Source organism: Heterocephalus glaber, unplaced genomic scaffold (genome assembly GCF_053883595.1).
Source record: "Heterocephalus glaber isolate CG9 unplaced genomic scaffold, H.glaber_assembly_v1.0 deba00001428, whole genome shotgun sequence".
In the NCBI taxonomy this organism is placed as follows: domain Eukaryota; kingdom Metazoa; phylum Chordata; class Mammalia; order Rodentia; family Bathyergidae; genus Heterocephalus; species Heterocephalus glaber.
Window position 1 is genome coordinate 36,582,887 of NW_028258293.1, and position 72,089 is coordinate 36,654,975.

Below are 72,089 nucleotides of genomic sequence, written 5' to 3' on the forward strand. Positions count from 1 at the left end.
TGCTGGAGGGCCTGTGGGGAAAGAGGAACTCTGCTTCACTGCTTGTGGGAGTGTAGGCTGGTGCAAGCACTGTGGAAATCAGTATGGAGATACCTCAAAGAACTAGGACTAGAGGTCCCATTTGACCCAGCTATTCCCCTGCTTGGTATCTTCCCCAAAGAATTAAAAGAATCATACCACAGTGATATATGTGTACCCATGTTCATAGCAGCACAATTTATAATAGCTAAAATTTGGAAACAGCCCAAATGCCCATCAACTGGAGACTGGATCAAGAAAATGTAGTTTTTTAATAAAATGGAGTACTACTCATCCATAAAAAATGAGAAAGTATAGACATTTATAGCTAAATGGATGCATATTGAGGCAATACTCTTAAGCGAAATAAACAGGACACACATGTGTAAATACTGAATAGCTCCTCTAGTGTGAGAAACTGAAAGTGCAAATAAGAACTAAAAGGTATAATAGATAATGTGAAATAGGAAGAAAAGGGGCAAAGGGGAAGTTGAAGTGGGAGGGGTTGGGGAAAGGAAAGAAAGGAATGGAATTAATATGAGAAAATGAAAAAAATCTAAACAAAATCTTTGTAATTAGGGAGGAATGGAGAAGTTGAAGGGAGGGCTGGCAAGGGTGACAAATAAGAATCAAGAGAGATTATGTAAAGGTGCAAATTTCCAATGATGAATGTCATTATATTATATACCTAAATTGTTCCAATAAAATAAAATTTTAAAAAAACATAAAATAAAAACTGAGAAAGCAAAAAATTATGTTACAAGATTTTAAAATATAAGACAACATTATTAGAGTAACTTTCTACTTAAACATTGCCATTTGCACTTTATAAAATGTAAGTTATGTTTCAATAAAAATAAAGAAAAAACAAAGTCACATATCTCTTTATGGAACAATCCAACATAATATTCTATACATGGATATAACAATAATTCAAAGCAAACATCTCAGCTCTAATCTTGTTTAATCTCTACAGCATTGACTGCTGTTCCTATCGCATTTTCTTTTGACTGCTTTTTGAACCCTCTCTTCCTGTTATTGTGGTTGTTATCTAAAATGTTCCCCAAAATACTTCATTGCATTGAAAGGTTGGAAACCATCTGATAGGCTTTCTGGGAGTGATTGGATCTTGAGGGCTTTAACTTCATCAGTGGATTAACCCCCTAAAGAATTAGTAATCTGATGTCACTGGGGAGATGAGTGAACCTTAGGTCCTTGCTGAAGGCAGTAGGACATGGGGGCCTGATCTTGGGCACCATATGGGTTTCCAGCTCCATCCTCCTGGGCTGTTCACCTTTATCTATGCTTCTTGGCTGTCATGAGGTGAGCAGCTTGCCTGGACCATGGCATCTGCCACCACAGGTCTAAGAATACCAGAATTGAGAGTAGTAAAGAGAAACTTCTGTGAACCACAGCACATTTCCTCCCCTTTAAGTTGCTTTCTCAGGTATTTTGTCACCATTAAATTCTGATGAAATCACATTCCTCATTCCCCTCCTATGTCATGAACCATTTTTTCCTAATATTTTCAATCATTTCTGCACTGCCTGAACCATAAGTGCAAATATTCTCCTAAATTATCTCTTGGATTGGTGCTGATTTAATTATATATGCTTTTATTAACTTCTAATGTCATAGTTGTAACTTAAAGTGACATGTTACTATAATTCAAATTTGTGCCTCCAACCCACAGCTACAATTCCAATTCCTCTCTAATTCACCAGTTTGTATATTTCCTAGGACATTATTCTGAGATAAAGTACAGCTAGGAATTCTAAGCAAGGTTCCCCAAAATGCATCGGACCTTGCTGTATGACTAGAACTCAATAAGCCAGACGAGACTGACATTAGTGCATGAGATGAATGTGTCCATCACAAATTCAGTGGGCCCAGACAGAGTTGGCAAGCATGGAACTGGTGTTTCCCTCAGCTCCCTCCTCCTCTTAGCTATCCACTCATTCTCAACTGTGATTTTTCTGCTTCAAAACCAGAGCTACATTTTCAATTCTAAATAATTTCCTATCTTGCCTTAGATCAGCAAAGACCAAAGGAAAATGCAGCCGTTAAACAAATTTCCCTTTGCTTAGCCTATGTCTCTAATACCCTGGTCTCATTTTTCACCAAACCAATTTTCTATTTTTCCCATCTGTTTCCTATAAATACATTTCTGGGTAGTTAAATTAGGCCCTGAAAATTAAAGCTCTGGTTTTTGTGGGGGGGTTACAATTACACTTACCTCTCAAAATTTTGTTCAGATTATTTGCCTTTGAATCAGCCCAATTTCTCCCATCACTAAAGAGCTGTGGTTATTTCTTAAGGCACCCTATTTTTTAAAGTTTCTTTGTGGGTAATGGCAGAGCAAAAATTGACTCTTTATTTTATCAGCAAACACTAATGTGTTTTTAACTAAAATTCATTAATGATTCACTTTAATGTAAATGTCTTTAAACTTATAATAATTAAAAACATATTCTGCTAATACCTATTTATGTATTTATTCATTCAAAAGCCATTTATTGAATTTATAATATATTGTAAACTATATAAGTTCTTAGAACTATTCAAATTAATTACATATGAAAAGTATCTGAATGGGTATAGGTTCTTAAGAGTTCAATGCATATAAAAAGGTACTTATGGTAATATATTTATCAGTAATAAGATTGTCTTGGTGATCAGATGAGAATACAAGTAAGAAAAGCAGGTAGACAGAGATGATGCCCTAAAAGAGAAATAATGTTTAAGTGAGTTTTTTAGGTAGAGCAAAAGCAAAGTCCATTTAAGGTGAGAAAGCAACATTCTTCGGCCACAGATACGTGCAGTGAACTCTTTAGGGGTATATGGCAAGGTCAAATCATTACCTCCCACTCAGGTAAATGTCTTCCTGATCCTTGATATTGACAAAGGTATGGACTCTGAAGCCAAATCTGTACTACTTAAACCACAACACGTCTTGGGATAGCTTCTAAGACCAGATGTGTGCTTTTCAATTAAGGTAGGAAAATACAATTTGTTTATGAAATAATTTTGACATAGGACATTAAGAAAGTCAAATCACTCCCTGTTATGATTCATATCTAAATGGCCCCTCAACGCCTTATGTGCACGTAGGTGGGGCTTTTGGAAGTTGATTGAATCATGGGTGTGTGATACACCTCAGTGGATTAGTCCACTGATGAGTTTATAGATAAATGTGATGTTGGGAGGGGAAGCCTTGTTGGAGGAGGTGGGTCACAGGGGGCATATACTGGAAGGATTTATTTCCCTTCCACTTCCTTTATTTTCTCTCTGGTTCCTGCTCACCCTGGGCTTTTTCTCATCTGTGAAGCCCCTCTGCCATGTCACCCTGCCTTGGAGCCAGCTGACTGTGGACTAGAAACTGTACAAATTGTGAGCCAAAATAAACCTTTCCTCCTTTAAATTGCATGTTGAGTTATTGTGTCTCAGTGATAACAAAGTAACTAAGATACTCTCCTTACATAGCTATAAAATTTAATATGAATTCAGCCACTCTGAGATAGAAGCTCTATCACACCAGGTGACCTGAGAGTTCACAGGGGGTAAAAAGGAGACATGCAAAGTAAAAGAGAAAAATGGGGACCAGACCACCAAATAAATGTTCCAGTCTTTCTGATACTCAGACATATTCTAGCTTCAAAGTTCTGGGAAATGTTCCTTTGACCTTAAAATAAATTTGTACTTTTTGGCTTAAGCAAGACTGAACTTGTTTCATCACTGGTATCTAATGAGTCCCTATTAATCTTGGTATCAAAAAGTTTGAGCCAAATATTTCAAGTTCTCTATGCCCAAAACTGGAACTAATTGATTACAAAAGTAAGTAAAGCAGAATCAGAATCATATGATAACCTAAAATATGAAATAAATATTTATTAAAACAGTGAGATATAAAGATGATAGATAGATAGATAGATAGATAGATAGATAGATAGATAGATAGATAAGTAGCTGGTAGATAGATGTGGAAAATGAGATAACCCATAAAGAAGAATGCCAAAGAATAAATATAGGTACTCCTTCACAGACATAGAGATTGATTCTTCCATCACCTTCAAGTGAGGGCTGACTTAGTAACTCAGTGCAGAGAATAAAATATGGAAAGGAAAAACCAGCAACATTAAAACAGAGAATCTGACAAACACGTCCTAAACTAACTGACCAATGTTAATGCCACTAGTGAAAAATCATGTTGATGAATTTTCCACTTGATATGATGTGACTACAGGTCATTAGACATTTATGATATTTCTCCTGAAACCCCAGGACCTCAGTCTAATCATGAGAAAAAGCACCAAACACACTCAACTTGAGGCAGACACTTCAAATGTCTTACCATTATTCCTCAACAAGGAAATATGAGACTCTGTTACACAAAGAGGACTAAGGATTCATGATGAATAAGTGCAATGGGATCTTAAAACAGAAAACTAACATTAGTGAAAAAACTGAGGAAATATGCACAAAGTATAACTACTAGTAAGGTATCAATATCTATTTCTTGCTTTTGATGTATATATCATGGTAATATAAGATGCTATGAATGGGGAGAAATGGATGGAGGACATGTATAAATGCTCTATTCAGTATTTGCAAATTATCTGAACTCTAATATTATTCCAAAATAGAAAAGGTAAGGGTAGAGTACAAGATTCACATAGAAGCAGCAAATATTGAGATCAAAGAAGTGAAGATCAAATTTTAGAAAACTTTCACATATAACATTGTGACAGCATATCAAAGAAGTGGAACTGCCAGACTTCTCTTTCAGAAGCATCACTGTGCTGGTTTTGCAGAAGACATATTGAAAAAGAGGTAACCTTCAGAGAGCATAGTTGTAGAGGCAGGTGAAATATTTCAAGGACTGAAATTAGAGTTCCTTTGTTTATCTGTCACTGCTCACTGAGATCAGCTCAAGAAACATTAACCCTCTAAACATATGTAACCAAGTCATAAGAACAAGTTTTCAGTAGCCAGAGAGACACCTGATATGTTGGGGCAGATCCTAGCTCTGAGACAGTATTGCTGACCTGAGGCCATTAAGACAGTTTAATTTTTTTTATTGATTTTGAAAAGCACTTCTATTCTCCTTTAAATATTCTTCTCCTTTTCCCCTTTACATTATAAAATTTCAAAGGTCCTTAGGGCTTTCCCCACATTCTTTTAAAATCAGCTTCCTTTAATGTTTCTTCCACTTAGCATTTAAAGTCTAGTAATATTTCAGGCACTGATGTTCCCCAAAGTCTGAGCCTTTATTATAGTTGGCTTTTTTCCTAGGATATGTTTAGAATAGCAACTGATCACAGTCTAAGAAGAGCAGTCAGGTCCCCCAGTGTGAAGCTAAGAAATTCAGCTCTGTTCCCAAACTCTTCTTTCTGTAGTTGGTTACTAGGTGTTCTGATCAATATCTGAGTAATTAAAATTTCTCGTGATCAAAGTTCTGACCTGTGAATTGCCCTCGCTTATCAGCAAAAATGGCTTGATCTCTTTGTCGCTGGCCACCTAAAGGTTTGTATAGAAATATCTCTAAGCCCTGCCTCCCTCCCCTGTCCTTCACTTTGGTTCATGAGTGTCTGCTGTGTCAGCAAAAACCACGTTATAAATGCCCTTGGTAAATCAACTAATCCCCTACCGACACTACTTCCTTTCCATCTTCTGTCTCGTTCCTCAAACACTTTTTCAACTACCATTTTAAGTCTTCTCATAATTTATTGATTCCAGTTGGTGTCTGACTGGTTTTTCTGATTTTGAATCTTTAAAAACTTGGAATTTAAATTCAATAACCTAACCTTGTGTGCTCTGTGTGTTTCAAAGGAAAATGTGTTCTTGGCTGTGTCCACTGAAATGGTGGCAGTCCTCTCTTCTTCAGCAGGAACTATCATCAGTCCGAACTTTCACCTTTTCATCTGTAAATAAGGGTGGCCTTCAGTGTCAAAACTTCCTTTGCTCTTGATCCAGTTTTTATTTTACATTTAACAAACAAAACCAACAGAGTGACTCCTACCACCACATACTGTAGAAAGTCTTAGGAAAAAGCAACAAATAGAAAGATGTCTTCTGTTATCATGGATCTCATATTTTCATGCTGGAAAATTTTTAGTTAAGAAAAGACTTGTACAGCTATGCTCTGACATGTAATAACTGCCTACCTAAGACAAAGTCTGGAAACAGTTACGAATTAATCCCAGTTCTCTTCTATGTTGAAGTTTAAGAAAACCACTGCCATCTTGGCATCAAACAAAAGTAAACAGTCACTCAAGAAGTGTCTGTGATTCCCTTGCCTCTATATCTCAGCCACTCTGAGATCATATATGCACTCCAATTCACTTTTTATATTGGGTTTTTGCACTTAAAATCCAAAAACATTTCTCTGATTATTTCTCAGTTCAAGAGAAAGAGAGAGAGAGACAGAGAGAGAGAGAGAGAGCATTGAGCTGAGCACAGTAGTGCATGCCTATAATCCCAGCTACTACTCAGAAGGCTGAGGCAAAAGGATTGTCATTACAAGGCCAGTCTGAGCAAGTTAGCATGATTGTGTCTCAAAATAAGAAATAAAAAGGGCTGAGGATAGTTCAGTAGAAGAGCACTTGCTTAGCATGCACTAGTCCCTGGGTTGAATCCCCAGTATTACAGAAAAATAAGTTGATTAATGTTGTTTTTAAATATACAAAAAAATATAATGAATGCTAGAGCAAAGGACAATTTTAAAAATTAGTGACTGTTTACTAGGTCCAAAATAATGTTTTAAGTGTGCTCTCCCTACCTCACTGCACTGTGTAGATATTACATGTGATAATAGATGTGAATAATAGTAAAACTGTTCGGCACTTAACAATGTAAGCACTAAAATGATAATTACAACATTTGAGTAATTGGCAATACTTTTAGTTCTATTGAGATGGCATAACAAAAGTTTGCCAAAGGTATTTTGAATGAACTACAGTAGTTAATCAACTTTTAAAAGCACAAAACTTCCCCATAGAAATTTTCTTAGATCTGATCTCCTCAGATCTTCTTGTTTTGCTTGCCCTTTTATTTCAGTGTAATTGAGCAGGCATCTCATTCACATCTACTTTTCACTCAGCATGAAGTTTCATACTGAAGCACAATAAATAATAAATACCAGTGTAATCATATCAAAGTAGAGTATGCATCAAAGACTAATGAAAGAGCTATTCAGAATTTTGCATAATCATATTAATCAAAGATAAAAGCTAAGGATAATATGTTTGGAAAGGAAAGCAGAAATATGCTCACATATACTATATTTTACCAATTATATGATTTTGTCATTGAACCCATAGGCTTTTATACATAGAATAAAATCATAGCATGTTACATTTAGAGAAAAAATACTTAGAAATTATATAAATCAATCTCCCACCAGATGAGTTTTGGAGAAGTCAAGCATATTTACCATCTCCAAACAAATATCAAATCAGTCATTCAAGAGTGAACACAAATCAGACTGGCTCTAGATAGGTTGTTCAAGGACACTGCCAGCAGGCAGTTGTGTTTGTATCTTCATCATTTTGCAAAAGTCAAGAGTATGCTTGCTATGACTTCAACACTCATGGAAGCTAGATTTTAAAACCCATCATAAAATGGCCAAAAGAAGTATGAACTTTGTTATAGGTTGTGTCTAGATGTTCCCCCAATGCCTCATGCAGTCATAGGTGGAGCTTTCTAGGGATGGCTGGATCTGGAGTGTGTTATGATGGGATTAAATATGTGTGTGATTTTTAAATTAGTCTACTAATTGGTTTGGCATAGTTCTGGGTGTAGAGAATGGGAAGGCCCACCTTGGGTGTGAGTGCTACCCACCCTAAGGGCATGAGGCCTGAATAGACTATAAAAGAAAGAAAGGGGGCTGTTGCCATTGCTTGGTGGTTACTGGTTTTACTCCCTGCTGCCTTCTGAATTTCATGCCAGGAACTGTTTTTTCTCCTCTTTGATGCCCCTCAGAGGGACTGGCCTTAACTGAGACCCCCTCAGTGTGAGAGTCTCATAAAGACAGCCTTAAACTGAAGCTTCTGTGGCTTTTTTGATAGAATCAGGAAGCAATGATAAAAGACAAAAGAAGTACATCTGTGCAGGAATTCACGTAGAGGAGAGGGGAAGAATAGGGGAAGGTCAGTGTGGTATGTTACCTGACTGACCTTAGGGCCAATCTAAGTGATAAATCTGAGTATGGTGAGGAGAGAGCTAGAGCTTTCATTCCTTAAGGCAAAATGTTTTGATCCTATTTGGACTTGTGGAGCTGTAGGCTATTTTTTAATCTCTTACCATGCATTCCAGGAGGTTTGGGATATGTGGCCCCAAAAGTCTCTTATAGCTGCATATCTATCTCATACATACCTCTGGCCAATGCCCCCTACTTTTCTTCTTTGTACCTCCTACAACTGCAAAGGCAAACCTCTTTATGAACAAGACTTGCACCTCTGTCTGTGCCCAATTCCAAACAATGCTTCCTCTCCAAGAATGTCATTCGTATTAAGTCATTTTCTTCTACTTTTGTCTCTTCCTCTCTCTTACACTATTCCATTAAACTAATTTTCAAACATATTCAGTATATTCCCCAACCCCTCCTTCAACCCACATCCATTCCAAAAGACCTCCATGTCTCTCCTGACCTTCACAGCCAATTACCAATTCAGTCTTTCTCCCTTTATCAATTATACATTAATGCCAAACCATTGAAATCCATTTTATTTTAGTTACACATGGGTCAGACCCTAAACTATAGCTATATCTATAAATTTTTCCCAAAGCTCTAAATCTATAGACTTAGGGTCATTCCACTAGGATGACCTCAGTTACTTCAAACTCAGCATATGTAAAGTCCAACTTCTCTTCTCCTCCTTGTGTGGCCAACCACAGGGAATGAACTACCAAGGCAATCTAGGCCTTTTTCTAACATGCCCATCAAACTCTTCCTGCCTCTCCCTATTACCTAGTTACAAAGCCGCTTCCATATTTTTAGAGATTTGTAATGGCAGCACTTCACTTCTCTGCACTAAAATGCTATTCAAGTCCAAAAGAAATACTTGAAACCTCCCACTCCTTATCATTCTCCCCACTTCTCCCATAATTTTCATATATCACTAAATCTCATTAAATCGACTTCTTAAATATCTTTCAGTCAGTCCACTTTTCCCTCTTGTAGTTCTAGTGTTCATGTTTAGATCACCATCTATTATATCTGCTTGTTAGTTTCCTACTGCTTCCGTAACAAATTGCCTCAAACTTAATGGCTGAAAAGAACATAATTTATTTTCAGTGGGTCACACTGAGCTAAAATCAAGGGATCAGTAGGGCTGCACTCTGTCCGTTAGTTTCTGCACCTTTGCCTTCTCCACCTTCCACAGCCCACCCACATTCCTTAGCTGTGATCCCACAGTGAAAATGCCCACAAAAGCAGGTAAATAATTATAGCATGAAATTAACTGGGTAGATTTTCTGCTTTAAAAATTTAACATTTTCTGTAGGATGCAGAACAGATTCACACACTCACAACATATTTTAAATGTCCAAGACTCAACTAAAAATTACTCCGCATTTAAAGAACCTAGAAAGGATGAACTCTCATTCAAAAAGACAATCAATAGATCTGAAGGTCAAGATGACATAGATATTTGCAGGTGTCATCAAAAGAATTTAAATAGGCTATCATAAAAACACTCAAATGAGTAACTGCAAACATTCTTGAAATAAACATTGAAATAGAATAGTTCAGCAAATAAAAATATATAAAGAATATTAAAATGAAAATTGGATACCTGAAAACCACATTTACTTAAATTAAGAGGAAAAACAAAAACTTTACTGTATGAACTCAATAGACAAATAGAAATGACAGTAAAATGTCAGTATATTTAATATAAATCAATAGAAATTATGTAATGTAATAAACATTAAAGTGTGAACTAACCTCTGGAATTTCAGAGATATTAACAAAAGAGCTAATATTTCTATTACTAGAGATCAAGAAGAAGAAAAGAAAGAAGATAATACTGAGAAAGTATTTGAAGAAATAATGGCTGAACACTTCTAAAGAAGCTGAATAAGTATCACTTGAAGGAGAAAGGGAGGGAAGGAGGGGAAAAATCAGTAAGAAGCTCTTTATTATGGAAGCCAAAATACCACATTCAGAAAGAATAATTGTTTTCAAATATCAATGAGCAATAAAAGTAGAGAAGAAAATTTAGAATGGTCATTTACATAGTATCTAAATGTCTTAATATTTATAATTTTTTAATTACAAAGAAAATAATGCAAACTTTATAGTTGAGAATTCTGATGTGTCACTTTAATCAATGAATTAGTACTAACATCACCATAATTTGGATGAGCTGACATTCTCTGCCTTCTGATAGGCTATACAAGAATGACCCAGTGTCATACCATTAACATTGCTATTAAGAATATACAACCTGGGCCAGGGATTTAGCTCAGTGGTTCCGCTGCCTGCCTCACAAGTGCAAAGTCCTGAGTTCGATCCCCAGTACCAAAAAAACAAAAGGAGAAGAATATATAACCTGAATCAAAACATGACAAAATTTACATGCATACAGATTGAGAACATCTTTTAAAAAATAACTGGCTGGTGTTCTTCATAAATATCAAGACAAAGACAAAATTTGTGGAACTCTTTCAGATTAAAGGAGAAAAAGGAGATAGGGTAACTTAGTGGAATGTACAAAAGATTGTATCTTGCACTGGGAAAAAAATAAAACCATGAAGAATGTTAATGAGACAATTGATGGCACTTGGATTTATACTAGTGATTACATAATAGTGTTGTATTATTTTTTACATTTTCTAAATTCAACAAATATAACTTCTACTTATACACAGGTAATGTATGCTAAAATATTTAGAGATAATGGGGCATGATAACTTTCCAACTTACTATGAAATCATTCAGAAAACAAAATGTGTGTGCACATGTGTGAGTGATAGAAAGTGCATTCCTTTTAGTAACAGCAGAAATATCTATCATGTCCAATTAGCTCTTGAATAACAAAGAAAAATTAAGAAAAGAAACTTAGTGGAACAAACTGAAATCCAGGAGACCAGATTGCATTTAGACAGCTACTTATTAGCTTTATAGAAAAGTAACAACCTCTCATAAACTCGCTGTTTTCATTATAAAATGACATGCAAGGTTATTTATGAGAAATAAATGAAGTAACAACTGTAGAATTGTAAAATTGTCACAAAGTTGATAAATAATACATTTTAATCAAATAAGTTGCATAGGGATACTCTGAAATATTTTATATATTGTCTCAACATTGGCACACCTTAGTAAATAGAGCAAATATTAGTTTATCTGAAAGAAGTAGAGAGTAATCCAATAGCAGGAGACTTTAATACCCCTCTTTCAAAGATGGATAGACAATCCAGACAAATAAATCAATAAGAAAACTTTGGGTTTGAATTACACAGTAGACAAAACTGACATAATATACATACACAAAACATTCCCACTCCAAAAGTGCAGAATGCATATTCTTTTCAAGTAGACATGAAACATTCCATAAAGCGGGTAATACATCAGGACACAAAACAAATCTTAACAAGGTGAAATCATGTCAAGTGTCTTTTTTGACCAAAATGGTATGAACTTAGAAATCAATAATGAAGAAAATTAGAAAACTAACAAAATACAGTGAAATTAAACAACACATTCCTGGATAACCAATAGGTCAAATAAGAAATCAAAAGAGTCATTAAAAATATCTGTAAAAAATAAACTACAAAGGAAATATAACATATCAAATATTACAGCAAATGAGATTTCAAGAGGGAAGTTTATAATTATAAATATGTTTTTTTAAAAGAAGAAATGATCTCAAATTAACATCCTAACATTACACTCTAAGGAAAAAAAAAACACTCTAGGACAAAAAACAAAGTTAGCAGAAGGAAAAAATAATAACATTAGAACAGAATAAATCAAATGGAAAATAGAAAAAAATTTCAAAATCAATAAAACTAAAGTTCTTCTTTTGGAAACAAAATTGACAATCTCTTAGCTAGACTAAGAAAAAGAGAGAGAAATTCAAACATATAAAGTCACATATGAAAGTGGAGATCACATAGTGAACACTTCAGATATAGCAAGGATCACGAGGAACTACTGTCAACAGCTATATTCCAACAAATCAGCTAACCTTGGGAAATGTATGAATTTCTAGAAGCACACAACTACCAAAACTGAATCATAAAGAAATAAGATTCCTGAACAGACCAATAACAATAAAGAAATTGAAGGTGTAGTTAAAAGCCCTCAAAAGAGCAAGATGGCAAAATGTGCCCCTTCTCCCTTGCAGGAACATTAATTTGAACAACTTTCCAAGCAAAAATTAGTTCTACAAGAGATAAGGACACCAGGTAGAGATCATAAGACTTGTAAGTAGCACAGAAAGGATGCATTGAAGAGGGTAGGAAGGAGAGTTTTACATTACTATGTCACTCTGCCAAGCCCAGGTACCTCAGCATGGAGAGGGAGACTGTCAGCTTGGGGATAGTAGCGGGAGGCACCAGACTTCGTCTCAGACTCCAAACCAAGCCTGCCTCATTAACTGCCCCCACCACACATATAATAACTAAGCACAAGATATTCACATCATTAGCCATTTGAAAACTGTAAATTAAAACCACAATAAAATACCAATAGACACTTAGGATGGCTAAAATATTAAATGTTGGCAAGAATGTAGAGAACCTGGATTGCCCATAGATTGCTGGTGGGAATATAAATGGTACAAACACTTTGGGAACCCATTTGGCAGTTTATTTAAAAACTAAACATGAAACCACACACAACCTAGTAATTGCTTTATGGGCATTTATTACAAAGAGGTGAAATCTTATAGTCATGGAGAAAAATCTGCTCCCAAATATTTATAAAAGATTGATTTATAATAGCCAAAAGCTGGAATCAACTCAGATGTCCATCAACAGGTGAATGGTTAAGTGAACTGTCACATATTCATACCACAAATATTAGCAGTAAAAGGGCATGAACTTTAGATGCACACAACAAAGTATACCAATCTCTGAAGAATTACACTCAGTCAAAAAGCCAATTCCAAGTTGCATACTGTATGGATGGAGAACAGATGTTGCCAAAGGTTAAGTCGGGGAGGGGGAAGAGTAGTAGGAAAGTCAGGGTGGATATAAAGGAATAGTAGGAAGGATCCTGTGGTGACAGGTAAGTCTGTGCCTTGACGGAATCTGTACCAGTGCCCACCTTGTCATATTGCACTGTACTTTTGCACTGCTACCACTGGAGGAAACTAAGGAGAGTCCTTGAGATCTCTGCACTATGTCTTACAATGGAATCTATGCCCATGTCAAAATAAAAGATTTGATTTTTTAAATGTTATATAATCTTAGGATGATAAAGTCAATATAAAGCAAAAAAAAAAAAAAAAAAAGAACCAGGAAAAACTATCACTAGGTAAACCTACTGTGTATCATACAGGAGTCCATAGGAAAGGAGAGGATATAGTTAGGGAATTTCTCAGAGAGAAGTAAGTTCATTTAATCTGCTCCTTGAAGAAAGGAAGTAACTCAGAAAACAGTGAGGAGAGAATTTTTATGGGAAAGCAAATTAAATAATCTGTTCTTGTTTGTTTGCTTGCTTGCAAAGGAAAGAAGGGAAAGGAAAAATTATGAGAAAAGGAAAAAATGCAAACAAAGTCTATGTAAATAGGGAAGGGTGGGAGGGGGTGAAGTGAGCACAGGGAATGGGGAAAAAATAAGAACCAAGATACATCATGTACAGGTACAAGTACCCTATCATAAATGTAAACATATTGTACACCTAAAATGTACCAATAAAAGAATTTAAACAAACAAACAAAAAAGAATTGTGCTTGGGAAACGTAAAGGAGTTGTCTTGAATTACTTGGTAATGCATTATTACATTATTCTTTCCTTTTCCCTTCCCCTCTCACTTCCCCTACCACTTTGGACCTTTTCTTCCTATTTCAAATTATCAATTATTTGTTTTAATCATTTTAATCCTTATTTACACTTTCAGTTTTTCACACTAGACAAACTATTCAGTATTTACACATGTGTGTCCTATTTATTTCACTTAAGAGTATGGCCTCAATATGCAAACATTTAGCTATAAATGTCTCTAGTTTCTCATTCTTTATGGCTGAGTAGTACTCCATTTTATAAAACAAACAAACAAACAAAAAAAAACCACTTCTTTATCCAGTTTCCAGTTGATGGCACCTGGCCTGTTTCCAAGCTTTAGCTATTACAAACTGTGCTGCTACAAACATGGGTGCACATATATCGCTGTGGTATGATTCTTTTGGGAAGATCCCAGGCAGGGGAATAGCTGGGTCAAATGGAACTTCTAGTCCTGGTTCTTTGAGGTATCTCCATACTGATTTCCACAGTGGTTGCACCAGTCTGCACTCCCACCAACAATGGAGAAGGGTTCCTTTCTCCTCACACCGGGCTAGCATTTGTTATTGGTTTATTTCTTGATAGCAGTCATTCTTTCTGGGGTGAGGTGGAATCACAGTGTTGTTTTCATTTGCGCCTCTTGAATGCCTAGTGATGTTAAACATTTTTTCATATGTTTATTTGCTGCTTTTACTTCTTTGTCTGAGAAATATCTATTCATTTCAGATGCCCATTTTTGAATTGGGTCTTTGAATTTGAGGGATCTGATTTTTTTCAGTTCTTTATATATTCTCGATAGTAGTCCTTTATCTGAGGTACAGCTGCTAAACTTTTTTTCCCACATTGTAGGTTGTCTCTTAGCTCTATTCATGGTTTCTCTTGCAGTGCAGAAGCTTTTTAATAAGATGAGATCCCAGTTGTTGATTCTTTGTGCTAGTTCCTGTGCTACTGAGGTTTTGTTCATAAAGTTTTTTCCTATGCCAATGTTTTCAAGAGTTCTACCTAACTTATCTCCCAGCAAGTTTAGTGTTTCAGTTTTAATATTTAGATCTTTAATCCACTTTGGTCTTAGTTTAGTGCATGGTGATAGATATGGGGCTAGCTTTAAACTTTGGCAGGTAAAATCCAGTTTTTCCAACACCATTTATTAAATAGGCTTTCTTTCCTCCAATGAGCATGGTTGGCTCCTTTGTCAAAGATGAGATGGCTGAGTATCTGGAGTTGTTTCTGCATCTTCTAATCTATTCCACTGATCTTTGGGTCTGTTTCTTTGCCAGTACTGTGCTGTTTTTATCACAGTAGTTTTGTAGTATAGTTTCAAGTTGGGGATTGTGATACCCCTTGCCATATCTCTGTTGTCTAGAATTGCTTTTGCTACTCTAGGTCTCTTCTTGTTCCAAATGAATTTTTGGATTGTTTTCTCTATTTCTGTGAAATACATTGTTGGAATTTCAAACAGCATTGCATTAAATCTGTATAGTAGTTTTGGAAGTATGGCCATTTTCACTATATTGGTTCTTCCTACCCAGGAACAAGGGATATCTTTCCATTTTCTTATATCCTCTTCGATCTCTTTTTTCAGAGAGCTGTAGTTTTCAGTGTAGAGGTCTTTTGCTTCCTTTGTTCCAAGAGCAATTTTTAGGAAGGATTTCCTCAGATTAACTTTATCAATTTCTCCTGGATACTTCCAAAAGTGAGCCACCTTTTTGTTTTGCTTGTCCCTTGAGAATACTATTTTCAGGCAGAGAGCTCTTTTCAGAAACTAAAAATAAAGAGGAGAAATTTCCTCGCTGCTTACTTTCCATTATTATTTATGTGCATGCAACCTATAACTCAGACTATTTGAACTGGAGTTAGAAAGTTAAACAAGAGACAAAAATGAACCAATTAAGTCAATAAATAGTAAAGTATTTAGTAAATAGGTAAAAAATAAATATTGTAGCCCAACAGGTGGAGGTAGGTCAATGCAGCAAAGAAACCTTGCATTTTTAAAAAAGAAAAATTAAGCTTGTTTTCCCATTAACTATTTTGGGTTCACAAATCATGCAGTAATTCTAATCCAGTATTCTCATCTACAATATTGCAAAAATTCCTTCATAGGGCTGTAGAGCAGAATAGATATAATTGGTTTATAAAGTTGTTAGGACATAGTAATTTTTCAATAAATGCTTCCTTTCCCCATACATACCCTAAAATTATATGCCACATTTAACCTAATTCAGTAAATATATATCTGATCACTATTTTGTGTAAAGTAATATGTTCAGTGCTTTTCCTGTTATAAGAAATAAAATGCTATAGGGCATGCCTTCAAGATCTTTGCATTAAAAACAATAATATGTTTCTATATCTACAGTTCTACATAATATATATGTATATATATTATATATAACCATAACTGGTACTGTAAGTTGGTCCTTTTTGTGCTTATTTCAACCTTCTTCTAGTTTACTTACATGCATTGTGGAAACTGAGAGGCAAAAACATACTTTCCACAACTTGTTGGACCACACTGCTAGAGATGACTTATTTTCTTTTTTTAATTGTGTTTTTATTTGACATGCAATAATACTATACATGTTTATTAAGTGTGCTATATTTCAATTCATTTTTAAAATATATAATATATAAATTCAATTCAGGGTGATCAGCATGTCCATCTCTTTATTATTTCTTTGGTTTTGCAGCTTTGCATTTTATTTTCTAATTATTTATAAAATACAAAATAGGTTAATGTGAACTAGGTGACCTCACTAAGCTACAGAACACTAGAACATGTTCTTCCTATCTACTTGATTTGGGTACCCATTAGCTATCGTCCCTCTCTCTTAACTTTCAAAACCTCTAGTAATCACTATTCTACACCCTTGTAGTTTAGATCAGCCCTTATATCTTCCACAGTTGAGAGAAAACATGCAGTCTTTGTCTTTTTGTATCTGTCTTTTTTCACTTAACATAATGTCCTCTAGTTTTACCCATTTTGCCATAAATGACCGTATTTTGTTCTCTTCTTACTGGCTAAATAAATATTCCAGGGTGCTATATACCATATTTTCTTAATCCATTCATACACTAATAACTACCTCAGATGATTCTGTGTTTTGGATACTGCGAAGAGTCTGGTAAAGACAGACACACATGTGCCTCTTTCATATATGGTTTGGAGGAGAAAATGACCATGGTGAAAGGGTTATTTGCTGATGATTATGGTACAGGCTGTTTGGGCAAATGAACGGAGAAAAACATTGGATATATTTATGGTGATGGGAGTAAATTTCTGGAAGTTTTTTATCATAAGTGTGTATGGACAGGCAGTAGTCAATGCGGGTTTTAGTAAGAACAGTCCCATTGTGTGGTCGCTTGCGTTCCCCCATCATCTGTCTGACTGCACTGGTCCTAGCAGCTTATTTCTAATCCTAAGCTGTCCTTAATACTAGATCTAGGGATCTCTCTCATCTTTTGATAGAAACCTTGAGAGATACAAAATAACGTGTTCTGCTGCAGTGTTATTATTTTGTTGTATTTTTGTTTAAAACCATTAGGGAATAACCTGTGTGCAACTCACGATCAGATGAAGCCAATATGAATTCCTGTGCAAGTCCACTTTCTCTGTTGCCCTACATTCAATGCATAGTCAATACTATGTAATGTAAAAAGAGTAAGTAATTCGCCAATGTACAACTGCCAAACAATGTTCAGTTGTGAAAAGCAGACAATTGTCCTGTGGAGTGTATTCAGAATACAGGCAAGAAGTAATTCTTATCATCAAGAGAGGTTTAAAATACTTACCTCTTGATATCCTACAGCTCAGGACAAGATTACAGGTGAGAAAATCATAGCTAAATGAATCAGATATAGAGAAAGAGAAAGAATGGTGAGTTCCATTATAATTACTAGTTGGTCAGCCTTGGAAAAGACAGTTTTAATTTCTGCACTCCATTTCATCATCTAGAAAGATCAGATAGTATTGACAACACTTAGACTTATTATGTATTAAATGTATAGAACATATAAAGGACTTTTTACAAAGCGTAGTAAATTCTATCATTATCACCTCCACTATACCTAGCATCATTATTTTTGTTATGAGAACAAAGATAGCTTTTTGTTTAGTGATCATTCAATATACCATAGGTTATATGTAGTAAGCAAAATAATTTCAATCATGTATTTAGTAATTTCAAAAATTTTTTACTTTTTGTCAGGGGTGACTGAACATAAATCCTCATACACGCTAGAGACAACCTCTATCATTCACCTACACCCTCAACCTCGAAAATGCTCCGTTATGTTTTTTGTCAGGTGTTACATAGATATATAGACAAGACTTTTGATTAGGCTTCTGGCATCCAAAATAGGAAAGCAGATAGAGAGTACTTCTTTACAACACTTTCTTAACTAATGCTAATCTCTGCCTGTGGTGGGTTATATCATTCTTTTTCTCTTTTTCCCCCCATTCCTAGCCTTCCCTTCAGCCCTTCCACCCTTCCCTATTTACAAAGACTTTATTTCCATTTTTTCCATTTCTCAGCATTTTTCCTTTCCCTTCTTTCCTTTCCCCTACCCTTCCCACTACCCCTACCCCTTTGGACCTTTTCTTCCTACTTTGCATCATCAATTATTCATTTTAATCATTAGTACATTTTAGGTATACAATATAATGACATTCATCATTGGAAATTTGCACCTTTACATAATCTCTCTTGGTTCTTATTTTTCACCCTTGCCCAGCCCTACCTTCAACCCCTCCATTCCTCCCTATTTGCAAAGATTTTGTTCCTATTTTTCCATTTTCTCATATTAATCCCATTCCCTTCTTTCCTTTCCCCTACCCCTCCCACTTCCTTCCCCTTTGCCCCTTTTCTTCCTATTTCACATTACCTATTATACATTTAGTCCTTATTTGCACTTTCAGTTTCTCACACCAGAGAAACTTTTTATACATGTGTGTGCTATTTATTTCACTTAAGAGTATCTCCTCAATGTGCATCCACTTAGCTATAAATGTCTCTAATTTCTCATTTTTTATGGCTGAGTAGTATTCCATTTTATTAAAAAACCACATTTTCTTTATCCAGTCTCCAGTTGATGGGCATTTGGGCTGTTTCCAAGGTTTAGCTATCACAAACTGTGCTGCTATGAACATAGGTGCACATATATCACTGTGGTATGATTCTTTTAATTCTTCGGGAAAGATCCCCAGCAGTGGAATAGCAGGGTCAAATGGGACTTCCAGTCCTAGTCCTTTGAGGTATCTCCATACTGATTTCCACAGTGGTTGCACCAGTCTACACTCCCACCAACAGTGGAGCAGGGTTCCTCTTTCCCCACAGCCCTGCCAGCATTTGTTATTGGTTGATTTCATGATAGCAGCCATTCTTTCTGGAGTGAAGTGAAATCTCAGCTTTGTTTTCATTTGCCATCTCTCGAATGTCCAGTGATGTTGAACATTTTTTCATGTATTTGTTTGTTATTTCTATTTCTTTGTCTGAGAAATGTCTGTTCATTTCAGATGCCCATTTTTGGATTGGGTCTTTAAATTTGGGGTTATATCATTCTTATGAAGACTTATGCACTAGAGCAGTGCTTCTCAACTGGGTGTGATTTTGGAACACTAAAATCATCTGACAATATCTGAGACATTTTTAGTTGTTCCATGTGTGAGCATTAAAGTAACTTCACACAATGCAAAGGACATCTTTTCACAGCACAGACTTACTCACCCTAAAATGCCAATAGCATTGATGTTGAGAAATCTTGCAGTAGAGCAGTAAATAAAAGCATATTCTGGAACCATCCTGCCCAAACAATAACTTAGTTAAACACTTACTAGCTGGTAAATTTGGGCAAGTTATTTAACTTCTGTAGTTTCATTTAATTACCTGTAAAAAGAGAATAATAATAGCACCTTTGTAAAAGACTGTAGTGAGAAATAAGAGACTATTTATGAAAATACAGCATATAGTTATCACTGAACATGCTTAGTTATTAATATTATTTCACATTATCTAATACATGCTGCTAAACTGTGAAATTGGTATCTTTATCCCTGTTTTATTAGTTAGAAATAGATGCTAAGCAAGTTTACATTATTTGCACAAAGTTACCTAGGTAATAAGAGAGAATACAGGACTTAAATTCAGGTCACTAAATACTTTATGCACTCTAACTCAATACAAATAATTATGAAATGAGTTAAACATTTTGAAATGGGTTGAATCTAGATCTGATTTCCTGATTAAGATTCAAAAATGAGAAAATAGTATTGATTTGAAATCTTTAATAAAAGAAGACTTATTTACAGATTATCTTACCCAAGAACTTCTGCATAACATCTCAGCCCCACATTTTCTCTAAAGCAATTTAAGGAAATAATCAGCAATCATTGATCAAATGCCTGCTAAGTATTAAGCACCTCTAGGAAGCATAATAAGAAAATGGTCAAATCAATTCATTTTAATTCAATTATTTTACCAAATAAGTAGAAAACAGAAAAACTTTTATATAGATACTACTGATAGTTATACAAAGATAAATAAACAGACATGTCAAAGATGTAAATGTTCTTTGAATGTCAACTGAATATGTGTAATTGTGAAGGAAGAAGCAAAAATGAAATCATATACCTAATGCAGTATATTAATTTCTGAAGATTTTTAAGGGAGCAATGTTGACACAAGGAAAATGTAGAGTGTGATTTACTCCATGCACTCAGGATATAAACAATGCAAACATTGTTGTTGAAGGATCTCTGGCTGTTTCATTCACTGCTCTATCCCAAATGCCCATAGCAGTCCCATCAAAGTAGTGAGAGTTCCATAGATCATTGCTAAGTAAATGAATTAATGAATATAGTCATAGATCTTTTATCTCCCCAATGAATTACTAATTAGTCCATGGGCTAGTATTAACAAGGCCATTAACTCAGTGTCAAGCACTTTTCCTTCCAAACTGCCCAGGAATTTAACCTGAATCCAACAATCAAGCAGACAAAGAGAAGTAGGATAGGCCCTGTCCACCTCCTCAGTCATTGTCTCTTCTGTCATGCAATACAGCTCTTTGGGACTCATAGCAATCCTCTGCAACTGTAACCTACTGCTAAAACAATTCCCTGTATACATGTGGGGTTCCAAATCATACTCCTCCTCATTCTATCCTCTGATTCTCAGAACTGTTCCCTAAGTCCAGCCACTTGCCACTTGTCAATTGTCATGGGAGAGAAACTACAGCAAATGTGCAGTGTGATTGAAAAATGAAGTGAATTTTTAAATTTTTAAAAATTTATTACAATAAAAGATTCATTGTCAATTATCCACTTCAAAATACTACCTTTTGCTTGGAACACACATAATCCCATCATCCTTGCCACTTTCTGAAGTAGCTCTGGAAGTCCTCTTTTGTGAGTGTCTTTAGTTGTATAGTCATGGCTACCTTGATGACCTGAATAAATTCAAAACATTTACTTTCCATAGTTTTTCATTTTGAGAAAGAGCCAGAAGTCACATGGTGCCATATCTGGTGAAAAAGGGAAATCAGGACACACCATAACATTTTCATTAGCCTACCTTTCTGTTGGATGGCTTTCAGCAGAAGCATTTACCTTATTGTTGATAACACCTCATAAAGACACTCATGAAAGAGGACTTCCAGAGTTGCTCCAGAAAGTAGCAAGAAAAATAGGACAAGTGTGTTCAAAGTGAAGGGGAATATTTCAGAAGAATTAATGCCAATGTGTCTTTTACTATAATAAATACTTGCATTTAAACATTAACCATGTATTTTCATCATACCTCATATTAACAGCAGCATGTGAAAAATCCAGGCCTATCCATAGACCCTTGGACTTTTGTAGTGATGTACTTACTAGCTTCAGTCATTCTCTAAATTCATTATAGTTTCATTGCACAAATGATACTTGTCTTCCTTCTCACTGGATTACAAATGCAAACAAATTGCACACTCAGCAATTCTTTCAGAAAATTTGGGCAGTAGTAGCTGGATCTTGATTTCTTATTTCTCTGGAATGATTCATATTAACAATCTACCTTCTACTCAGTGACCTGCTCTATACAACAAGGAAAAGTTAATCTTTTGTTTAGAAACTCAAATAAAATAAATACCTGTTTCTGTCTTTATTCCACATTAATTGGTGCCTTCTGAAACTACCTAAACAAAAGTGAGGACTCAAGAGATTTGTAGAAACAATAACATCAAGGTTTATTTGATGATTCTGTGTCCACACTCGGCAGTGTAACACAAATGATAGGGTTTAGGGTGGTAAGTGTTAGTGAAATTTTGGCAACCAGTTTTCAAATAATAAGTAAAATAACAGAAACAATTTTGACTTATAGCATTTGCCAATTTTGGTGGCATCAGTACTCTCATTGTGACCTGACAGCATATCATGATGGCCAAGTTGGAAAGAGACATGATCAGCTTTGTCTCTAATGCAAGCCAACTTCAACACAGCTCTGTTCAGAGAAATGAGTGCTGTAGAGGAAAAGAATGCACTCAGATTCTACAAAAACTTTACTAATAATATTTAAAATTCTAATGTCATAGTGGGCAGTATAAAAGTATCCCAGTAATTTATATACAACAAGAATTTTATGTATTCCCAAAGTAGAACAAATTTCTCATGAAGAGAAGAAGGCTAGTGGTCTGTGCTGTCATTATGAAATAAATTGTTTGCAAGATGATGCATGGTATCCCTTCACTTGCAGCATTAAAATCAGAGGTTTGCATCACCTTTTCAAATAAGCTGAGTCAAACAATTTGAAGAAAGAAAAATTTAAGAACAACTTTTTAACCTATATTTGATATTTAAATTATACCTTAAATAATTGTGTATACATATTATATTATTCTTAAAAGTAAAATAGAATATTTACATCATAATTTGGAGAATACTGATATGATGTCTTGGGTTGTGGCTCTTACTGTATCTAAATCTATTATTCTACTTTCTTTTGCACCTGTGATTTTTATACAGGCTTTTAGGAATAGATCATCTACGATAGTAGGAGTCTGCCAGTACAAAGTCAAGCTAGCAGTGGGGAGCATACTTGATATTGTAGAATTTTATAAGCACTTGGCTAGTCAAAGAATAAATCCAAAGTTCAGTAACTTAAAGTGCTCTACTTTCTAAGTTTGTGTGCAAAAAAAAAAAAGAAAATGGAAAGAAATCAATATTTTTGACTTAAAAATTCCTGGCACAATTTAAGTTTTTAAAATTTCATTTAATCTTCTGTATGGCTCTTTGACAGATCCTATGTTATATATTAACTAACTTAATTTTACAAAAAATATCTAAGATCACACAGCAGGGAATGATGGAATAAGGATTCAAATTAGGGTCTTCATTACTCCAAATCCAATGCTCTCTCTAGTGCAGTGATGCCCAAGAAAGGCAGTGATAGGGCCAGGGATTTAGCTCAGTTGTTCCGCCACCTGCCTTGCAAGCGCAAGGACCCGAGTTCAATCCCTGGTACCAAAAAAAAAAGGAAGTGATAATCTACATAGAAAAAATGGAGTAACAGAAGATTATTAAGATGGGAAACCACAAGCTGATAAGATTCTGTAAGGAAGGACTTGATTTTGTAATAAGGCAGAAACTCAAGAGAGTTTTAAATGGATCAAAGCTTGTCCATCAATCACAGTTCATAATGCTGAGTCACTTGACTTCTTTTTTTTCTTTTGGTGGTACAAACCAGAGCTGCATTCCCAGACCTTTTAATTATTTATTTATTTTTAATTTTGAGATAGGGTTTTACTAAGTCTCTCAGTTGAGCATACTGGCCTCCAATTTGTGATCCTCTTGCCTCAGCCTCCCAGAGAACTGGAATTACAGGTTTGTGCCATGACTCACAGATCTGAGTCACCTCAGAGTAACTGTGATATTGCTCTACAAATTCCTATCTGCCTGAGGGCAGAAATTTCCCAAAAACCTTCCTCCAACAGTGGATGGAACTTTAGGAAGATATCAAAGGGTCCCGGAGGTAGAAAAAAGCAAACTGCTAAATCAGGGCATAGATAAGTCATGTTATCTCACCACTAGTTCCATTAATTCAGACCTTTTTATTCTTTTGAATTCCTCATGCATTACAGGAGTAGCCTGTGAAAAATCTAGTGCTCTAGCAAGTGTAGAAATTATATGGAATGGAAAAATCAAATATACATAAAATAAAATATAGCCTTTGCTCCATGGAATATATAAACCCACTGTGGGAAGAAGGCTCACATGTGAAGCATGAAAAATATATTTTGCTTATTATTTTCATAATTAGCAATAATTAAAAGAAAGTAAAGAATAAACTCTGTGCATATTGATGTCAAGTGGAATAATGAGTTGCTAAAACAAACAGAACAGATTATAAGTATTTTGGACAACCAAATTAATAGCCCGCTGAAAATTACTCTAGATTGGCCCTGGATGCATCTAAGCATTAAATAAAGAAAATTAAATAATTTAAAAAATTATGTAACTTGTTTAAAGATGACTTCAAATATCATGATCACATTTTGGGCTATCAATTAAATGTCATTTTAGGACAGAAAGGGAATGTGAAAATTTGAAATAAAATTCATGTTTCTCATTATGTTTTAATATTGATAAAATTTTAGGTACACATATCATTTGCTTATTTTCTTTGCAGTCCTTAGCTTTTAATATTGTTCAGATAAGTGGTTCTCTTTCTTATAATAATACTAGTAATACTCAATTTTCAAAGCTCTCTCATACATATTAACTTGAATAATTTTCACTAAAAACCTGTTCAAGTGGGGATATAATAAGAGGTAGAAATTACTGTGATGATTAACTATGGGATATAGATTAAAGTTCTCAACTTTCACATGGTAGTAGTTGACTCTAAATCTGAATTCTTGTGACTTCATTATTGGAGCCGAGCCCTTAACTGGCTGTTTCCTATCATCTTTTGCAAATTTCCTTTCCCTGTACTACACTCGTTTGTCATTCATGTACCATGGAATTACTGATCCTCAAATACTCAATATTAGGCAGCATCTCCAAATGCAAATGTGGATAGACAGACAACAAGCAGGTAAGACATACTTAAAAGTCATTGCTAATTTTCAAAGTGGGATATTAAATTGTTTTAATTTGCATTCATTTGATTTGTAAGACTGTTGATCATCTACTAAGACTTCTCAAACAATTTGGACCTTCTATTTGGGGAATTATTAGGGTTAGCTTTTTAAATATGAAGGATGTCCAAGAATTTATAACAGTGCTGGGGAAAATTGTTAAAGAAGCATGAGAAGGATTGGTTCTTAAAGGGCACTTGGAATTCAGATATGCAGGAAAAAATATAATTTTTTCTCTTTTCCTGTTCTTTGTTTCATAATACCTGCCTTGTAAATACTGTTTACACTTCTTCCTTCCACAGGTAGGTACTCTGACTTCCATTTGTGGGCTAATATTTTTTGTAGTTTATTAAGATGCATTGTAATTGCAATCTCCTTAATTGCTTTCTAATTGGTTCTTTCCTCCCCTTGGAGTATTTTTCATGCATTATTAAATTCCAACTGGCTTTCTGGAACTCATTTGGTATTCCTTCCAGACAGCTTTTCAAAAGTTAAACTGTGTGTCTCCTGGTCCCATGGACACATAGGAAAGAGCACTGTGAAATTAAAGGAATTACTATCTAAAGTCTACAGGATCCCTGGTATAAGGAATCAGGTCTCTCTATTAAGGAAGATGACAATATGAACCATTCTGATCATTCACTTTCATTAACAAGAATATCCAGAGATTAATTTGATAACAGTTTTTAAAGAAAATATTATTATTCTCATTAACATGGAGACATCTAAGGAGCAGAGAGCTTAAATATCTTTCCCAAAACCAGTTAATATGAGATATATATTTTTTTTTTGGTACTGGGGATCAAACTCGGGACCTTGTACTTGGGATGCAGGCAGTGGAACCACTGAGCTAAATCCCCAGCCCCCTAATCTGAGATTTAAACCAAGTCTCTGGACTCTCTTTACTCCTTCCATCATCACTCACGGCTCATGTAGTGAAGCAAATGACAGGCTTTCAACTAGCTAATCTCATTAGCTGTTTTATATATTGCTCAAGAAAGTATTTCTTCCATTCATGAAGCCTTTTTATTAAGGAAAATGTACAATGGAAAGATTAAAATATATGGAGTAAGATCTAATTTTGAGTCCCAGTCCCCACCTGGCAAAATCACTTAATCTATCAGACTTTCACTTTTCTCATCTGTAAAATTCTTCACTAATCTACTTTCTTTACAGTTATTATGAGTTTCCAATATATATGTTATTTTTATGAATTGCTAAGAGGTAAGAGATCATTGAATTATATAGTTTTTAAGGTTTATTTTATTAATCTGTGAATATTTAAAAATCTCATTCCAGAAGATGACTGGAAGACTTTCTAGATAAAAGTAAAATGTAAAAAAAAATATTTCAAGTCAAGCCAATAAACCAACCAATCAAAATCCATCCTGAAACTCTGGCAAATTAAAAATTATAAGATCATAATGTGTATTGCATTTATATATACATTAATATATATTTATCTGATTCAATCAAAAAGATTTCATAGCCTTTGCAATTTAGACCAGTCTAGAACAACTGTAATAATCCATTAGTAATTTTAATCTTCCCAGGTCATTAACTTGAATAACCTACATGTTCATCCAATGTATTAGAGCAAGTTACTTAAGCAATAGATGTGTTTAGCCCCATCATCTTCTCAAACCACCTTTGTTTTTTTTTGTATTTTGGTTTTTTTCCATATGCCTCCTCAATAGTGTAAGCCATATTTTATACTGATGTTAAATTTAGAAAAGTCTCAGAATATATTTAGTGCAAATGGAAAAATTTCTATTTATTGAATAAATTTTACAATTGCTTTTCGTTTTGTGGGAAATAAAAAAGAAAGCCGTGGCTAGGTGAAAACATTGGGAGGAACTACATTTCTAATCAGGAAGTAGGTGAGTGGCGATAGCTGTAGAGATGATAACATAGGTAATATTCACTAACTTCTGAGTGCCAAAAATGTGCTTGGATCTCTCTCAGAAATACTGTACTTACCAGTTTCAGGTGTGCAGGCATCCACACAATAGGCATTATTATGTAGTGATGAGACTCAGATTTTGTGCTCAGAGACAGCAGTCACCAAATTATTTTTAAAATCTTCCAGAAGTGAAAAATCTAAGTGTAGAACTTGATATGTCCAAACTTAGCTGGATTCGATCCAAGAGCATTCCTTCAGAACCCTGGAGATTTTTCCTTAGTCTGATATGTTAGATGTATCAGATTCTCATTTCCATACGTGTATTAAGACCTATTCCTGTTTTGATCCAATTAGGTTTTCCAGGCACCAGAGTTGAGCAGTGAATGAGGAATGATCTTTGGAGCCATAATCTTTTGTCCACTATAACTACGTGACTATCCTCATATTATCATTTTTCCATCTATTGTCGTTTTTCCTTCACCTACTTGCTTTAATACCTTTTGAAAATCTTTGCATAGTACCATTTTTTCTCATTGATAATTTTAAATGGTAATATTCTAAATCCATCACCTTCTCTATATTTACTATCCACAATTCTACAAATGAGAACATTCCTGTCTTACTATTTCATTGTTCTGAAATACCATTCATGCAGGTAAACAGGACAAATGCTTATTGTTTATTTACAAATGATTATTACTTATTTCACTGATTTTCAGACTAACAAGGTGGTGCCAAAATTACCTCCAAATATATAAAAAGTATTTTGTTACTGATGCTTAACAAGTTTTATTGTGGACTTACTCACTTTTCTAAGTTCTAATCCATTGCAGTCATTGTTTTCTTTCATGTTCAAATTACCCTATCCTGGATCTTTTTCTAACATCCCTAGAATTTTTTGAGAGCTTCCTTGCTTTTATAAGATATTCCCATATAATTATGCATAATTTCTGCCCAAAACCCAATTCCTAGCTCCTGGGTTTTCTCTTCTGTAAAATAATGTTTAGAGTTTACAAACAGGCACTAAAGGTAACCATTGCTACTGGATTTTCCATTGCTTATAAGCCCTTTCTTTTTTTAGCAGATAAAGATACAAAGTAAGCACTTTAAAAAAAGTAGAAAACAGTGTACGTTCCAATTCAAATATGATTATAAATTTTTTTCTTAAATTCTTACTTTACGTTTGCATTTTTATCTCATGATGGCAATTTTGGTTGATAAGGTATTAAGAAAATCACATACTACTTATTGTAAACCATTACTGTGCTACTACCAATAATAAAACTAATTTTAAAATGGTTTGACTTTTTATGAATTTTTCATCTTTAATCTAACAAAATGTATGCATTAAGATTATTTGAAATTATGTTTCTGTATATGGTACTGCAACTACACTAGTAAGTAGAGAGAGGAGGAATAAAAAAGAAAAAGAAAGAGAGAGAGAAAGAAAGAAAGAAAGAAAGAAAGAAAGAAAGAAAGAAAGAAAAGAAAGAAAGAAAAAGAAAGAAAGAAGGAAGGAAGGAAGGAAATGAAGGAAAGAAGGAAGGAAAGAAAAAGAAAGAAAGAAAGAAAGAAAGAAAGAAAGAAAGAAAGAAAGAAAGAAAGAAAGAAAGAAAGAAAGAAAGAGAGAGAGAAAGGAAGGAAGGAAGGAAAGAGGAAATTATCTTTTAGGTTTTGGAATTGCTTTGTTCTGATTTAATTTTCTTTTTATCATGTAAAATATTTATACGGTTTCTTAGTCAACATCCACTACTATCTTTACTTTCTTTTTTTCAAACAATGATGTATTTTTCCTTTTAAAATAAAAACATTTCTCTGGCATAATGTTTTACTGGTTTTTATCTCTATGTAGTTTATTCTTTTTAGTAACAAAAGCATTTAGGTCAATTTCAACAAAAATTAATACTGTATTCCCTTAACACTGAAACACTCTGAGCACTTTATAAACTATTTACTACATAATTCTTCTGGTAAGTTTAATGAGGCACTTGTCTTATAGAAAGCTTGGTCATGCCTAGTATGGTGAGAGAAACTGCAGGAAACTGCTAAAATGAATTAAATGATCAAACTCCACACTCTTCCTCATATCTCTGGGCACAGATCTCCTACTAACATATGCCACTTGCTTCAGATTCATAACAGAACTAAATACACAGATTCTGACCACCTCACACCCATGCAGACTGGTCCTTGGGTGATGTTTTAATAGATCCAAAATGTAGAGGTTTCCATTGTATAATGCCTTTTTGTAGGAGAACCTAAGGGCCATTTGTTTGCTGGTCACAGAGCCAGCATTTGAGTTCCCTCTTGGCTACTTCCTCTGTCTCATATATCCAAGGCTTTCTCATGGTTTACTCCAGGCGTGGACAGGCTGGGATGAGCTTGTGACCTGGTGCTTCCAGGCAGAGTTGAAAAATAACCAAACGCTGTTCTACCTGTTCAAGTAAATCAATATTGGAGACAGAAAACAACAATGTTACCCTACATCCCATTAAAAATAGTTTCTGTTAAAAAAATATCTGGGCTTCTAACTTGACCTAAATGCTAAAGTAGCTTTTATCTTCTTCCAATTCAAAAGGCATGCTTGTGCTGAAAAGTAAAAACAAAAATCAAAGGACCTTCACTATGATATCAAGGCTATAATTCATAGTCATTCCCCTTCTCTCTTTGCCTTTGCTGAAGACTTCTTCTATTGGTCTCCATAGTCCAGGTACAGTATTAGAAGAGCCAATCAAAATATGATTAACTTAAGAAGGGGACTAAGGCAATCAGTTATCATTATTTGTGATTAACATTTTATCATTAACCGGCTAGTGAAGAGCCTAGTTGAAAAATATATAAGATGGCTGAGTTTTGATCCAAGAGGAGAGAGGCTATTGTGAATGAGTAGAGGTATGATCTGAATAATAATCCTAATAATAACTATATCATAACATTTATTGAATGATTTGTATGTGCTACATTTTGATATAAGCACTTTACATATATTCACTTATTTAATCACAAAAACTCCAGGCAGTAAACTCTGTTATACAATGAAGGAGGAAGAAACAAGGTCCTATAGTAAGTGAGTGGTAGGGCTGCAGAGGTGTAGACAACGGGGAGCTCTGAGTTTCCAGTAAGGGCATGTGGAAGAACGTGCAGCAAGAGTCTGATAAGATGAAGGATAATATTTCTTACAGGGGCCAGGGATTTAGCTTAGTGTTTCGGCTGCTTGCTTCACAAGCACAAGGACCTGAGTTCGATCCCCAGTAACAAAAAATAAATAAATTAATTAAAATATTTCTTACAGAAAAAGTTAGCTTTTTTGCCAACTGAGCAAAGTGCTATCAAACTCTAGCTAAATGGCAATTTTTCTCATCCAAGCCCTCATTTAAAGTGAGATCCAGAGGAGAATAATTTGTCATTGACAACTGGCTCAATGAGAGAAGCAGGACCAGAATGCAGCTGTGTGCTTTTTCAGGCTTCTGCTATATTCTTATACTCACTGTCCCAAATCTCAATAGGCATTTTCCTTTCATCTCTTTCAAGTTTTTTGAATTAAGATGTATAATTCCCATAAAAAGTACACTATGGTAGGAAGAGTATGTTACTCATACCTGAGCAGACTCATATTTATATGCCAGACCTCAACCTTTCTTCAAGTCCCTTTTCCAATCAGGACATCTCTATTTCCACGAAATGACCATGAGATTTTATCCAAAGTAGGAGAATATGATTGCCTAGCATCTGGTTGGTAGTGGACTAATGATTTACTCTTCCTTCCTTCAAAATACAAGCTGTTCCACTATATGAGATTTAGCTTAGCAACATACTCCCCTGGTAGTTCCTGAAGAGAGAAAGAGACAGACCTTAGTATGCTACTTATTCTCTCCTGATCCCTGCTTAATATCTTTTACATCTGGAAAGGCAGGCGTATGTTCCTGTCATTACCTGTATCTCATTATCCACTATCATTCTTTGAAACATCTTGGTTTCAATCTACCAGGAGAATTCCTCAACACATGATATATTAATTGATGTCAGAACTAGCATACTAATTTTGATATTTAAATGACTTTTTTCCTTTCTTTCAAAGACTTTAATAACAAAAATAAAACACATGCCTCCTTTATTTGATTTCATTTGTTATTAAAATGTTGCATATAAGTATCTAATTTTCCAAAGAAGATAATTTGACTTCTGACAAGGAACCTAACTAGCTTCCTTTCTGTCCCTGCGCCAGGGCCATGCAAGCAATCATGACAGACGCCACATCACAGCTTCCCTCTCAGTCATTTGGTCAGAATTGTGCTGTTCACTTCCACCCATTCTCCTTTACCAGGCTTTGAATATACTTGCTCACCTTACACTTAGCATTGTTCCCCAACTACTTAAAGTCTTGCCTTCCTCTTGCCCACAACACATGTTCTTGGATGGCTCCAACACCATGGATTAGAGCAACTTCTTTAGTTCCTTTGCCTGGGACATTTCAGCTTCATGGCAAGAAAAAGAATGCTGAATTATGAAAAATTCAAAGTAAGGAAACTGAATGTTTTGGTAGTTTTTATTATAACACATAAATATGTAACACTTTCATGTTTCCAATATTTTATTTATACTGCTGTATTTAGAATGGCCTCCTCTCCCTCCTTTTTATTAACCAAATCTATTCATTACTTAGGAATGAGATAAGTTATAACATTTTCAAAGAAAGCTTCACAAACTTCCTCTAACATTACTGGCTGTATTAGGTATCCCACCTTCTTATCATTAAATTCTGTGCATATGTCTATTATAATATGTGCTATGATTGTTGTTACTATAGTTTCATACTGCTAACATAATAGTCTAATGACTAGCATAAAGAAATATTAATTCTTATCAATTTTAACTGAACTAATATAATATAGATTTGTATAATTGGAACAGCAAGAAAAAAATAAAAGAAATATGGGATCAAAATATTTCCACTTAAGAGTATCACCTCAATGCACATCCATTTAGCTATAAATGTCTCTAAGTTCTCATTCTTTATGGCTGGGAGGGATTGGGGAAAGGAAAGAAGGGAATGGAATTAATATGAGAAAATGAAAAAAAATGGAAACAAAGTCTGTAAATAGGGAGGGGTAGAGGGGTTGAAGAGAGAGCAGGGGAATGGGGAAAAAATAAGAACCAAGATAGGTCATATAAATGTACAAATTTCCAATGATGAATGTCATTATATTATATACCTAAATGTACCAAAAATTAATTTATAAAATGATTCCAAAGACTCCCAACTTTCACAAGGCAGATCCAAAGGGTATTATTGGAGAGAAAATCAATATCAAAGAGCTGCACAAAATTAATAAAGAGGGAGCAAAGAGACTTGGTAAACTCAAAGATGACATAACCCAAAAGAAAGCAAAACTAACAAACACACTGACCAATGTGGTTATGCGAAAAACAAATAAAAAATTAGAAGAGCTGAATAAAACTGTTCAAGATATGAATGATATATTTACTAAAGATATAGAATCCATGAAAATCTGCCAAACAGAAATGCTGGTTTATGATTAGATGTCTGGGAAGGAGGGTCCATGAGTTTCATGCCCAGTCTCCTCAAAGAGCCTTCCATGTGATTGAATACTCTGAACTTTGAAACTTCCAAGAAAGTAGCAATAGGTTCTGCAGCCACATGCTTGATTTTCTCACCTTCTTAGATTGCAAAAGATACTAAAATTAGGAGATTGTCAGAGAAACAGGCTTTTGGAGAAAGCCAAATGAGACTGTCAGTAAATGCCTGTGAAGGAACTTCTTGTCGGAGGGAATGAATACCGAAACAAACCATGACAGACCTACAAGCATCTGAGGCTGTTCTATCAGCAGAAAAACTGCCATCTTCAACTGTAAAATACAAAGAAAGGCTGCTGAATCCCCAAAATTCTATAGGCATGAAGGTGACTGATAAAAACTACTTAAATGCACACATTTGCTACTCTTCGTGGAAAATTCAGAGAGCAGAGCCACAAGACCCACGGGCAAATTCAGAGTAGAACACTGGGCCCAGGATTTGTGATAATTTGTTACAACAGCAAAAGGAAACTAATGCATCACTAGTTTTGTTATTTATTGGTTCAGTGTCAGATTCCTTCTTTCTGAAATAAGCTCTATAGAAATCAAAAGCCTTGCCTGCCTTGTTCACTCTTCCATACCCAACACCACTAATGATTTATAGTAGGTACTCAATATTTATCACATAGGTGAATTAATATGTGAATGAGCATAATATATACTAATAACACAACTATGGGAATAGATAATATAGGCTAAGGAGTCCATACATTTCTCAGTTAGCTCTCAGCACTTCTCTTCATCTCTAAAAGGCATGTCAAGATGTACTACCATCATGGAAATACATACAACACTATCTTATGCTTTCTATTTTAATATAGGTAAGTCCCATGGAGTTGTCAATATTGAATTCAGAGAAATGATATATCCCCAAATAATTCTAACATACCACTGTATCAGACACTGGATTTTGGTGATCTCACATCTGGAATGTTATCAAAAATCATTAGTTTTCTGGATATGATCAACTATTCTTGGGCCACCTCTCCAAGTAAAGGGAGAATGATATTTCACAGAGCTTTTGGGATTTATTCAAAATATCCTTGGGCCCTTTACTGCAGTGCATTGCTGCTTTCCTAGCTGATTTCATGATAAGAAAGTTTAAGTTTCTCATAACCTATGGTAAGGAAATCAGAGATAATCTAGAAGTTGAGTTCTTAAAAATCCTTTCATACTTCCAAATGTAAGTAAAACAGGATTTGCCAAGTCCAGTTTAATTTTCCAAATCCATTAGCTCCATCTGTGGGCCATTGCTGAAAGTTGCTGCTATAGTTTTGTGCATACAAATTATACCAACAAATTACCAATATTAGGCTTTTATATTTTTTCTCATAGATTTATATATTTTTTCATAGATTTTATTCATACAAATGGACTCAAAATGACACCTGAGACAAGAATATCCAAAATGGCATGAGCAAATCATGTGGTCATAAAAAGTAATCTAATGTAATATTCTCCAATTAATTTATAACAGGTATAGAAGAATTTTCTAAGTATATGGAAAAAGGTGTATTTTAATAAGGAGTTGATTTTGGTTTTGGATTGTATTTTGGATCTCTCACATTGCTTTAGCAGGAGTATGAGAAATGAATAGAAAAAGTTACAAGGAGGTATTTTAAAAAGTTGTTTACTAATCTCAGGGACATATTAATTCAGGTTGGTTCTTGTTTCCATTCTTTATAAAATACTTTTTGAACACACATCAAGTGCCCTGGAATTAATTCTTGTTAAAATCAAACAAGGCAAGGCAAGACCTTCTTTATCCTCTTTTTCTCAATGGCATCTCTGTACCCAGCCACAAATCTTCATCAAAAACTTAGAGGAAAAGAAAGGAGAATTCATCTCAGATATGTGTGCAATTTGGAGGCAAGATAATGATGACTCATATTAATTATGAATGAGTAACAAATTACTCTCAAATTGAGCAGTTAACAACCGTCATGGTTGGGGGTATAGCTCAGTGGTAGAGCTCTTGCCTAGCATTGGGATTTGAGTCCCAGCAATTAAAAATAATAATAATAATAATAATTAAAGGATTCTTTCATTGACTCTGTGCTTTAGGAGTACATGTGGCTTTGATGAGTGCTTCTGACTCGGTTCTTTTCTAAGGTTGCAAACATGCTGTCCATCAGCTTTGCAGCATCCCAAGCCCTGAAGAGAAAAGGACCTGCTTTAAAAAATATTCGATTACTGTTCACAATGTTGGTAGGCCTTAACAACTGAAGGTGCTAAGAACAAAGCCTGAGGTTTCCTCATAAAAATAATTTTGCTCCCAGAATGCAGCATGGAAATTCTGCCATAGTTTCCGGCTTTCAGACTCAAGACTGCAATTCCAGCCTACGTCACCAGCCTGCCAGCTTACCCTGTAAATTCCGCACTTGTGAGCTCCCACAATTACATCAGCTAATTCATTACAAAACACAAGAGTATCTCCTCTCTCTCTCTCTCGCTCTCTCTCTCCTCCCTATTATACTGATAGGTGATAGATATAAACAGGTAATTGTAGATATAGATATAGTTATACCATGTCGATTCTATTTCTCTGGAAAATTCTGACTAATATATAATATAAAATATTAATATTGACCTAATTACCACTCAGGATTATTGAAAGGCTAAAATATAATAGAATATTAAAAGAATATTGACTTTAAAATCACAGAGACTGTATTTAAAACTCATCTCTATTCTTTAGGTACTAGTTTCTTAACCTTCCTGAATTTGAAGAACCATATTAAAAAGATAATGGTACTTATACTGCAGAATCAAGATAAAATCTTGAAAGGAAAAAATAACCTGAATAAAGTAGTTACTTGATGAAAGTTAGTTATAAATTTTTATGTTACTAAATATCCATCACATTACTATTGTTTTTACAGTTATTGTTGATATTTATTATTATCATATTTTGCCATTCCCAAACAGCACAAACAGTTAGCACCTGTCCTCTTTTCACTGTTTATAATGTGTTTCCTATCAACTAGAAACAAAAATTAACTGCAAATAGGGCATTTAGAGATGGAAAGAATAAATCACAGTTAAAAACAGTCAATTAATCAGATCATTTTTTTTAAATCAGTGTGTCCTCACATTTGTTATCCTGTTAATTATTGTGGCAGTTTTTCAGAGTCTCTTATTAGATTTAGCCACATTTCATTCCAGATGTGTGCTAGGTTTAATATGTTTTGTATGTAAATATTGACAATATTGGAGGGGTAGCGATGTTATGTTTTGGTTCTGTTTAACAGAGAATTTGCTCACTCTTCCTTAGCTTAGATAGTGAATGTAAACATTAACTAATAAATCATGCCATGGCATGATAAAAATGAGAGAATGGGCAAAGAAGTGAGATTGTATGAAGCTGTTTGTATAATCTGCTTGGCAGGTATGAACATTCTACCTGGGCAATATATTTTTCTCATAAGCTACAAACCTCCCATTTAGTGACTCTGTTGTTTGTGAATATATATGATTTATTAAATGCTGTTCCAGCATTTCTGACAGGGTAAATATGAGGAAGACTTACATAACATCATGGTGGTATAAATATTAATGGGCTGAGGTTCAAACATGAGTCTACTGGCTTTCTGCTTGACTCCATGCCATCTTGAAGTCATTTAACTTCTCTAAGAACCTTAGTTTTTGCATCTGTGGAATGTACCAGTCAGAATAAAATCTTTCTATGAGGCTAAAGGTAATATAAAACATCAAATTTGGTATTTGGGGAAAAAAACAGATCAGGAATCGGGAAAAGACCAAGGCCAAGATATTGTCTATCAATACAACTGAAGAACAAAGTATATAATTTCTCTGTAATCATATTTATTATTATCACCAATAATTTATTGAACTCGAGACTAAAGTAATTCCAGTAAGTCTGCATCCTTTACTTTCCCATCTTTACTTCTGGTAGAGAGTATTTAGATGTGAATTCATTAGATTTTTAAAAATAATAGATGTTCTTCAGTTCTAAATTCAAGAACTGGAACTAAATAGGAACTACTTTGGGATTATCTCTCTCATCATTAGCTGTCAGAAAAATGAGCAGACACCTAGAATGCAGCTGTCACAGCAACACTGAGAAACACAGGACACTAAGCGACCAAACACAAGAGTGCAGTCTTGAAATGCAAACTATTGCATGAAGCACTGGTAAAAGCTACAAGCCTATTAACAAAGTGCTATTTTATAATGATTTTCAAAACACACCTCATCACTGGTGACTCTTGTTTTAAGAATTAAAATGAAGATGAAATTTATTAGAATTTCTCAATCCTATCAGGCCTCTTGCAACATTTATTTTTTCAGTTTAGTGATTGCTCATAGTCCACAGAAGCATAAAATAGATCTGAACCACTGGGAACATCTCCATCTCCTTGGAAACTACTCCCAGATCTTGTCCTCCAAAGATGTATCAAATTTGTCTTCTCTTCCGAATGAAACTATCCTCAATATTCAGATACACAGTAATCACAATCATGAATAAAGAAATAAAATTATTCAAAATCTACTATCTCTATATCCAGGATTATCACCAAGGACATTGGTAATATTATTGAGTAGAATCTACTGGGCCGAGTGTAGAGTTACTGTGATAGATAGATAGATAGATAGATAGATAGATAGATAGATAGATAGATAGATAGATGGCACTTTTTGTATTTCTTATTTCCATAGGATAAACACATTTGGGTATTAAGTCTTTAGAACCTTGAATGCCTGTTCTGTTTTAAATTTCATACTGCATTGCTAAATCAGGTCCATTCCGTTCTTTGCAGATGACCTCATAAACTAGCAATAACCAAGCAAGAGAAAGATGCCTCACTTCTATTTCCAGTCATGGATATGTTCTCTAGCAAAGTTCAGCAGACTATCCTAAATTTCCTAAATTTAGTGTATGCTTACTGAGCCATTAATGAAGTGAAACTTTGTTCTCTATTTGGCTCTGGTTTTCTGACATATGTTCCTTTGTAGAAAAGTCAAGTTTAGAAGAAGTAGGAAGCATGGAATTCAGGCACCAAATCCCCATCCTGCATCTCTAAAATAACCTTTCTACAAACTTCCATAGTAATATTATAGGATGCTTCTAATACCTCTTTGTTGGTCTTTGATCATAAATGTTCATAAAAGAGACCATGTAAGTATTGAAATTATTTCTAGTTACTACTGGACAAAAATCAGCCCAATATCTGGATTTCAGTTGTTAGACCTAAGTTGGTTATGATTAGGTAAAATGTATTTTTTGGAACATTCCTAATCCTCTATGCAACTTGTTTAAATTATTTATAATCAACAGTGTCTCTGGGATAAGTTATTCAAAACTGTAGGTAGATGGCTGTGGTCTGACTCAATCATTTTTGCCAATATCTTTCAAAAAATGGGTAAATTATTGTCATTTATTTTAAAAAAGCAAAATATGAACAAAATAATAGTACCATAAATTAGTTTAATGCTTTAGAGTACTTGTTCCTGATCATTAGGCAAAAGGCTAATATTTGTCTGTAATGAATTTTTAGATCCATAAATAAGAAAAAATAAAATCAGAAAAAGGATTTCATTTTTGCACAGACATAAAAGCTCACGAGACATTTTCCAATATCAAAATAATGGAAAACACTAACTCAAGAAAAAGTAGTACCTGTTTTTAAGCTTATCAGAGAGTTGACAATGTTAAAAAAAGATGAATGAACTAAATTCCAAAATGTTATAATGTACTCACAGGAGATTTTTGAGGACTAGGCAGCAAACCCACCCTATGTAAGGATTTTACTGATGTAATGAAAAGCAATAAAAAAATTGATGGGCACATATTGGTCGATACATTGGATATAATCCTGAAGACTCAGACTTGGGGAAAATTATATACATGGCTGCTAATTTTTTTCCAAGGAGTCTCCACCAGGTGCATGTTGGCATATCAAAGACTAGAAGTAAGAATGCAAGGAGAGAGTAGGTAGTCTCCCAAGGCTTAGAAAGCCAGGAGCAAAAGAAAAGAGAAGAGTGATTCTGTAGCTGAGAGAGCCTTCAGACCAACAATAAATCAGAGATAACCAGAATCTCACTGTGGCTTATATTTCAAGTTCAACTAAAATTGGAATATTGAAGATATCTTCAAAACAACTAATTTTAAATTCAATTTGTTGATTTCTTTCATATATTAGCATTGTATTCTGCAACTCTACTATAATTGCTTATCAGTTCAGAGTTTTGTCAATTCTTTTCTGTTTTCTCCAAAGACAATCACATCATCTGCAAAGGCAGTTGTATTTCTTCCTTCCAGTAGGTTTATATTCAATATCTTTCTCATCTTAATGCAATAGTGACTTCTAGTATGATGTTTAAAACAATGCAAGATGAAGCATCTTTACCTTATTCATGGTCTTAGCAGGAAAACTCTGAGAGTCTCTCCATTAAATACAGTGCTAGCCATGAGGTTTTCTAGACAGATTTTCAAGTTAAGGAAGTCTTCTCCTCTTGTTAGCTGAGAATTTTATCAAGAATAGGAATTGTTTTTTCTCCATCTATATATATGATTATGTGATTTCTCCACTTTAGCCTGTTAGTGTGATGGGTTAATTAATTGATTTTCAAATATTGAACCACCCTTGTATACCTGGGATGAATTTTACTTCTTCATAATGTGTAATTATTTCTATGCTGTTGGGTATGAATTGTTAAAATATTTAGGATTTTTGTATATATGTTTATGAAAGATATTGGTCTATTCTTTCTCTTTCCTTGTAATATCTTTGCCCATTTTGGTGTTATAATAATGTTGGCCATGTGGGAGGTATTCCCTCATTTCCATCTTATGTAAGAGATTCTAGAGATCTGATAGAATTTTATCTTTAAGTGTTTGGTGCAATTCACCAGTGAATTCATTTGGGCACAATACTTTCTCTTTTGGAAGTTTATTCATTGTTGGTTCAATTTCTTAAAAAAATGAAAACATATTCTGATTGTCTATTTCTTCTTGTATGAGCTTTGGCATATTGTATTTTTCAAGGAAATGACCCATTTCATTTAAACTATCAAATTTGTAGCCATGGATTGGGTTACTTGGTTTTTTGGTGTATTTGAGTTCTTTATGTTCTCTAGACAGTAATCCTCTGTTGAAATAGTGGCTTGCAAATTTTTTCTCATATTCTGTAGGCTGTCTTTTCACTCTCCTGGCTCTTTTGAACCCTACACACCTGCTCAATTGAAAAATGCCAATTATAGGGAAAAACTGATGGAAATACCTGATATAGAATAATTGTGGTGCATAAAACAGAATTTACTTGTCTAATTTACATAAAATAAAATCAGTATAGTCAAAAAACCTAGTAAAAGGTTAGCCAGGATCTTTAAGGCTCAGAGACTCCTGTAGATTTCTGGCCCAAAGGATCTGTATGGGCAACAATCACATCAGAACTGCTGGAAGCATAACAGCCAGATCTGTGCATTTAAGCTAAGCTGTCTGTGTGCCAAGAGCCACTTCATTTTGGCCTGGTGCACCCATTCATCAATCTCAAATCTCTACAATTCACAACATAAGCATGAGCTATTTGACATATAGCCAGGCTTTCACACACCAGCCCCACAAATGTCAGGCTCTATCAGGCCTGATGTGACAACAATCCAGAACTCACTGCTAAAGAACCAGAAGAGAAAATACTTTGCTAGGTCTCTCTGAGAGATAATAATGAGATCCTCTATGGAGTTGATTTTATAAGTCCATATATTTTTACTGTTCTTATTGGCTTTGTTTTTATCTAATCATCCTATTTCCCTTAAAAACTCAGGGCAACAGTGAAGATATATTTGCCCCTGGCTCCAGAGTTGAGAAGTAACTCTCCTCTTTAAAAGAGAAATGGATTCTTCAGTTGTCTTATTTCACAGAATGCACTATGTTATTTTCATAGACAAGTACATTCATTACTATTACCAACTGGGATTCCATAGTCCTTCCTTTTTGAATCCTCATCTATTTTGCAAGCTCTTGTGGACTGGGGCTTTGCCTTACTCAACTCAGACCTCCACGTGGCCTGACAGATGCCTATAAGCATTATAAAGGCAATGGACACAGGGTTCAAATCCCAGTTTCTCTCCTTGGTAAATTAATGGTCATAGGAATATTTTTATCATTTGCCAAGTAGAAATACCTATAATGTTCATTTCATAGGATTACTGGGAATTAGGTAACATTATGCAAAGTATCAGAAAAATAGTAGGTACTCAATAGATGTTCATTTATAATTTTTATTTTTACTTGATTGATTTTAGAAAATCTACAAAAAAAATTAAGCCTAGATTACAAGACCATCAAGAGACACATTAAACAGATGGCAAGACAACATGAAGATGAGGCATGAGAGAGCAGTTTGAAGAAGGCAGGAAGGGTAAGGTTTAATCAATATGGAAATGTGGGCACAAAAGGACCTGGATGATGCTGAATACATTTTCTTCTCCAATAATGAGGACAGAAAGCCATCTGAGCAGGCTGTACTAATCTCTTATTTTATTATACAAGGGTGATTCTCACCCTGTGCTATCCTGTAATTTGCATGGCAAATGAAAATAGGGTCTGAAATAGGGACAAAGAGCCTGCTGAGTCTGGTGCATTTTCACAGGCCAGGTGGGTAGGTCCATCTGCAACATAAACTAACAAGCTTCTACCCTCCATATCTGTTCCCTATAAGGAAAATAATGGAAAACATACAATAATTATTACTACTCTTGTTTAGGTATCACTCTTTGTATTATTTGTATTGTTTATGTTAAGGTATATTGAATACTTTTATGTTCAATTTTATGCTATGATTATGTTCTATGCTGAATACTTTACATATTTTTCCACAAATGATCCTCAACACAGCTCTATAGCATAAACAAGGAAATATACTGTTGTTGTTCTCCATTGACAAATAAGAAATCTAAATTGATAGGAATTAAATAAAATTTCTCATATAGCTAGTAAGTGGTAAGGCCACAACTTGAATAGTTTTTCTGATTTCAGAGGTCTTCTTAATGCTTAAGAATGAACCTTGTCATCATTGTAAACATTAGCATCAGTACTATAGCCATCAGTATTGTTCATTGTCAACTGCACTCACTGGCCATGATTAATTTGTGATATACTAACCAAAAATGGTATGGATGTTCATAAATAAAGGACTGTGCTTATGCTGCCTTTTATTGATATTAATGAGTATTGGTTTGGGTATATTTCCTGTCACTCTATACCTATAAAGGCTAGCAAGGGATAAATAAACCTAACATCATTTAAAACAAACAATCCAAAGCTTTTTTCTCCCTCTGGAATACTCTAAGCAATACTCCTCCAACTCTAAGACAAATACTAACATGAATATATTCCTCCATAACATGAGCTACCTGTACCTGGAAAACTGAATTTAAGAAAACATTTTGTAAAGTTGGAGCAGTCTTTGCCCCACTTCTTAACCATTCCTCCATTTGCCAGTCCTACTTCTAATTTTCTAGTGTACCACAGGCCAAATCTAGCTTCACTGAAGTAGGAAAAAGAGGGGCAAGGAATAAATAAACAGAATTTTAAAAGGGAAAATAAAATATATAGGCACAGAAACCAGAGAAATCCCTATAAATCCACTATATTTTTGCAAATCAACCAATAGTGCTGCATTGTTAGTGTCATGGAGAACTACTTTGAAATGTTCACCTTAGAAGACTTGCTTAACCTGTGGAAACTGAATTTGCATTTCAATTCTATTTCCTGATTTTTGCAGTTCTTCCCACATAAAAGTACCGCTGTCTCCAATATTATGATTATCCCTCCTTCCTGATGCAGTCTTAACCAACACAGCACATGGGTGGGAGTGACATTAATTAATTCATCAATAAATATTTATTGAGTATTGAAATGTCCCAGCTACAGTGATAGGTTCTGGCAACAAAGCCAATTTAATTATATAAAAGAAGCTAAAAGAAAAGTTTCTCTCAATGGCAGAGTTCATATTCTAGTGTGGTAGACTAACAATAAATAACAAATATTTAATTTGATAAATGCTACAAAGAAAAAACAAGCAAGGGGGGTTGAGAGTGGCTGGGATAGGATGCAATTTTATACTGGTGTAGTTGAGAACTTCCCTCTAAGAAACTGACATTTGAGCATAGACACACAGGTAGTAAGAAAGTTCTGTGTATCCTCCAGAGAGGAAATGCACAGTCCCTGTGAGGGGAATGGCTTGGTGTTCTCTCTCTCTCTCTCTCTCTCTCTCTCTCTCTCTCTCTCTCTCTCTCTCTGTCTCTCTCTCTCCCCCTCTCTCTCTCTCCCTCTCTCTCCTCTTGCTCTTGCTCTCACTGTCTTCTCTTGCTCTTTCTTTCAAACTCTCTCTTTCCATAGACAGATGCAATATATCTTGACTCAACATTGGTAGTAGCACAGCACGAGTACTTCTAAACCCCGGCTACCAACCTCTACTCAGCTGTCACCACATGCCTTCATCTTTAGACCCACCTATCAAGCATATTTCCACTATCAGTCTCTGCATCTCCACAGGGTCTGGGGCACAGAGCCAAGTTCTATCAGTGGCTTTCTCGAAGGATCTCTCACTTAGCATGAAGATAAAGGAACATTACTGGCACCACTGCTGTGTGAGTCCACAAGATTCAGAGCACATCGGTAATCACCTTTCTGTCATATAACAAAATACCTGAGATAATAAATTACCAAAAACAAAAGTTGATTTTGGCTTACAGTTTCAAAGGTTGCTTTCTATGATCATTTAGTCCTCTTGTTTTGGACCTGGGGCAAGGCAGCACATCATAGAAGGAGCATGTGGAGAGCAAACCTGTACACCAACAAGCCAGGGAGCCAAAGAGGAAAAGAGGGTGCTGGGGTCCAACAATCCCCTTCAAGAGCCTGCCCTCAGTTTTCCAGGGACCTGCCAATAGACCTCACCTTACAAAGGTTCCTCCCCCTCCTAAGCCTTTAACACACAGGCTCTTGGGGGATATTAAACATCCACACACTCAAACTTCTTACCAGCATCACTCTAATTTGCAACCACTCTTTTGTCCTCCCCCATGGCTTTTAAATAACTAACTAAGGCAAAAAGTAAACTAGAAGTTAAGAAAATAGCTTTTGCCTGCTGCTGTGTAAGTTCCCTTCAGCTACATACTGTTTTGGAATATGGAAATATTTGCCATTTGTTTTCCTGTTTTCTTGAGGTTTCCCAATCATTAACAAAAAGTTCTCATTTTAATATAGCTTGTTATATGAATATATTGCAATATATGAATATATTGCAATATCAAAAATTTTGAAAGAATTAATACATTTAAATTCTATAAAAAATGATTAGCTGAGACTTATCAGGGCTATATTTTTCTCTTTGTCATAAAGCTCCCACAGGATGAAGGAAAATAGAGCCTCATCAACTCAACTGTATTTTCTGGGGGGATGCTTTTCAGTGAGTTTCTCAGAATGTTATATAATGTCCTTCCTCTGAAGATTATAAAGAGAAATTTCTATAAGAACACTTGTAAACAATGTGTTTCTTTTTATTCTATGGACATTGAATCATACAAAGGATTATTTTTCCTTCTCCTCCCTTGCTTCCACAAAACTCAGAGCTTTGAAATTCATAACATGCCCTCTATATATTAACACTTATTTCTCTTATTTTACTCATACACATTAAAATCTCTTGTATTAGCCTTAATTTATTAGAGTAAAAAAATAATGAAATTAAACTAAAAAGCAGATGCTTGAGAACATCTGTCAAGCAAACAGAAATACTATAAAAATAATAAATACAACCTGGCTAATAATTAAATTCCAAATGCCAAAGACCTGCCCTTTCTGATAAATGCAAGACACAAAAATTCATCATGGAATCCAAATATACATAAGTGGAACCTGTTTTATTTTATGACTATTACTGAGAAACCTAAGCTGTAGACCATGGAGAGACAATCTAAGAAAACAATGGTAAAGAGAAAACTGAACCTTGTCTTACAAATCAAAAGAAAGAATTATAAGGCACTTGAGTCAGTTTTATTAACTAGACCAAGATATATATATATATATATATGTGTGTGTGTGTGTGTGTGTGTGTGTGTGTGTGTGTGTGTGTGTTTAAGCAATAATTAAAATAATATGTGCAATAGAGCCTGGTAGTATTGGTGTTAAAGGAAAAAGAAGTTAGTAAAACTGAATTATACAAACAGCATCTCAAAATATGATAATTGGTGACTTAGTAATAAGGAAAGAATAAAGCAAGTAGAGTGTGCAAACACCACATCCAGCTGCTCCTCAGACAATAGAAGCTTTAGATGAAAAAACAATGTATAACTATATCCATATTTTCTCCTTCTGGCTATTTTCTGATTGTTATTGTTGTATGTTTATTTCTTTCACAGCTGTTCCCAAGTTCACTAACCATCTTGCTTGTGTTTTATCACGTCAACACATTTCTCATATCCTCTTCCATCTACCCTTCTCAGGTATCCCCAAAGAATCTCACACACCAGCAACATTCTCTCCACATTTTCCTTTTATTTCTAGTTTTCTCACAGCATGCCTTCACAGGAAGGAGGGACAGCACTGCCAAGACTTTCCTCTGCTTTAATGAAGAAAATGGTTAAGAATGCTAGTTTTTCTTTCTAAGTCCACAGGAGGTAAAGCTTTATGTTCATCTACTAGTTCATTTGACAAGGAATAATTGAACATCTTCTACATGCTAACTGCTGTGTAACCAGTAACTGCAAAGTGAGTTCACAAACTCTATTTCAATAATCTTCAACCTCATCCTGAGGTGCCCTTATTAGTGTCATACAGGGAAAACTAACTGAGACTAACTGAGATGCAGTGACATTCCTAGCCAAAATACAAGGTTCTTGACTTTTCTGAAAAATGGTAATGTAGAAGGACCCACCCACAGTATATAACTAATTCTTGGGTATATTGCAACAGACTTTATAATAAATTACATATAAGAAAGAGAAATACAAAGAAAAAAAGAAAGAATATTTACAACACCAACAAAAAGCTGTAATAAAATTGAAGGGTGATAGGTTTTAAGAAAATGTGACAGCCAAGTTATCTTTGGATAAATGCCTTCCTACCTCAGTGCTTCACTTTCTAAGTTTGCATAAAACTGTATAGATGATTAAAGTAGGAGCCTCCCACTTTAAGTTCACCCCTTCAAAGAGAACAAATGTGATGCCAAATAAAGCAGCATACTCGTCAGCTTCCAATAAAGACAAATGAAACCCTCTGCAGAAAAGCATCATTAATTTATGTCTTCAGGTTACACACAGATTGAGTTGAACCAATAAAATATTACCAAACACAAAAGAAAACAACCACCATCAGATTCAGCAGAAACAATAAATAATATATGTCTTTAGATGGTCAAACATCTCAGATATGAAATTTAGCAGTATAAAAACTATATATTCAGGGATTAAAGGAAAAAAACTTTAAAAAGAAATTAGGAACCTAGAATATAAAACTAGCTACTTCAGGGAAAGAGAGCTATAGCAGCAGACATGACCCCAAAAGACAAAGAAGGTAGCAGGGAAGAGAGACACACAGAGGCAATGGTGTGACCATGCTGAGGCAACTGAGCAGATGGCAGTGAAACAACAAGGAAGTTGGGGCAGAGATTACTGCAGAGGCAGAAGCAGGCCTGGCAGCCTTTAATTCAATAAACTAATTGAATTAAATTCAATACAGGACCTTTAGACACTGTAATTTTACTTCTCTTCCCAATTTATAAATTTATTTCAGTTATTTTATTCCATAAATATTATTATGATAATTTTATATAGCCAATCACTTCGTAGATTTATTTACCTGTGTTTACCACTTATTTTGCTCTTCTTTCTGATACCTGCAATGGTCTAGGGGATCCATGATTACAGCTCTCTTGGGGAGGCACCTGCTCCCCAGTGACTACTCAGATGCAGAGATAGAGTATTTATTATCTATGGACACATAACAAATTTATCCAAAAATTGCTTTCTTACTTAAAAACAAAACATCTTTTAAAAATCTCAAGTTTCTAAAAAAAATTTTTTTATTTAAATCTCAATTTCTATAGGTCATGAGTCTGGGTGCACCTTGGCTAAAAGAGAAATGTAAAAGACATGTCCCCCGATGTCAATAAATCAGTGCGTTTACATTTATTGAGCTTCTATTACATATCAGAAAGCACGCTAATAGCAAAGGAGAGAAAACATAAATGAAACATGGGCTTTACCTTCAAGGTGTTGATGAACAAGTATAGGCAAACAAAAAATTATCAAGTAATATACAAGGCAAAGAATGGCAGAGATGAGGCAGAAGTGGAAAGTAATCAGTTAACAGTTCCATAAGCCACACTAAGGCAGGCCATAGAGAACCACTGAAGGTTGTCATCAAGGTAGTAATACAATCAGAATACTATCCCTGCTGCTGAGTGTAAGATGAGTGCAGAGTCAAGAAGATAAGTCTGCAGAAAGTGAAGGGATCCGTTAATAAAAGTGAAAACATTCTTTACTTCAGCTTCCACTTGCAGAAGTATCCAAACCACCCAAATACCCACCAGCCCTCCCCTTAATCAACCTCATAAACAAGCGTGACTACCTTGGCTCTCCCCACCCTCATCTCTGTTTTCCCACTGCTGGCAAGGGTCCCACAACACCACTCACTGGGGGGACCTTTTGCCTGAGGGCCTGGTAAACAGTAGATTCCCAAGAAGCTTGTTTTTGCTGAACCGCATGAACAGTGGAAGATGTTGAGGAATGGATACATGCCTTGCCTCCTGTTTTGTTGGCTTCCTCTTAATTTGGCAAAAGTCTGTGGCCTTGAAAGTAAGAGACTTTAGCAAAAAAAGAAAAAAAAATGAAAAGCATCTGTGCTCTATGTCCTCAACCCAGTTATGAAAGCTCCTGTCCTGCTTCAAAGTGCTTGACAGCAGCCAGACCCAACTGTTTAGTTAATAAAACCACAAAGACTACAGAAAAGAAGCCAAACAACCTATAACTCCCTTTCAAAATATCCAGTAATCATAATTGACTCCATTGCTCAGAAACCCTTTCATTAATTGAGTCATTTAAAAACCTACTGTGTACCAGGAATTGTAATGCTCTTCTTTCTGAAATTCAAAGGCTACCTTCCCTACATGATTTTTAGGAGGAAAGGATATTTTGAATGTCTATTACTCATTTATAATCACCCTGTATCTAAACTGTGAAGTCCAGTCATCTTTGTCTTAGCTGTCCCTGTATTTTCATCCTATTCCTGTATCTTCACACTATTATTTTGGCTACCCAGAGGTCCCAAGAAAAAGAAATATAAAAAGTCTTGTTCTCCTCTATTTATCAAATGGAGGCCAAGAAACATCACATCTTTCTCAGAGACAAGGGAATGTTGTTTTAAGACTAGGTGAATAATGCATTAAATAGGGGAGGTTATACAAGAAGTTATTATCTTGAACTCAATATACCTAGTGTTTTTCTGCTTCCAACAATCAGCATTTCTTAATCTCCCATGTAGCTGTTTAATAAAATCTTTGGCACAGATCTGGAAAATACAGCAAGGGCCTTACTACTGTGTGAGCAGTCCAGGATCTGCAGTATGAGCCTCCAAATGGGTCCTTGACTGAAGCCACAGATGGTGAGCTAGCCCCAATGTCATCCAAAGTCCAGTATCAAGCTGAACATGAAGTGTAGACAACTGTCTCCATGATGACCAGAGGGTTCTTTTTGTTGTTTGAGTGTATCATAGCCCACTTAACAATATGATCATCTAGCTTTCCAAGAATTTTACACAAAAATTTTGTTATTAAAAATTTCAGTAACCATTACTTGACAGCTATGAAAATAATTCAGAATTTCTTTGACCACTTAGAAAATAATTAAGAAAGTCAAGCATGCCAAGCAGCCCACACTGGTCACGAAGTGTAGAACACACTGAGAAATGAGAAAATCAACCTCCTGGTGCTCACAACAAACCCACATACAAAACACACAAGAGACATTGAGGAAATTGTTCCAGAGACCTCAAAGGTCATCTATACTTAGGGATTTTTTCCAAATATTGGGGGGGGGGGTCCAACTGATTATCCTGAATTGTCACTGATCCTGATCTCTGATTTATTTGTGGTTGTTGCCCATTGGGAGAATCAAACGAGTGGCAATTGACTTCTTCAAGGGAAGAGTTATAGGCAAAAAAATGATTTTATGGTACTTTAAAAAAAGAAATCATGCTAGAATCACTCTTTAAAATGTGAGGGGGAAAAGCCATGCACGATAGTGCATGCCTGAAATCCCAGCACTCAGGAGGCTGAGGCAGGAGGATCACCTCAAATGTGTAGCCTGGGCTACATAGTGAGTTCAAGGCCATACTGGCCTACATAGGGAAGACTTTGTCTCAAAAACACACACACAAAAAAAGAGAGGAAAGTGTAGGTATCAGAGTTGATAAGGCAATGGGTCCCATCCAGAGCTTTGTGAGGAGAAAATAAAAATATGTACTTTCAACTACAGATGTATGAAGAAAGGAACAGTTATGAGGGAAGCAAACCGAGATGATGTTCTATTGTCAGCTTATTAAAATGTGATTTGTTTAAATCTCATTATTTCCTGAGACCTCTAAAGTAGGAAGAAGTTTAAAAATACAAGCATTCCTATACCCCTCTTAAGGAGATGGTGGACGCTTTATGCAGAATGTGCCATGAGGTTATGAAATTGGTTCTTCCAGTATTGCCACATTTGAGGTGCACCATAGGAAGACAGTAGGATAGCAGGAGGTGTTTAGATCTCTCTCTCTCTCTCTCTGTCTCTCTCTCTCCCCCTCCCTCCCTCCCTCCTTCCCTTCTTTCCTCTTTCCCTCTCTTGTATATGCATGTGTGTTTTAGGGGTCAAGTAGATTCTCACAAGGCTAGAAAGAAGCTTCTCCCCCATGAAGAGAGCTTCATGACAGAGGGCTTGACAGGTATTCTTGGAATTTGAGGGATGTAGGGATTGGTACTTAACTCAGTCCTGGAAATTTTGAACATGGGAGTCTGTGGCTAAAAGTGAAATTCGTGGAAAAGGCTTACTTTCCCCTGAGAAAAAGGCAAAGATGTTCATTGAAGGCTGGGGGAGAGACGTGACATAGCAGAGTGAGAAAGGCTAAAAGCCAGAGAGCCAGCATAAAGGGCAGAAGATAAGAGGTGGGGACTCTCCAACAGCACACAAATATACCATGAGAAAAAGTAAAATCAGTATCTAACACTCTCCATGCCTCACAGTCACTGTATCAGTTATCAATCTATGACTTCTCAGCTGTCTATGTGCCCTTCAATATATGCTTCATGATGCACAACAAAATTTCCTTTAGCATTTCTTCCTTACAATGAGCACAGTATTAAGCTTTCTCAGGATAAGGTGCTGGAGGATGCCCACAAGAGAAAGAGACAGTCCTATACTACGGAGTTCCCACCCATGGTCAAGAGGAGCAGCGTGAGTATGAGGTTACTTGGCGACCACTGCCCTGGCCATAGGCCCAAAAGGCCATCTCTCTGTGACCCTGCCACCTTACCTGGTGATAACCTTCCAATAACACCCTCAACCTAGGAACTTATGTCCCATGCAGACCACATCCTCTAAAAGTGGCTGGTGATCTGGCTGGTGATCAGCACCCCTGGCTGCTGATCTGGAAGGTTCCCTACTTCCTGCCAGCAAGTCCCACCAGCCCAAGACAGATGAAATAAGGGAAATTTTCTGCTATTCAGAGGACTGACCAATTCCTTCTTCCACAAGAAGTTCTGATCTAGGGACTTTCCTCACCCCTAATGGGTAGTATGGTTTCCTTATATCTGACACTCCTTTATCATACTTAATAACTCTTTATATAAAACTTCCCCAGTTATCCACTGTGCAGTTTCTACAAATTCCTCCTATTCCTTGATTAGGCACAAGCTTCTATAGTCACCAGTGCACTTCCAAAGTTACACAAGTCAGATTAGATCTTCTGGCCTTTACCTCTCTCTTTCCTATCTCCTGCAACTCTGGAGGAGCTAGATCAGCCCTATGAAAGGGAGAGAAAGAGGAGGCAGAAAACACTGGTGAAATAAAGAAAACGCAGCCTCCCTATCTTACTCCAGCATTTTTCAATCACTACAAGCCTGGTCCAAGATAGAGTAAGAGGAAAACAGAATTTTCAATTAAAGCCTTTGGAACTCCTTCTGAATTTCCCAGGGCCTAAACATAACCGGCAAAGCAACTGGATCTGCCCAAGTTTTTGCAATGATGGAGAAGGCAGTAAAAGAGTCAAAGAGGCAAATATGAGAAACAACAAAATCATCTTCATATGTACTTACCACGCCAGCTCATTCATTACATTTATTTTCTCATTCTCAGATAAACATTTCACAGAACTATGAGAATGATATTCTGTAGACTACATAAATTCTACCTGTTATATGTTTGTCTATTAGAACTTTCAGCTACTAGCAGACTAGATTGTCAATTATTAATATATCTTAAGAATTTTTAAAAGAATCATTATGGTCAAAGGTTAAACCAAGTAGAAAGAAAAGATAACTAATATATAGATAGAGAAAAACAACCTTGTTCTGGAGTTGGAGTCTTAAGTTGGCTCTGATTCCAACCAATTTTTTAAAGAAATTAAACCCAGAGTGAAAGAAGCCATTGTATTTTATATTGACTACAAAATTATCGAGCAATGGACATTCTGTGACAAAGAATCACACAATTGTATTAGATTTGAAATATTGTCTCATCCTTAACCTCTTCCTCAAAGCATCCATTCTTTCTGTAGTTTCTCTGCAACTTATTTTCAGAGAATCGGGAACAAGGAACACTTCCCCTTCCAAGGGTAACTCATCCCAATTTCAGAGGACATAAATGTTCAGGAAATGGTTCCTCTAATTGAAGTAAGAATCTAATTTCACTTCTAATCATGCTCTCTGGAGAAATACAAAGTGTTAAGGCCCCTTTTCTTTGTGACAGTCCTCTTAATACTTGAAGGTAGTTGTTATATCCCTGTAGAGATTTTCTTTTCTCTAAGCTAAAAAGCCAATGTTTATTTTTCCAGTGGGGTGGTTTAGTGTTTTCTTACTCTCCTTTGATCACACACCAGTAATCAATGTCTTCTGTTTCATTTTCTTTATATATTTCCTCTATGTATAATGAGATCTTTATTGTGAGATATATATATATATATATATATATATATATATATATAGCCACAATATATAAGCTACATGGCAGAACAGAGCAAGACAATCATCTCTTAAGATCAGTATAATCTACTTTTATGAGAATAACCCAATAGCTACTCTCACTCTGAACCTGTTCTCTGGGCAGCTTATTAGTTTTTAGTGGTTTTAACAACCACAAATATGATCCCCTAATACCTAGTCGATATTGTCAACTCACATTGCTTCCTGCCATCTTGAAATATTTTACCCTACCATCTACTCAGCATTGATCCTGGATATCACAGTTACCTCAATCTCAACTGGTTGAATTCTAAAATCTCTGTATTTTTCCTAGAAGCATGCATCTCTTCCTATAATATACATCTCAGTTAAAATCATCAGCCATTATGGTTAGATTGTACCATTAAGAGACAAATGTTCACTCTCTCTTACACTCTAAATACCCCAATAAACATTCTTTTCATCCTTTGCGCTATGCCATGATTCACAATATTCACATTATTTCCTCAGTCTCTACTCTACTATTAATCCCCACACTTTATTATTTCTTGCCCCTCATTCAGTATTTACCCCAAGTATCGTCTCTTTCCAAAGCTCAGATGGGAACAAGGTTAAGATCTTGGGTGAAACTTTCATATAAATATAGAAAATTTTCGGGTTTCTATGTATCACATCTCCCTCCAAATCATCCTCCTTTGAGATAAATATACAGCATCCAAACCATCCCAAAATGAATCTGATTTCTTCTTTGATTTTGTTTTCTGTTTTAAAATTTTTTTCCTAAGAATTCTCTTAGTTCTTTTTCACTTTCTTCATCCAAAATGAGATATACCCTCCACTAAACTTGTTTTGTACTTTTTTTGGGAACAAGAACTTGAAAAACTTTTGAATATTATGTTGTCATCAAACAGTATAAAGGATGCCTTTGTAACATTTGGGAGATTAAAGGCCTGGATTGAAGAGACTCTACGACAACTATCAAATATGTCAGTTTATCTGGGCATCAAGAAAAGATCTACCAATAATTCAGAGACACAAAGCAAGTAGGCTAAAGGGCCTGTAGAGATCACTAATTCCAACATCTCAAGGTCAGAATGAGGACTTTGAAAGGAGAACTGTGTTAGGGCCTTGGGTTCATTACTCATAAATGTGTTTCTAGCCAAGTACCTTAACCTTTATATTCTTCATCTACAAAGTTAGGATAATAATAATACTCATCTCATGGGATTTTAATAACACATGTGCTGTAAATTACCAGTTTAAAGCTCAAAAGTGTCAACTACAAGTTACACTCCTAAATCAGGAAACTAGCTGAATGCTTAATGGGGACTCAGTCTGGAATCCTCCTCTAATACTGACATTACCATCACAAGTGTGTGGTGTATTTTGAGAAAGCAAGATATATGGCTGAAAGAAATAGCATTATCTATACATGTAATACTTAGTTTTTATAAGGCTTCATGAATTTTTCCATAGTAAACATTTAACATTAGAAAATAAAATACCTTATTTGACGTTAATTGCCACATCATCTTTTAAGACATTCCTTGACCTCAGTTATATGAATGCTAAATTTATGGGTAATTAGATTGTTTTATTATTATGAGTATAATCAATAACATTGAGGACAGAACAAAATGGTAGCTGATTAAGAACCTTCAGAATATCACGCCACAAACATATCAATCAATTTGAGTAGCTATTCACTGGCCAAACTTCTTTCAAAACAGATAAGCCAGAGGAGAGACCATAGCATTAATTTTAGTACAACAAGAAAAGACAAACTGAAGAAAGCAGAAAAGTAAGAATTGCCTGTGTCATCCCCTTTTATCAGCCACTTTTTCATCCCTGGGACAAAGTATCTGACACCTGCATCTTAAAGGAGGACAGGTTTATTTTGGCTCATGAATGCGGTGGGTTCAGTCCACTGGTTCGAAGACAAAAATAGCATGATTGAAAGAGCCTGACAGAGGAAAGCTGCTCAATCTATGCCAGCCAGGAAGCAGACAGACCAAAAGGAGTAGCCAGGGACAAGAATATGCCCTTCCAGGCCATGCTCAAGTGATGGCCCTTTTTAATTAGGCCCCACCTCCAAACATGAGACATTTTAGATCTCAACCATAATACTCTTCCAACTCCAATCAATGCAGCATGAAGAGACATTCTTCTCACTTAAGGGAAGGATAGGGAATCAATTGTAGGTCTTACATTTGAAACCCACCAGGCCTACCACAGTGAAACTCAATGTCGGACAGAGTCCCTATCATCTTTGCCGATAGACCATTCCTGTGGACTAAACCTCTGGAACCATCTTAGCCAGGCAGCCAAGAGACCACCTCCACCACTTTTCCCCAAACTATAGGGGACAAAACTCTACCCACTGGGTACAAGGGTAGGAAAGTGAGCATAGAACTTTACTTTAGAGCTCGGGGCTAGGTCTGCCATTGTGAGACCATCAAGCAGGAACCACTCTCCTATAAACATCCCAGAGCCCATAAATAGAGACAGTTGACATGCCCTATGTCAGAAACAGACCTTTTCCCCAGAGGGACAGATTTGTGTTTTTGGATGCATCATTACTAGCTTTTCTAGAAAGACTGTGAAGGTACCTATGGCTGTGATACTCAGGTGCAGCCCAGCTTAACATCACACTTGGTGCCCAAAGAACTCACTCAACCCAACCACCCCTCCACAAATATCAGACAGTGTAACTAATCAGAACAGGCTTGCAGATGGAGCCTATAGACCCACCCAGCACCAGGCACATACCTGTACCCAAAAGAAGAGATGTATTTTGACCTGCACCCCTGAGACTGCAGGTCCCTGCAGCTGCAAGACTCAAGTGTGACTCAGTTCTGTCAGCCCTGGTGATTAGGAGATTGCTGCCACCAACACTATACAGAGGTCAGGCAGCTTAGTGTGGAGCCAGGTTCCATTCACTGGGGGTAGAACAGGGTAAAAAGCACAGGATTTTGCCTTGTTGCTCACTAACAAGCCAATGAAACCTAACACTAGACAAATCTCAGCAACCTCCATGCCTAGGCCAGTGTCCATGGACAGAGCCTGTGGAATAGCTGTGGTGCCAGGTAGAGACACACAGCCTCATTCAATCAGACTTTTATTCCAAATCGCATCACCTGCGGCTTTTTGTAGTCTCACGCTATCAATCATCTCAGTAGCAGGCAGCCCAGAGCAATATGGAACTTGGTCCTGCTCCAGTGCTACATCAGTGTGAGTTGGCTGCAGGCTTATAATGTGACACAGTGACACAACATTGGTGACCACAAGATTGCCTAGCAGATGGTTCCTCCCCCTGAACCCAGGAAGCACAACATGGAGAGACCAACTGTCTGGGAAAGAAAAGGGAGGAAGAGAGGTAAATACCAAGTTGTTGCATAGAAACCTCGGGCCAGTCCCTCTACAATGAGTCCACCAAGATGCAAACAGAATTCTACCATGGCTAACCATTGGCTGGTGACTATGGACAACTATCAGGGCCTAATTCAGCCACAACAAGAAGCTGTGTGGATGGCCTCTTTTCTTAGGGGCTGCTCTAGTTCATACTGAACAACACTGAATGCTGAATTGTGACAAACCTGACCTTGGATCACATTCCAAGTGCTGAAACAGCAATAACATACCAAAAGTGCACTTCTGGCAAACCTGGACTTAGGGTATTCGCTAGTACTGAAATGTCAGAAAAGACTACAGGCTCGGAGAAAATAGCACAAATGACTACCAGCTCAGAGAAAATAAGTGACATGAGAATTTCTGGAAAAACAGGCAAAAACAAAGCTACATTACCAAGAGTGGGTTTAATACCTTACCTGGAAATAGGTAGATGATGTTTCATGTCAAGAAACAGAAAGCACTTTTCGAGAAATATGACCTTATCTAGCAGTCAAAATAAGATCTCAGAAACTGATCATATAGTAACCAATATGGGATGGAGAATTTAAAACAACTGTCTTAAGAAAACTCAGGAAGCTTTGAGAAAACACCAAGAAACAATTCAATACTCTAACATAGAAGCTCAACAGAGAAATGAAAGCGTCTAAAAAATTAAACAGAAATCTTTGAAATGAAAATATGTTAATGAAATTAAACATATGCTAGAAGGCATCAACAGAAGAATAGATTAATAGAAGAAACAACTACTGACCTTGAACACAAATTATGAAAATGTGAAAATACACATTTGAAAAAGAAAGAAGAACAAAGGGGAAAGAAGAAAGCTTATAAGAACATTGGGTCAGCATTAAAAGAACAATGATTAGTTATTGGGATTTTGAGGTGGGGGCCCTTGAGAATTTGCTAAAGGTATAAAGAGCTTTTTAAAAGAGATAATAACAAAAAACTTCCCAAATCAAGAGAATACAAATAACCAGGTACAGAAGTGACAATAGTCACAATCAAATGTTTATAAAAAACCAAGCATCCTCCAATGTATATTGTAATCAAAATTGAAGATAAAGAGAATATTCTAAAGGCAGAAAGCAAAAAGAAATAAATAACACATAAGGATATCTCAATTTACCTAACACCAGACTTCTAAGCAGAAATCTTCCATGTCAAATAAGGGTATCATGAGATTTTCACACTGATAGAAAAAAACCTATCAAAAAACAAAACTGTGAGAAAAGCTATCCCTTAGAAAAGAGAGATAGAACATCCTCAGAGAATACATATCCTACAAGAAATGTTAATGGGTATTATAAAGCAATATGTTTGGTGAACAGAGATACAAAATATCATCAAATTGAATCTAATGGCATATTAAGAAGGTTGTGCACCATGATCAAGTGAAGTTCATCCGAAGGAGTCAAGGATGTATCAACATGCACAAATCAATCAAGATGATACAACACATCAACAGAATAAAGCACAGAAACCATATAGCAATTTCAGTAGATGCGAAAAAGGGCATTTGATAAAATACAACATCTTTCATGAAAAAACTCTGAAAAAATAGGTATTAAAGAATGGTACTACAACCATAGATTACATTTCAACTATAAAATGATAAAGGATTAATATTTCAAATATATAAAGAACTTTAAAAAATCAGACCTCCTGAATTTAAAGACTCAATCAAAAAATGGGCATCTAAAATGAATAGACAATTTTCATATGAAGAAGTACAAACAGCAAATAAATATATGAGAAAATGTTCAACATCATTCGTCATTCAAGAAATGCAAATTAAAACATAACTAAGACTCTATCTCACTCCAGAAAGAATAACTGTAATCAAGAAATTAACCAATAACAAATTCTGGCGAGGCTGTGGGGGAAAAGGAACACTTCTCCATTGTTGGTAGGAGTGTAAATCGGTACAACCACTATGGAAATTAGTATGGAGATTCCTCAAAAAACTAAAACTAGAATTCCATTTGACCCAGCTATTCCCCTTCTAGGTATCTCTCCAAAGATTTAAAGGCATCATACCACAGTGATATATGCTTGGAAGCAGCCCATATGCCCATCAGCAGATGAATGGATAAAGAAAATGTGGTATGTATATACAGTGGAGTGCTACTCTGGCATAAAGAAGGATAAACTTAAGACATTTTTAGGTGGATGTGCCTTGAGACCATAATTTTAAATCAAATAAATCAGACACACAAGTTTAAATATCACATTGTTTCACTTGTGTGAGAAACCCAAATGGTAAATAAGGAGCAATCTGGAGGATAAATATTGGGAAGTAGGAAGAATGTGTTCAAATGGGAAGGGGGATAAGGTAAGGGAGAAGGGGAAGGGAAGGAAGGGGAAAGTGATTTATAAAAAAGAGAGAATGGGAGGAAAAAATTAGAAACAAAGCTTTTATAAATGAAGGGATGGGAGGGGAATAAGGAAAAAGAATTAAGATGTATTACGTACAGAAAAAAATTCCCTATGATGAATGTGATCATTATGTATGGCAAATGTGTACTAATAAAAATATTTTTAAAAAAGTTTTAATTACTTGATCACACATACATGAGAAAATTATGGGACTCTGACATGTATTTTGTTTATTTGTATACCCTTATGCTAATTCTACACTGTATTACTATTAGATTGAAATAAGCCTTGAACTTAGATGGTCATCCAACTCTGTTGCAAGATTTCACTATAAAGTTTAGAAGTGGCTTGTAAGAAATGTTTACAGCTACCTCAGCTGGGAATTTGTCATAGGAACAAATAAATGTAGCAAAAAAGGGAAATTTGGCTTCTTAATAATGCTGTTTTCTAATCTAAAGACATAACATTAATTTTTAGGTCTTGTTTAATTATTTTTAGCAATGTCTTATAGTTTTTATTATAGAGGCTTTGATCATTTTTTCTCAGCATATCCCAAGGTATTTTATTTTATATAAATGGTATAGAGTTTTTATTTTCATTGTCTAACTATGCATTGTTCGTGTGTAAATTGTAAATCCATTTGAACAAAATGATGAAATCCTGTCATTTGCAACAACATGGACAGAACTGGAGAGCATTTTGTTAAGTAAATTAAACCAGGCACATAAAGTCAAGTATCACATGAACTTACTCATATTTGGGATGTAAAAAAAAAATGGTCTTGTAGAAGCTGAGAGTTGAATGTTGCTTAACAGATGCAGAAGAAAGTAATAGGGAGGTAGGAATAGAGGGAAGTTGAGTGATAGGTACTAAGTTATAGTTAAATAGGAGTAAGAAGCTCAGGTGTGTTATTGCACAAAAATTGATTATAGATAATGTATTATGTATTTCAAAAAGCTAGGAGAAAGAATTTTGAATGTGTTCACCATAAAAAAAATAAATGTTTGAGTTGATTTATATAATTATCCAGATTTGAATCTTACCCAATGCATATAAATATAAAAATATTAAATGCTATAGTATGTATAATTTTGTTTTTATGTATCAGTTTATAAACAAATATTCACTCGATAAATATTTTAACACCCTCTATGTGACAAGAATATACATAGTGTATAAACAAGGAATGTTCTCTACCCTCAATAGATACATTGATAGAGCATAAGGTCTATGGGTCAATTATAGATTACTTATTTTAATAGTTGGATTTGGCATTCCCCTAGGTTCTTACATATGTAATTTAGTAAGATAGCGTTTACAAGGCTTAGCTATAAAATGGATGTCATTATTCAGTAAAACCTATAGATATCAGTGATACCTGGAGAGTCTTCTAAAAGCAAATGGATGGTAATTTCAACCTGTGATCATTAAAAAACCCGTTTTGGAAACATTTTAGCTATTTCTTATGTTTCTTTTATATGAAAGATTATATTTTACTTCTGACTATCCGAAGTACATATAGATATAAAGACTGGAAATTAAATGCCAAAGAATGCTACTTCTCTAATTTAATTTCAAAAGATTTGAAAAAAAATTATGGCTGTAGTTCAAGTACATTAAGTGCAAATTTTTCACATTCTTTCTTTAAGAAGAATAAAAATGACGCCTATCAAAACTCTACTGTTCCAGTGGTTCAGAACTCTGTGTATAGAGTTACAGAATTTAATTTAAAGGCTCCTTCTCGGCATTTTTTCCTCCTTAAGAGAAAATAACCTGGGATATGTTAGGTTAAAAAAAGTCCTTCAGCTTGTTAATTTTGAGGCATCACAATTCAGAGTGAGTCATTGTAGGCGTGAATAAGGAATGACACTGAAATAGTGAGATGGCCTGAACCACTTTAGAAATTAATGAACTGACTGTGATATACTGGTGCCTCTTTCATGCATCTATAATTGGAGTGCCAATTTATTTCCAATCATTTCAAGCACTGTAATTATAGAGCATCATCGTTGTCTGTTTAGCATTCATGTGGGAAGTTGTCACACGCATGCTAGCCAGGGACCAATGTTTTGCAACTGAGATACATAGACAAAATCTGAAAAAATATAAAATGACTTGGTTTGTTTTTCAAGGTCTGAGCCACAGCCAAGGTGGACAAAATTAAATGATGCAGTAGAGTAGTTCATGGATTTTTAAGTATAAAAGTTTCTTTTAAACATATCTTTAAATATGTGGAGAGGAGAGAAACAGCGACAACAGGTAATTGCTGCATTGATTAAATGATGACATTTCAGTAGGCATTCCTTGAGCATTTTCTACAGGCTGGGCAAGCTAGTATACACTGCAGACTAAAAAAAAAGAAAAGAAAAGAAACATCCACACACATTCAGAACAATGTTAACACAGTCTTAGGTAGTTATGCGCTTTCTACCAGGAGGGTACTTTTACATGTCACTTGCTGGATACAATTGTTTTCATTTCAGATCTGATGATGCAAAAGCATAGGTACTGAGGAAGAATATTTAATTTTCTCATAGTTCTGGAAACAAAAAAATAGAAATTTCAAGTTCAAACAAAATTTTAGTGAAGCTAACTTATGAGCACTACTAAAGGCTTAGGCGCTCCTCCATCTGTTCCCATGACAGCATCTTCGCTTAAATTTAATTATTTTATATCACATTGCCTCTACTTCTCCCAACACCAAAAGCAAAGTAGTACCATTAAAACAATATCTTCATTATCTAACTATATTCAAACGAAGGATTAAATTTTCTCAAGATAACTTCATTCAGGCCATAAAACCTTCTGAAAGGCTTTTGATTATTCTCTATGATTTGAATAATAAAATAAAATTCCACCTCTTTAATCTGCTATCCAGGACCCTGAACAGTTCATATGGAATTTACCTGTTTAACTTTATTCCTACTGTTGTGGAATGAATATTGTTCTGTTAAAAGCAATTAATATTAAGCAAGATTTTTGAATTATCCTCTTTGGAAAATTTGAATTTCAATTCATCAAATATTCAGTTTTAATTTAAATGCCACATTTGTAGTCTCAAGGAAATTATAAGGATGAGAGATTTATGGGCTCATAAAAATTGTGATGATGGTAACTACTTAAACACTGAGTAAAAATTCATTATATGTTATTAAAACAATAATAAAACTGAAGGCTTATATGGGAGGATAAGAAATAGAACAGGTTGCTGGAGAATAGGAAAAAAGAGGAGACAGAAATTCTAATCAAACTGTATCTAGCATTCTCTCTCCACTATAGGAAGAGCAAATGGACTAAGTACTCTGGACCCAATCCTAGATATAAAGAAGATAATCCTCCCTTTCCTTTGAACATAACTAATGAACATCAGTGTGTAAACTATTCAGAGGTAAGCCATAACAGCAACTAGTAATGGTAAAGTTATATGGGTAATAGGAATAGTGATTGTTGATATAAATTTATATGAGGACTCTTATTATTACTATTCATAATGCATGACAATTATGAACTATGATTAATTTGAGTAAACCTATAATTAAATTATACTATGTTCTAATTAGAAAGGATAATCTGAAACTCTAAATTTGCTATGAAGAGTAGAGTAGGTAACCTAGCAAGTATTTACTCCCTTCTAAGTATCCCCAACTCTGTTAGCTTCTTTTCATACATTATTTTACGTTTTCATGAAGCCCTAACATTAATATCATTGTCAAAATGAGTAAGGTTCAGCAAAGATAAATAACTAGTTCAAGGTCAACCAACTAGTAGATTTAGAGATCAGATTTGAACCTAAGCTCTTCAGACTCAAAAGTTATATATTTTTCATTTCACTAAATATTTCTGAGAGAAAATGACCAAAACAACTGACCAAAAACAATATAAGGTGAAATTTGCGTAGCTCACAATATCATGCAAAAGTAAATATAAGAGGAGTATTTTATGTGAGAAACCTTGAAAGAAACTACTTCATGTAAACCATACATCCATCCAGCCATCAACACTGCCACTGAAATTTCTGTTTCCCTATAACAGTAACTGAGCACAATGAATGAATTTGGTGAGGATGAATTATTAGTGCAGAAGGAACAATTCTGTGATTGGAGGTGGGTGTGAGTGTGCCTATAGAAAAATGAAACAACTTTTGTAAAAACTATGGACAATCAGAATTCTAAAAACTTTTGCTTCTAGTCCAAGTCCTCATTTTCAAAAGATGTACATTATATATATTAATGTATATAAACTGCACATGTACATATTAGCTGTTCAAATTTTAGAAGATACACACCTAAGAACATATAAAGCATCTCTAGCACAAATGTGGACTTGTGTTAAAAAAGAAAAAACAGTAAAAAGAAACATAGTAGTTACTTGTATTTTTTAAAGTATTTTAAAACTATTTCTATGTTCACACAAAAAATATACTAAGAACCTATTTAAATCTTTTTAAAATTCTTTATTTGAAAGTACCATAAGCTTGGGAAACCAATATTTTACCAAGATCTCTATTATGTCTCTCATGCTAGATTTTTAACATAAAGTGATAATATTTGAAAATAAATAAATGGACACATTTGCTGTCTACTTAATGTGTTTTTACTCAAGTGGGTTACAAATATATTTGTTTTGTATATGTGGGTTTTTTAAATCAACTGCCGGAAAAAAATCAGAAGACAAGATTATCAAGTCACATTAGGGGAATGCTACTGAAGACAATAAAATCAAACTTCTCAGCAGTCTTGTAAGACAAGCCAAATTACCATAATGAAATTTAACGAAGACAAATGTAAACAATATACTGAGCCTCTAAAAATCAAATATACAAGTACATGTTGATTAAGATATTAAGCAATTGTCATTTATGTACAAAGGGTCTTGACAAATGCTGACACGAAGATCAATGTGAGTCAATATTGTGATATCAAAGCACCTAATTTTATCTAAGACTACAGCATTAGAAGTGTTGTATTCAAATAAATGAGTCAATAGTCCCACCGTGCTTTGTGCTGATCACACATTATTACATTATTACATAATTATTACATTATATTATTTCCATTTATGGACAAAACATTAAATAAGGCACATTAAAAACAATATCTAAGAATAAGATCTAAAAAATAATACTAAAGTTGTCCTCAAATATTAAGAGTGCAACATGGAAGCAAGTCTTCCCTAGGGGCAGAGGGCAGACCTAAGACCAGTGCAAAAGAACAAAATACCTCTCGAGGGACTTTTATGAGCCCGTGAACTCTTATGTATCTGCCGATCTGGAAAATCCCTGTGTACAGTCAGCATAAATCTTTTCTGTAGGATGCAAATAAGTAGGATATCACCTCCTATATTTTAAGTTTTCTGAAATCCTGAGAATTTTTAGCCCTCTTCTTCAATAGGAAACTAAAGATGAATCCTCTTAATTCGACCTCCCTCTCTTCACTCAAACTCAAACTCAACCTTCCTCTGGTCAGCAGAAAAAAATTTTCCCTTCCTCTATCACAGGAACTTGATTTATGTCATTTCATTCCCCTTTTGAATCTATGATGTTTCTGTTAAAAATAAAAAGAAATCAACCCATGTTTGGGTTGCAAACTTACTACCTTGACTTTTCACATATCTAGAATTCAAAGATCCAGAATTCTTCAATCGCTTCTCGGCCTTTTGGCTAAGATCAAGTGCAGAATTCTTCATCCTGCAAATTGTCCTTCAGACCTTGTAAGAAATGGAAAAGAGCTTTTTCAGGGAGATGGAAAACATGGTCAGAAAGTTGGAAACACATAAATAATGGAAGAGAACTAAAGAAGGAATAAGTGAAGGTAAATTAAAAACTTACTTGTCTCATTTCTAAATTAACAGATAAGGTTGTTTATGATAAAAAATATGTTCAATTACATATGCATATATACACTTATATGCTTATGTATAAATGAAAGACCAGAATGTACAATACTAAGAGTGAAACTTAATACAAACTACTTACTTTGGATGGTGCTGATGTGTCATTGCAGGTGCACCCATTGTAACAAATACTCCACTGTGGGTGATGCAGGATGCCATATTTGGAGAGTCCATGCAGCATGAGGAAAATCTGTGTACCTTCTGCTCAGTTTTGCTGCAAACATAAAATTACTGTAAAAATAAAGATTTTCTTAAAATGAAGCTAATAGTACTTATTCTTTACATGGCTGTAAGAATTAGAACTAACAGAAAATATGTCAAGCTGACACATCATGGCTGCTTTCTGAGTATGGGCATCAAAGAAATTCTGTAAATGCTTGCCTTTCTCCTCAGTTCATATTTTATAGATATTTTCAAAACTCCATGAAAGAAAACGTCTGTACTCCAAACTTCCCCATAGCTAAGGAACATCCAGTTGAAATGTCTTAATCAAAACATGATAAGTATTGTTTACCATATTTATTAATGGATCACAAGGGTAGTAAAAGCCCATGGTGTGACATCTAACTGTGGCAGTTGCTCTCTCATCCATAATCCCTGCCTGGGAAATAGAAAGGTTACTATTTTTACATAAAATAAAAGTGAAATGACATAAAATGCCTTGACTGTGGGTTGACATTAATTAAAACAATGCTCTTTCTAGTGGTATCTCCGTGATTAAACCTCTCTGAAACTGTTTGTTCCCTTTTAAAATAGTCATACTACCCTTAGGAAGAGAAGAACACATTCGGACATTAAATGTCCACGGGGACTCTAGAAGAAAGAGTGAAAAATGATCAGCCAAGCATAAGAACGCAAAAAGCCTCACACTATCTCTAGGACTGTCAGAACTTTCCCTCTGTATAACATTCTAATCTGCCTGCCTCCCTGCAGTGCACAGCAGCACAATGCAGTGAAAAGAATGTGTCTTCCAATTTGCCACACCTGTCACTTCCTGTTTGACTGTGGGTACATAACTACATTGTGCCTTGGTTTCTTTATTTCCAAAATGATGAAAATAATACTTATTCCTTCTGGTTTCTGTGAGTGTAAAGAAGAAATACAGTGCTTGAGTTTCATTCAATATTCATTTTGTATAGATTAAAATCAGAGAGCCTCCAGGTATTTTGTTCATTTGGGGAGTTTTTGTTTTGTTTTGTATGGACTGCTGTTGATTTCAGACTCTGCAAGTAAATAGCTAAATGATCATTTCCAAGACTACAGCCAAGAGGACAGTTTTCTTAAAAAAAAAAAAAAAGAAAAGAAAAAAAGAGTAGTGACCAGGCTGAGATCCTGAGGTCAGAAGAACAGGGTGAAGGTAAAGAAACATTCATTGGGTTGGGCCTACTTTGTGGCTTCCCACATAGTGGTAATAATTATCTCTTAACAAACTTCAAATTCAAAATTTGGTGATTCTGAGTCACTATCTACAGTAGGCTACATAATATCCTGTAAGTATATCCAGGTCCTAATCCCTGGAATCTGTTAATATTTTGTTGCTTGGGGAGAGGATTTTGTAAATGTGAGTATATTCAAGCTCTTGAGTTGGATAGACTAATCAAGACCTTCAGGACAGGCCTTAAATGTAAGTGTTTTTACAACAGGAAGAAATAGAAAGATTTGGCTACAGAAAAGGACAAGGGTATGTGCTGACAAATATTGAAATGCTATCCCTCAAGAACAGAAGGGCAACAGGCTGAAGAATAAAGACAGACTCTTGGTGCTAAGAGGCAAGGAAACCAAATCCCTCCTCAGAACATCCAGAAGGAATCAACCTTGCCTACACTTTTGACTTTTAGTCTGTGAAACCCATTTCAGAATTTGACCTCCAGAACAGAAGACAAAGTTATTTGTGTTGCTTTAAGCTAATGTGTTATGGAACAAGCAGGAAACAAATACGTCTCCATTCTGGAATATGTTTCTAACACAAAAAAATATGAAGCTCCATAAGCAAAACAAGGCAATGTTGTCTGAGGCCTGAAAAAACTGTATACTCTGGTATGTTCACACAGATCTCAAGAGGTATTTCTTCAATAACTCTTCTGTATTGAAATACCTTAAGAGGCAATGAAGCACTGAGTGAGGGGCCCCGATGTGTCCTGCATTATCAAAAGGCAGAATGGGATGTTCTATAAAGTTGGCCCATAATACATAATTGATCACATTTGTTTTAGATAGTTCGTAATGTGATTGTCTATATCAACAGAAGAGCTTGTGTTGATTTCTTAAAATTTAAATGCACCTCTTTGTGTACCCTCCAGGTTTGTAAGCCTGAGGCAAATATTGCCTTTTCTCTTTTTGTAATAAAAGATCCAGACAATGAAGTGGGAATTTATGGTTTGAGGTTAAAATGGTTGGCATGGACAAATATTCAAAGCTAAATCTACTCACCCCTTCTTCAGTGGAGTACATGTTTTATAAATACCAGCTGCTTTACACTAGCATTCAAGGGCTACCAGGATCTGAAATGCACTTCATCTCACTCTGTTTGGAATCCCATCAACTTTCCAAATAACTTCAGTGCCTTAAATGCACACTGCATTTTTTAAAATTATGGTCCTTTCAAATACTACATTTCTCCTTGAGGAATTCTCTCTTCTTTCCATCACCCTCCCGTTAGAGGACCAGAAAATGCCTACTCAAAATTAGGTTCCAAACATAAAATATCACCAGCAACATGAGGCTTTTTTGAACTAGAGTTCAGTTCTCACTCCTACAAAGTCCCTGTGTGCCCTACATTGTTGGCTCCTAGTTATCTCCTACTCAGTGCAAGGGGCTATTGCAATGCTACAGCCCAATAGGAGAGGCAGTGAGTGAAGTCTAAGAAGAAGGTGGCCATCTGCCCGAGTAGCACATGTGTGTACCTGATTTTATAGAAAAATGCCCTTAATGAGGGAAAGTGTTATTTTATGAAGGTGTGTGTGTTCTTGGTCCCTTCACTCACGGAGTCACTGATAATTCTGCTAGTAGACATCCTTGCTCGGTATCTTTTTCCATATGGTTTTACTCATATCTACATTTCTTTCCTTTTTCTTTTTCTTTTTTTAGATTTACTAACAACTCATTTTATTTCTGCTAAGTAACAATGAAACCTTGCCCCTTTCGCTGGAAATTTTCCCACTAGATTCTTCCTTTGATCAACACCTCACACTCATTATCCTTCTAGCTTTGATAAACATCATTCTAAAATTTTCACTTTCCTGTAACAAAAATCCTGCTTTAGTGTTTCCCATATATTCATGTTCTGATTGGAAATTCTCTCTTTTCTCACATTCCCCATTTGTGGATAATAACCTAATTGTTCATCTAAACCCCAGTTTACTTACTCAGAGAATTTAGGTTGGTCATATATAGTACCTTCATGCAGGATATTTGAAACCCTTCTATGTACTATATTATAATCATCTCTTCTCATGTTAACATTCCTATTTTTGATTCATCATTAATGTGTGGATCATTCAACAGATTTGATTTAATTCTATTAACTGTAATTGTTATTTTTATTCTGAAATTACTATTATTTGGCAACCCATTTCACAATCAGAAGTTCTCTTTTCAGGCTCATTGGGTTATTTTTCCAAAAACAAGATGACTCAAATTCATCTTCATATATTCTGCTTCAAGGTGTGAAATTAACTCATCTCCAGGGAGACATAGTTCCTTTTGAGGTCAAAATTCAGGACAAAAGTGTGTATAACTTTGTTCCACATGATTACTGGCAGCCATATAGATTCCTTGTAAAAGGAAGAGAAGTTCCAAAGTTTGTTTCAAATTGGTCACTGTTTCTTTTTACTTTGCTCCAAAATGATTGTGTAAAATTCATTGCACCCTTTCATAAGCCTGCAGTTTTGTCCTATAGCATAGAATCTGTCTCATAAAGCAATGCTATGCCACAAAATTTTCTGTAATGGTAGAAATACTCTATAATATAAAATAATGTCACCCAAGGCATAAACTCTAACCATATGTGGTTACTGAGCATATGGATATGTGGCTGGTACAAATGAAAGAGTGAGTTTTCAAAATTTACCTAATTTTAATTAATTCAAACAAGTTTCACCACTTGTTATTGGTGGCTAATTTTTGAGCAACACAGGAATAGATCATCAAATAAAATTATGGGGTTGAAAAAGTTCCTTTTCCTTGTGGATTCACAGCCATATTTGTAAAGTGTATAGATCCAGCACAGCCCAAGCACAGCTCCAACTTCTGAAAATGAAGAAAATTCCCCCTCCAGAACTACTCTCCCCCAGGGAGAGAGCAGATGATATAAACACAAAGATCACTTAGTGCCTCAAATAATATTACTATATACGTGAATAACAGTAAATACTGTATTTTGTGGTCTGATTTAAATTTCTCTTCTAGCTCCTCTGATATGAAGTATATCAGCTTAGCATATTTTATTATGTTGAATAACATATTACATAATATGCAAAATCATTTCCACCATTATTATTGTCATTTTAACGTTTGTTCCCAACACTTTAGAGACATTATACATGGCATCTAACATCCTAATGTCACAAAATTATGATTTCCTTAGTGGAAAGTGAACTGTCAGCAAAATTGAGAGTATAAAACAAGGGAATTTAGAAAAATGCCAAACATTTAACTCATTCATTTTTTCTCAAAAAATGATTTTAAAAAGCCTGGTTTCAAGTCAAAATTTTTAACTGTTACTATTTTGTTTTTAAATGTGTCTATGTTTTTCATGTCCATTAGTATTTGTTTTATATAGTTGGGTGCACTAGTGTTTGGTGCATATATGTTAATGATTGTCATCTCTTCCTCTTGGATTGTTCCCTTTACAAGCATGTAGTGTCCTTCTTTGTCTCTCTTAATCAGTGTTGGTTTGAAATACACTTGATCTGCAAAGAGGATAGCTAATCCTTCTTTTTTTCGGGTTCCTGTCACATGGAGTGCTGTTTTTCACCCTTTAACTTTCAGTTTGAGTTTCTTTTTGAATTAAGTGTGCTTCTTGTATGCAGCATATTGTTGGATCTTGTTTCTTGACCCATTCTGCCAGTCTATTTCTTTTGAGTGGTGAATTGAGACCATTAACATTGATGGTTATAATTGATAAGTATTGACTTATCCTTGTCATGACTTTTTCTTTTTGTTGGATTCTCCCCCTTTGCATTTAATTTCTTCTCGTGCCTGATATTAAGTTTCTCTCCTTGTAGGCAACAAGGAGTTTCACAATTCTCACTTACACAGTTGGAACTAGTTGGAATAAAATTTGTTTAGAGACCTCCTAATTGATTTAAGTGGAAATGTAGGACTATTACTGATAACAACAGCTAAGAGGAATTTCTTTGTGAAATATGTATGCAGGGATGTAATCTTGCTAGGTAGCTGCATATGTAAGACTTTAAAAATTGAGAAATTTGCCAAGAAACTCATAGTTCCCCAAAATACTGAACTGAAATTATCTTAATAAAATTAAATGAGAATATTATCACATAGGAAGCTCTATTTAATATAGTATTTTTGGTTTTTCAAGCACACATTTGTGTTGTGAATGACAATTTTGCTGAGTTAGACACAAGAGAAATTAGGGTCAATAAGGAAACAATATAGTGGGAACAGTAATTACCAGAGTTCTTTCCCTAAATTTATGTTTTAGAAGCAAAAACAATCTTTGGGATAATTTTCAGTTTAATGATAAGGCTATGACTTTATGTTCCCTTGTGTTAGTCTCTTCCTCTACTCTTACATCCTCCATCAAGACAGGAAATCATGAGTCTGGGATATAGGTCTCAAGTAATGTCACAACTTCTATTTTAGGGCTTCCATATTAACTCCCTGCTCTTAGAGACACTGCCCACAACAGCACCCTACCAAGCCCATCCCACTACCCCCATTTCAACACTGTAGACTTCAGAGAGGGTCCAGGCAGGACAGCATGAGAGCCTTCCTAGCCATGAGAGCCTGCACACAGTTGACAGCCAAGTTTCCCTACATGAACCATTCCTTCCTCAGCTGATCCCCCACATAATACAACTTATTTCTTTTTTTGAATCCCCTTTCCTCCCCTTCCCTCCCTCCTCCTCTACTTCCCCTTTCCCCCTTTACAGTCTTGTTGATATTATTAAACTTAATTTCTGTTTATAGCATATAATGTCTGTATTCATTGAGGTTATTAGGACCTTGTACATGGCATATTACTTCACATAGCCAAACCAGGAGGAGAAATAATGCGATACCATTCATAGAAACCCTCCCAGTAGTTACGCAGATGTTCCCTTTTAATGTATAATTCAAATATTTTCCTGTTAATATTTCACAAGTCTCTTTTAACTCATCCTCAGGTTTTTCCAAAGGAGAGCACAGATTACCACAGATGGATATCCATTAGCACAGATGACTCCAATCTTGTTTTCAGGCATACTTCATTTTGTTGTGGTTCACTTTATTCCAGTTCTTAGATATTATATATCATTTTACAGCTTGAATGTTTGTGATGACCCTACATGTGTGGTGGACTAATTAATAGTTAATTTAAATGGGAATGCCCAACTGAATTAAATCAGCATAGTTCAGGGCATGGAAGCCCCACCTGAGGATTGTTGCCAATGGCATAAAGGGAGAACTGGAGGGGAAGATTGCATCCTGCTGATTTTTCTGAAGAAGCTGCTCTTAGGCAGTTTTTCTTCAAAGAAGTTTTGGCTGCTGCCTTCTTTCAGGAGAACTTCAATCCTTGTCTTCATCTTGGATGTCATCTCCTGTCTTTGAGTGCATATCTTTCAGCCTTCTAGAACAGATCCTTCAGCCTGCCAGTGTAGACTGTCTAGGCCCTTGGGCCTTTCTGGTGCAGATCCTTGATATGGAAATTCCTGGGACATTGCCGTGGGCTCCCAGCCCTTGAATGGATTCTTTGGGTCTCCAGCACACAGGCAGATGTCTATACTCTTCTACATCTGACTCTAGTCAGTGTTGACTAATACACCATGGTTATGGCTCACTTCTTATCTTTGTGTCTCATTTTGGTAATTCTCACAATATTTTGAACACTTTATTATTTTATTTGTTATTGTGATCTGTGATCAGAGATCTTTGATGCTACTATTATAGTTTTTGGGGACCCAATAAGATACTCTTATATAAGATAGCAAACAATAAATGCTGTGTATGAAAAAATAAAAATAAAATGCTGTGTATGATCTGACTGTCCCACCAACCAGTTGTTCCTCTATCTCTCTGCATCTCCTTGGGCACAAAAATTTTGAAATTAGGCTGGTTAATAACCTTACAATGGCTTCTAAGTTTTCAAGTGAAAAGAGGGTTGAGTGTCTCTCACTTTAAACCAAAAGCTAGAGATGAATAGTTTAGTAATAAAGACATGGCAAAAGCCATGTGAGGCTGAAAGCTAAGCTTCTTGCACCAAATGGTTAACCAAATGTTCAATGCAAAGAAAAAATTCTTGAAAGAAATTAAAAGTGTTGCTCCAGTGAAAACATGACCAAAAGAAAAAAAAAAGCAAAACAGCCTTATTACTGATATAGAGGATACTGATTTAGTGGTTCTGTTTAAAAGATAAAACCAGCCACAACATTCCTTTAAAACAAAACCTAATTGGGAGCAAGACTAGTTCCTAACTCTTTTTAATTCTATGAAAGCTAAGAGAGGTAAGAAACTGCAGAAGAAAAGTTTTAAAGCTAGTAAAGTTGGTTAATGAGGTTTAAGGAAAGAAATCACCTTCCATAACATAAAAGTAAAAGATGAAGCGACAAGTGCTGACATATATTCGGCAAGTTATCTGTAAGACATAACTAAGAAGACCCATGAAGGTGGCTACCATTAAGGGACAGATTTTCAGTGCAGAAGAGGCAAATTTATCTTGGAGAAAGAGGCTACCTAGGACTTCCATGGCTAAAAAGGGGAAGTCAATCCTTGCCTTCAAAGCTTCAAAGGACAGGCTATCTAATGCAATTGCTGACTTCAGATTGAAGCCAATGTTCATTTACCATTCTGAAAAGCCAGGAAACTTAAGAGAGATGCTGTCTACTCCCCTTCCGCTCTATAAATAAAACAACAAAGCCCATGACAGCACATCTGTTTACAACATGGATTTCTTAATATTTTGAGTCATTATTGAGACCAACTATTAATAAATAAATTCCTTTCAAACTATTACTGCTCATTGACAATAAATCTGAAAATATGAATGAATTGCTGCAATGTTTATAGGATCTTAATGAATGAGAAGTACCTTCTTATGGATGAACAAAGAAAGTAGTTATCACTTCATGTGTACTTCATTTGTCCTAGCCTAATTTTCTAGAATCATGAGAATAGATGTATTGAAATCCTAATGTGAAACTTATATTAGGCACAATATTTTCACCAGCTATAGACTTGGAGAGGTGCAAATATTTTTTCATTTCTGATTTATTTTTATTTTTTATTACTACATGCTTCCAGTATATAATAATCACATCTATCATGGGGGATTTGTATATGTACATAACACATCTTAATTCTATTTTCTGTCCCCTTCCTCTCCCTATAACACTTCTTCCACTTCCCATTTACAAAAAAAGCCTGTACTTCCTTTTTTTCCTTCAATTGTTTTTTTTTTAATCTTGTCTCCCTTTGACTGAAAGTGAAGA

General features: G+C 35.2%; 2 long non-coding RNA genes across 2 annotated transcripts; one reads left to right on the plus strand and one right to left on the minus strand.

The window, feature by feature from the left end:
• Window positions 1-18,833: 18,833 nt before the first annotated feature.
• Window positions 18,834-50,982, minus strand: LOC147828079 (uncharacterized). Its single transcript, XR_015451500.1, has 3 exons — window positions 50,893-50,982; window positions 27,058-29,415; window positions 18,834-19,853 (listed from the first exon to the last, which is right to left on the minus strand). It is a non-coding gene; the product is annotated as an uncharacterized LOC147828079 (long non-coding RNA).
• Window positions 50,983-57,048: 6,066 nt separating this feature from the next.
• On the plus strand, window positions 57,049-63,651 carry LOC110346703 (uncharacterized). The gene is made up of 3 exons (XR_015451365.1): window positions 57,049-57,270; window positions 60,823-60,931; window positions 63,159-63,651. It is a non-coding gene; the product is annotated as an uncharacterized LOC110346703 (long non-coding RNA).
• The last annotated feature ends 8,438 nt before the right edge of the window (window positions 63,652-72,089 follow it).